Raw genomic sequence first — 72,089 nt, forward strand, 5'->3', positions numbered from 1 at the left:
TCCCCGGTGACCGCGGGTAACAACACGCACAATTAGGGCTTCCTGCTCCGCCCGCAGCACTTACTAACTCTCTTCCAAACGCTTTATGTGCTCGCTGGTAGTGAGAATGCGCGCTTATTTCCTTTCAGGATGCATTGTTCTAACACTTTTAGCAAGGCAATTTAGCACTCTACGTTGCTCTTGAATTTGATTTTTGAGTTGCCCCAAAGAGGAGTAAATTGCGGTATTTGCGGCATCCATAGCCATACGTGCCTTTGATTTGAATTTGATGAAGTGAAGACACTTATCGAGCCTCCATTTATAAAGTGGTAGAGTAATATCGCCATGCAGTACGAATTGCATGGCTGGCACAATCTGAGTACTATAACCACGCAGCCTGTATGAACAAACAAACTTTGCAGAACCGTTTCACCTAATCGATCGTGGTGAAGTTAGCAATGGATTCGGCGGATCATCCACGTAGGATTTTGGAAGGACATTTACGAGAGTGAGGTGGAGAAAGACGGGAGTGGATTTTTTTGCTCTAACTGGCTGTGAGCAGCATGGGAATTGCGTTTCCGAGCAGAGGGCAGAAAGGAATTTGGTATTGCAGGATTGATGACCAGGAAAGGGTTGATAATGTGTTGGTTTGTTTTAGCAGGTATATTGGTATGAATGAACATATTATAGATATAGAATGTAGAAGAATCTCGCTATGCGTCACGAATTAGATGGCAGGCACAATTCTTACTAGTTCTCCACACTACTTTTCTGCAGTTGAAGACTATCATGCCTTTTTAATGAAAAACTGGCTGGCTCTGGCTACCTTGCGGAGCAAACAAAATCTCCCCAAATCACACTGCTTATATGAACAAACAAACTTTACACAACTAGCTTACGTAGAAAAGATTCCATGCCAATAGACTCATGACATCCATGTACAAATGAGCCACGTTAAGAAAGCCCAAGCTTATACGCATTGGCCCACTGGGTGTCCCAAGAGGGCCCAAATGAAAGACCCAAGCTTACATGAACCATCAAAGAAAGTCTTACAAATGAATACTTGGGCCTGTCAAGCTTGTTTTCATCGATGGAAGCCCGCAGAAAGGCCAAAGCACAACAAGAGAGCCTACCCATCATCAAAGAAAGAAAAAGCCCAAGTCCATGCAAGAAGGCCTGTTGGATCTATCCAAATTAAAAACCCATAAACTACTATCCTACATGAAAGGATTTGAGTCCATCCAAATAACCCAGAAAATGACAGCCATCAAAAGGCCTAAGCCCATGTAGGCCCGTCCAATGATGTTCAACAACGGTCTAAACCCGAGTAGCTGTGGCCCATGCCCACGGATCCGCAACCAGTCAATGATGCTATCCTGTCCTTACCTTCCAACCAACCCCTTCGATTCCGAACTAATCGACCTTAATGTAGCTTATAAGTTATAGGACGGGATATAACTGAAGCGAGCGAGTCATGGGCTTTGTTTTGCGGGTCGAGTACCCATTTTGAAGTGTTCTGTGGGTGGGTTAAGAAAATATTCATTCCATTTAAATAGCTTTTTTGAGAGTCTTGTCTAATAGGCAATTCCTGGGAACGAGATGGGGGGCTAGTCTTGCACTTTCTGATGACATCTTAGGCAAAGGCCAAAGGCAAACCTAATTAATATGAAAGCTTTCAAAAGACTTCTTTCTTACCTAGTGCTAGTGGTGAAGGAGTCTCAATCTTTAAAACTTGTGTGAACCCTTCTTTTTTTGATGCGAAAGTGTGAGCGGGTTTTGGAATTTATTCTTATGCAATTGCAATCGATTGATTCTATTAGATCCATTCGAAGCTTTTGGAGTGCCTGGTCCAATGACACATACCCCAACGGGAGACACAGCAGGTATTTATTGCACACAAGCGTATCAATACACATGAGATTAATATGACTTACCTTTCATTAACGTGGGGGTGAGCCCAAGGGAGTTGTAGCAACGAAGTGTGGTTTCTAAATGAAAAAATCGTCTACTGGAGAAGAAGCGAATGGGTCGTAGAAGCCCTTGAGTGGGAAATGCCGACTTTTTGGTAATAGTGTGCTGGATGGGGATCAGTGAGAGTGAGGCAGAGCCGTTACGAGCTAGTGCCTGACCACTCTATATCCCTTACTCACAGCTAGTGAACGAACAAGCACTCTGTTGATTGCACTGGCTTTCACTTTCCTTTCAAATAATCTATTTCTTATTCAGATGATTTTAAAACGAATGAGTGACTTTCTCTAACTTACAAGGAAGGGTCCAGCCACAGGCACAAAGAGAGGTTTTAGCTCAGCATAAGCGAAAGTTTAGTCCGTACCCATTCCTTTAAAAAATATTAACTTTTTCGATATTTGGTTATTGTATTGACAGTCCTCCGACTGAGCCTTCGTAGTTCCACCCGCTTGGCCCTATTCATATAAATCATCTTGCTTATCTTTATAGGAGAGGCACGAATATGCCGAGGAATATAATGACCATCCAAACCTTGATGATGATGGCGCTCTTTCTCTTCCACTTGGAAGGCAAAAAGCCCATTCCTGTGATCGCTAAACTTCCTTTTGGCGAGCACACAAGCTCTTTAGTCAAGACGGATTAAGAAAGAAATGCAAGAACCCGCTCTTCCCAGAAGGAGAAGCACTTATACGCCATTGTCTCATCGAACCAGATATAACATTGAGAATCTCTGGCGAACGCTCGACAACAACCCACGCCAGCACTAGTCAACCAGATGCAATGCAAGAAGGAATCCAGGTGGGATATGCATATAAACAGTTTCATTAAGATCACCATGTAAAAAAGTGTTGTTGACATCGAGTTTATGTAAAGGCCAACCTTTGATGGTTGCAAGAGCAAGAAACACTCGAACAGTTACCAAGTTAGCCAATAGTGCAAAAGTCTCCTTGTAATCGGGACCCCCTTTTGGTTATATCCGTTTGTAACTAACCGAGCTTTATAACGCTCAATTGTGCCATCAGCATGTTTTTTTTCTTTTTTTTTGTTCACCCAATTTTGCAACCAATGGATCTTTTTACCTGTAGAAGAGAGGTGAGTGTCCATGTGTTCTTTGTGAAGAGCCCTAATTTCGACTTGCGTGGCATCTCTCCATTTTTGGTATCCTGTACTGTGATTTAGGTTTTCTTGCAGCAGAAATAGAGGCTATAAAAGCTTTATGAGCAAGAGAATCACGATGGTAAGAAAGAGCTGCTTAGTACAACACCAGTTAGGGTTGAATAAAGCGACACAGCTCATGGATCTTGGTCACAACGACTACCAACACCTCTCTACACCAGAGCTTACCAATTCTAATTCTGTTAGCATAACATTAGGGATGGCAGTGAATAGAATGAGCTCCGCTTGGGAAACCTTATTTATGAGATTTGTAAAGCAGCTCTTTCTTACCATCGTGATTCTCTTGCTCATAAAGCTTTTATAGCCTCTATTTTTTTTTGTTCACCCAATTTTGCAACCAATGGATCTTTTTACCTGTAGAAGAGAGGTGAGTGTCCATGTGTTCTTTGTGAAGAGCCCTAATTTCGACTTGCGTGGCATCTCTCCATTTTTGGTATCCTGTACTGTGATTTAGGTTTTCTTGCAGCAGAAATAGAGGCTATAAAAGCTTTATGAGCAAGAGAATCACGATGGTAAGAAAGAGCTGCTTTACAAATCTCATAAATAAGGTTTCCCAAGCGGAGCTCATTCTATTCACTACCATCCCTAATGTTATGCTAACAGAATTAGAATTGGTAACCTCTGGTGTAGAGAGGTGTTGGTAGTCGTTGTGACCAAGATCCATGAGCTGTGTCGCTTTATTCAACCCTAACTGGTGTTGTACTATAGCTATAGAGTTGGTTAGCCGCAAGACCTTGAGCTTGGAATATGACTTTGCTCACCCAACTGTGGGAATTGCATAATCAAATAGTTGACTCCCCTGGGGGGTACGCCTCAAGGCAATAAGAAAAAACAGCCTGTGTGCTGGCAATGTTGATTGTTCACCTGCTTCGAAAAGAGCAGTAACTTCGCGGTGGCAAAACAACTTTAACCCCGTTCTCTGGCTTCTTCCTCCGCCTTGATTAGACTATCGTGACGTTTCGAACAGCTTAAGACCACTTATTAGAAATGGAAGGGCTTTTCAAGCGCCTAAAGTGAAAGTTCATTCAAGTCAACTCCCCACCGGCAGCTATCACTGTTATGACCAAGATCCCCTCCTTCCTTTTTCAAAGAGTCGTGAGCGAAAGGTGCCCTTAACGGAACGAGTATGGGCAACGGTGCGAAAGAGCTAGGCGCCAGTTAGGGGTGTCCAAAGATTTTGAGCACCAAGAATGTTTAGAGAGATCCTTATCGTACCATCTTCTTTGAATGGACCAAGAGCTGTCATTTTCTTCCATTCCCTCTCATTTTTCAAGTTGTTGTGAGCGAGTTTCGAGCGCTCTCCTTCCGCTATTGTTGAGGAATGAATCTCAAATCTTTTCTTCCTCGCGGACTTCTCCCTTTGCGTCGTTGGCCCTTCTCTGAGGCACCCATCTGCCATCTTCAAATCCATCTCTTTTCAAATCTCCTATTTCAGAATAGCATATATAAGAAGGAAATCCTATTCCGCTCGAAAGAGCCAGTTTCCCATTAGAAATCCTGACCAGTTAGAAGCTAGAACAGCGTGCAGGTTCATCACTATTCCATCTGTTGAAATCCCATCTGTAGAAGTGGTTTCATCGCATAAGCACTTCTCTATTTGACTCGTTCGCACCTAACTTACCGGCATAGAGGAAGGGAACAGTTCACACAGTCACTACAGAAAGAAAAGCTTAACCCATCTTTTCTCTTATTTCGCGTAAAAGATCAAGCTATTCATTCCAGATCCAAGGCCTATGAGAACCCGAAATCAAACATGGATGGAATGACTGTGGTGACAAGGGGACAAACCACAGGAAAGACAGATTATGGGGATTCACCCTTACCCTTATCTGATGAAAGAATCGGTTTTCCTCTATTGCAACCTGTTCATTAAATCGATCTCTAGCTTCCGCTTCAACATGTGAGAGGGTGCTTACCCGTTCCTCATACACTTCATAACAGCTTTCTGATTTCTTGAAGAAAAGTCTACAGATATACATCGGAAGCTCTAAATAGGGAAGCATTTGTGTTGAAATTGGAGCAACAAATCCGGGATATTGGGATGCTCTGCTACCTTCACTTATAGTCCGTACACAAAAACTATAGGCCCCTCCCTAGGTTTCAATGTCATAGGTCAATTCCATCTTCTCAGCAAGGCTATCGCCTCTTATTCCTTGTCTTACGCGATAGCGGTGTCTTCAGCATGTTGGTCTTCTGTTGCTGCCGCGAGAACAACACATATCGGGGATGTCGTTGGTGCCATTGTTAGTCTGAGTTTTCTAGGCTGGGGATTGAGTTTTTTTCTTCTTTTCAAAAAGAATTGGTTAGCTCATTGAGACTCTGGATCGATGCGTAATGGACAGTAGCCCTTTACGCAGAGTGGTTAGAGCCTCTGAACAGTCTGAGAACCCTAAGGCAGGGGTCGTCCTTCTAACCAACCCCGTACCGTTATTCCGTCGAGCCGAGGATGGCGATGCTGTTATAAATAAAAACTATGCATGGGTTTAGCCGCGCCCAACTAAGCTTTCAGAAGTCAGGATCTGATGTGCGAAATGGAATATAGCTATTTCTCTCCTAAACTAGGGGTAACACAGGTGGAGTTTATGGAGACTCCTATGTTCTTGACCTTCCTTAGCTTATCCGCCCCCCAAGAAAGTCAATCCATAGATGAAGTATGGCCCCCTTCTCTCTAAAAGCCAAAGGCTAACTAGGTGAATGTTTGCGTATAATAAGATGGAAGATGTAAGTCAACCTTTCGCGAACCAGTAATTCGTCCTCCATGGCTATTCCAATGTCTTCCCTCCTGCCCATTCTACTCCACCAATCCGCCTTTTTCCTATTGGTAGGGAGTCCCTCAATTGGCTGGGTTCCTTTAGCTCTGCTTCCCTCACGGATATCAAAAGGATGAAAACTCTGACACAGCCTATGAAAAAAAAGATTTTGATTCTATGGCGTAAATCCAGCTCTTTTCACCCCGATTCCGGATTGAATTCACCTCTGGCACAGAAGAAGGACCGCTTGACCACTCTTTCGTCATTTCATCTGCTTTGCGTGCTATAGGTTTGAAACTCTTGAACATGGCTCAGAAGTCAGGCTAGGTAGGATAGGGCTTCGCTCAAGAGACCCCATTGCACACTTTCTAATTATTATTTTTAGTTAGTTTTTTCTCTCTTTTGTTTACTATGTAATTTCATCTCTCTTTTTTTTTTTTTTTTTAAAGTAATTTATTGGTTGACATAGTTATTGTTAAATTGATCTCTCTCACAAATTTGGCATTGCTTTAACTTTAAGAGAATTTTTTTTTTTTTATTTTGGCACAATTTTATTATTATTATTAAATTTTGTCCCTTTCTAAAATATATAATTATTGCAAAATATTTTTCTTCCTTTTTTTGCACTACAAACCTCAATTTTTATTTTATTAGGTAAAAAAATTTAAAATTAAAACCATTTTTGCACCAGTTGAAAAATTGATAATATATATATATATATATATATATATATATATATATATATTATTAATGATACTAGCAGAGTAATACTAAGTTGTATCTGACTTTATGAAACAAGATAAAATTTGTAACAGAGACCAGAAAATTAATATAAAATTGTTACAAGAACAATTTTTTTATTTTTTGGAATTCAAGACTTAAAAATATTTGACAATTTATTTCTGAAAATATTTGGGTAATTGGGTTGGGTGTGAGTTTGGCTCAGCTCACACCCAACCCATTTATAACCCACCATAAATTATTGGTTTTTTTTTTTTTTTCTTTTTTTTTTTTTTTGCGCATGGCTTGGCCTGTTTTCAACTCAATAAGTTGATCTTTATAAATTATTGAATTCAATGAAATTTTATAATATTTAATATTAGGGAATTAGTATATGTTTAGTGTAAAGGTAATATAGTAAAATTAGTAATAGAAGTGTTTTAAGCAATATTATTATCAAACAAATTTAAAAGTGATTCAAGTATAAAAAAATGTTTTATACAATGTATCATCAAACGCTTAACAACACTTTTATAACACCTCTAAATAAAAAAGCGCTTTTAACATTCTAACAACAATCTGAAACTAGCTCACGTAACTTGAAAGTTCTTTTTCCGCCTCTGTGATTTAGGGTTTGTTAGGTTAGCATGAAGTAGATAGAAAGGAAAAGAAAAGGAAAACATTTAACTTTTTTAGGAGTTTGGTTAGCGTGAAAGAGAAAATTTTTAGGAAATTAATTTTCTTACAATTGCTTAATTTTCCTCAAAAATTTTCTGACATAAAACACACGGAAATTTTACTTTCCCGTGAAAGTGGTGCCTAAGTTTCATTCTTTTGTAAATTGTTTATAAAATCATGTAAATACTAATTTAATTGTATATAGTTTTATATCAAAATTAAAATTTTTTTATTTTTTTTTATTTTTTTCCTTCCACAATTAATAATGATTGAGAATGATATATATATATATATATATGAGTATTTAGTAACAAAGTATTAAGTAAAAAACTAGGTTAATGTTTTTACATATGCAAGAGTATTAAGTAAAAAACTAGGTTAATGTTTTTACATATGCAAGTTTTTTTATTATAATTTAATTCATATATACATATATATATATTTATACATAGACTTCTCAGGACTTTAGGACTCAATTATTGAAATGTACCAAACTTATTTAATTTTAACTCTATATTAGATATACCAAATTAATTTAGTTTTAACTCTACGTATATTGTATTATATTTCTATTAGACTAAAGTTTTTTTTTGTTTTTGTTTTTCTATGACTAAAAATATATATATATTAACTTCAACCTTTTACCCTCAAGAATTTTCAGATCAAAAATTTTTATTAATTAAACTTGTACCTATAATCACACATATCTAATTATTAAACATGAAGACAAATACTATAATGTCCATTAATTTATCTTTGAACTTAAAATTTTAATTTTGTTCATAATTCTGGAGATATGATAGTATCTCAAAAAGTACAAAGTAATCTTATAATTAAAAGTGTAGTTTTGGGAATTACAATCACTTTTGTTTCACTTTCATTCTTTCTAAACTTACAAAATAATATTTTCTCACAATTTTGTTAAAATTTTTTCTTACTAACCAAATACATAATATTTTCCTTTCATTTACTTTTACTTTTCAAAAAAAATTTCTATCTAACCAAATGGACCTTTATAAAAGTACTTTTGCACGTCATGCTATTATTACCATTTTTTTTTTTCCGTATATGTTTATCTATCATATGATAAATTATTCAACAAAAAAAAATGATAAATTAATTTTTAATTTGGAATTTCTGAGATATGATGTAAGATGGTTCAGTCCTCAATTGTACATAATTTTCTATTTTTATATGATCTCATATTATTTAAAACTTTTGAGTACTTAAAGTACATTTCAATGCTATTTTTTTTATGATAAAAAAAAAAATTCCGAGAGCCTTCATTAAATTTTTTTTGGAAGTTAAACTTGAATAATATATATATATATATATATATATATATATATATATATATAACCAATTATAATGTATATTATATACATTCTCCAGCACATTTATATGTAGATATATTTATGTTTTATGTTGGAACTGAATCGGAAAATAAAAAAGAGTCAGATGGTAATTGTATATAGAATTTGTAATTATTATGTAAATAGGTCTTTCTTGTCTTTTATATTTAGGGTTGATGAAATAATGAGGAGCATGTACACGTGTATATATATATACACAAAAGTATTTCTCAGTTTCATTCTTGTCTATTTGTGCACAGCATTACTCCTCACACCAAAAACTGTCGATATAGAATTTGTAATTATTATGTAAATAGGTCAGATGGTATTTCTCACATTTCATTCTTGTCTATTAAATTTTAGATCACATTTCTCTCCCTCTCCCCCCAAAACTCTTTGTTTTCTTTCAATTAATTGTCTTTCATCCAAACTGAATTTTAATATCTGATAAATTTAATTTCCCTTTTCGTGACCTTTAAGCCACTTTCGCCGCCCTTGTTGATAGATTCACTATCTTTACCTCAATCGGCTGTTTTTAGGGCTTGCCGAGGCCTATTCAGTGAAAGAGACCAAGTTTACCCACTTTCCTTTCCTTTTTCTCTCAAACTTTCCTAGCTGCAAATCTATTTCTCTAAACCCTTTTTTGTTCCAAAGTTTTTTAGAACTTAAATGCGAAATACCACCAACAAATAATAATAATAATAATAATTAAACGCCAGCACACCATTACTCTCCCGGTTAACGACCTAAGTCGAATGTTGATAACTGAACAATGGGACCGTAGAAAAAAGATCATTAACAACAAAATAAATTCCTGATTTAAAATTATATACTGTTTGAAAACTATTGTCAAAAAATACAAACCGAATGACAACCTAAGCTTTGCCATAATTTTTCGAATATGTCACATTTTAATTCAAAAATCATATAATTTTCAATACAGTCAAATAATTGAAGATGTAAATGTAGTTCCCCAACGTCCAAATGCACCATAAAGGTTATCACTGGATAGCGAGAGGAACATTTTTTATAGCTTCACTTAAAATCTTGACATACAATGAAAAATATTGTAAGCCAAATGTAAAATATAATTTAGTACAGCGAAGCTGTTGATCAAAATTCATAAGAATATTATACAATTAATGATTAGAAATAAAAAATAAATAAAAAAAAAAATTTACACTCGTAAGAGGGAGTACCATAAAAAAGAAAACTCAGTCCCTTAGATGTTCATAAAGAATTGCGATCATGTTCGCACATCATTACAGGTCTGTATTGGCTCATCACTGTTTTCCAACACTCCCAAATAAATAAATAAATAAAAGCATATATAGATGCATGTACAAATATAAATATATATGTTTGTGTATAAATAGAGAAATATAGTTGCCCAAGTGTTTTCCAAACACAAAAAGAGGGTGTGATGGAGAGTTATAAAAATGCGCAACACAATCGCTTTTGCTTCAAGGGAACGAGTCGATCAGGAACCAAACCATAACAATAAAATAAATACACAGATCAATTAAGTTGTTTGTTGGATCTAAAATTTGAAATATACACACACACACACACACATATATATAAATTTACATTTAACCAGAAAACTACAAAGAACTGCGAGATCTGTAAAAGAGAAACTCAAAAGGATAGGTTGAAATACAAACCAATCTAATTCTAATCTGCCAGAAGCAATTAAAGAAAGGAATGCCTCAACGAAGCCCTAACCCTAACACTAATTCCAAAGACGAACGGGATAGAAAAGAAGAGATGAACGATGTGCGACTGAAGCTTGCATTATAAAGAGGAGACCAGCTGTATCGGAAGGTCTGGATGTGGCTTTTAAAAATGAACGGCTGAGATTGAATAATGGTCCACCGGTTTTCGGTCAACTGGGCTAAGCCCACTTGGATTTAGGGTTTCAGGTTGAGGATTCGGGCATCAAAAGGGATATCTATATGACGTCCCATACAACACATCATGTTGGGGTTCAGATCTTAGACTGGGCCGACGTTGGGGGATGTGGGCTTTTTCTGAAGGCCCATTTATTGTATATATTGGGTTTCGTGAGAATGTTGCTTATATTGATCCATTTTTGGAAGTTGCATACAACTGGGAAGCCCATCCTCAATTTCAGATACAAGTAAAATCTGATACATGGATGGTGCCAACCGGTGAATGTGTCCGATGTTGAATTATTGTATGTTCGAGATACCGTACTTTTGAGATTTTCAGTCATTGGATGTGGTGGCGGGACTCACCTAACGGATGATCCAATTACTGAAAGGCTCCGGGGGTATGTTACCCTCGGGATGGTGTAAACTTTCTCCTTTAAAAAGTCCGACACTACCATTGTTGACTAAAAAAATAAAATATAATTTTAAGTATCCATTTGATCCAATAGCTCACCTTATAAAATTATACTCTAGTCAACTAAGATTTTTTTATTTTTTTTTCCGTAGGAAAAAAACTTACAAACTCATTTGCTAAAACTTGAACTTTCATCTATAATTTTGAGAAGTAGAAGATATATCAATAAGCTACAAGTTGTTAGCTACTTTAGTCATTGAGTTAATAGGTCATTTACTAATTACCCATACCAAGACCTGTAACTCACTAATATTTTCTCACATTTTAAAGTCCAAACTTGAAAGTTGATAATTCAAGTCCTAATAGGGTCATTTATCAATGACCATCATAATGAATACAAAATTACACCCATCGCTTGATGGATTATATATATTCCATTTTATTTATAAGAAATAAATAGCAATTACTAGGTAAATGGGAAGGGAAAAAGTAGAATAAATAGAATGTAGTGCTTTTTATTTTTTATTTTTTTGACTTGGGAATTGGAAAGGAGAGTCATTAGTTAGTGGAGTTAGGAAAGAAAGAGATTCGAACTTAAGATCATAGGGTGAAGTCACTTAAGACATGGTCTTTTACCACTTGAAGCAACACCTATTTAAAATCAAACTGAAGTTGAGGTGGGCAAAGGAAAGGACTACTGAAATTATGTTGTCAAGATAAGTAACCATACATAAATTTGTTGTTAACTTTAAAATAATTCAAGACAAACAGCCCCCCAATGGTCACATAACTAAAGGTTGTGGTATAATAAGGGTTTGTATCTGGCCAACTATTACAGGGAGGGACTTATATCCCACATTGGATTTGGAAAGTGGAATGAGTATAAATGGGTGGATATGCAGCATTACTTAATAGGTTAAGTTTTTGGTAAATGGATAATCATCGTCCACCCGTTTCAGTTGGTATTAGAGTCAGACCTAATTCTTAATCTGGTACCACGCCAAACGTTCAATCCGAAAGGCGTTCAGGTGTGCCACCGCAGGGTGGCCCGACCGCAACAAGGGCGTTACGAATTCGGGTGAAAGAGAATGTTACAAAGAAGACTTGCCCCACATCGGATGTAGATGAAAAATGAGTATAAATAAGTAGATATGAAACACTACTTAATAATTTAAGATTTTGAATAAATGGAAAACGTCCACCCCCTTCAAGATTTTACTTGAAAGAGTTGAAACCAATAATATTAAGATTTTACTTGAAAGAGTTAAAACCAATAATATTAAGAGTGACAAATAATTGTTAGCTTATCTCTTTTCAATTATTGTTCTCCACCATAATTCATCTTGCATTAACATGTCAGAGTATATTTTAAAGGCATATACCAAGATAAACAAATAATGGAAAAATGGGGGGACCATTGCACTTACCTATCAATGTGCCATTCGTCTTGGTATCTCAGTACTAATAATATGTGGTTGAATGGGTTTGGCTGTCTCCCTCTGCTTGAATAAATGGAAAACTTTGATTGGGATGGTCCTATTGATTATTTACTACACTTATTTTTGGTTTTTTTTCTTTGTTTGTTTGCTTTGTTTTATTAAACTCCATGAAATTGAAAGCAAGTTGAAAACCGGCAGTGAAAATTGGACACTTCACAATAATGAGTGTAGCAAGCCAAAGATAGTGTAGTTAGAGATTTCCTCTATCATGCTCCATGGATTACATTTTATTTATTTATTTATTTATTTATTTTTAAAATTAGGTAAATTATGCAAACCTTCCCTGTAAATTGTCAAAATAACGGGAACCTTCCTTATGTTTTCAAATTTAATACCGATTACTCATAGTGTTGTCCATTAATAAAGATAATAGAAGAACTATTATACTCATGTACTTTATATTGTTATTTAATTGAAGAAAATAAGGCCTTTTTAGACATCCTAAGGACAAAAATCACATGACAGCATTAATATGTGTGTGTGTCAATGCTAGCAGGGGAGATCAGTGATACAAAACTATTGACAAATATCAGTATGATCTATGAAAACTGAGGGGAGATCCATGACAATCGAAATAGGACCAATATCTTTTAGGATTTGTGATGCATGATAGAATTCGTAATAATTCGACAAGTTCTTTTTCGATTCAAAAAGAAGGTTTTCTTTTTTTTTTTTTTTTGGTGGCAACCACGTATTTAGAAAAACATTATCCTTAATTAGCGGGATATGTCGTTTTTGGGCGCAAAACATTTATTTTTGACTTCAAAAGCTGATTTTTCTGTCTTATTCTATTTTTTCATATTTTTAAAGAGAATTTAATCTTAATCGTATTTTTAGTATTCGTTTCCTTTTGTGCCTAGTTTTTCTTAAAACATTAGGATTTTTCTATTATAAAGTACTGCAAGAGCAGAATTAAAATCATTTAATTAATAATATTTAAATTATTTTGTAATTTTTCTTTAATTTGGTAAATTTAAAGTTGTTTATGGTTTTTTTTTTTTTTTAAAAAAAAACGTTGTCATAGCTTCCTCTTAGTCAATTTGAGTCATAATTCAGCAATAAAAACTGGAGAAAAAAAAAAAAAAAAAAAAAAAAGGTGTTTACATCAATTTTGACAAGTCAAGACTGAAAAAAAGAGAGACATTCCAAATAGTACACTGTCACACTGTTGTACACACGCAATTAATCCGTGTCATTGCACGCCAAAACTGCCCTCTGGAGCTAATTATAGGTCGGGGTCACACCTAGTCCTCCAATTAGACGCAAAGGGGGATACATCTGATTGGAGTTTCCCCACCAAAACCAAAACTAAATTATTTTTGCCACTCACAAATCTACAAGCAATGTAAGGAATGGTATCTTTTTCAATCAGCTTCTTTACAAAGTAGATTAGTTTCGTCAAATATAGCTACAATATATATATATATACTGTATCATCACATCTCCATCGCCACAGCATTTTATGCTGTCAAAATGGTATTATTATGACAATTTTTAGTTACTTTAACGTAACTGCGATGTCACATAAAGTCCACTAATCAAATCATGACAATGAGATACAAATAAGTAGCGGAGTTTTACTCCACTAACTAGGGAATTATGGACCGTTTCTTAGGGTGCCAACATTTAAAAAATAAAAAAGACAATATTGGGGCTCTATTTTTTTACCGTTATACTATACATTTAAAGAAAATGACATTTTTATTTTTAATTTTATAAATAAATAATTATTTTTTGTCAAGTACTACAATTACCCTTTCAGTTAAGAAAATATATCTTCATTCCCCTCTCCCCCGAATTAACGTTTTGGATCACTTCCAACCTCTTCTTTTATTTTTTCTTTTGGTATTGTATGTTGAGATTTTATTCCTTATACTAGAGTTGTAGGATTGAATTATTTACTCTTTGATTTTAGGCTAATTAGTAGGTAATTAATTATTTATTTTAGTTAGGTTCTATTCTATAAATTGGATGTAACACCATAAGATATAGAATATAATTTCAATGCTTATATTTTTCTCTGAATTGAAACATGGTATTAGAGTCATAGGTTTCGACACGTACCTTTAAATTGTTTTTCAACCATATTTTGAAATTCATTAAACCATACATTAGTTTTATTTTTTATTTAACCATACCACTCCACCATCATCACCTGGTCATAGACCCACGCCATCATCATCAGTCAGATTCCCATTTTTTGGACCAATCAAACTAAGAGGTTCACCATCAAGCATTAAACGACCTGCCCATGCAATGGTACCGGATGCAGTAGCATAAAGGAGTCCCCATCGCGAGCCGTCGTTTTTTTTTTTTACCATTGCACTGTCCACCGGCCGTTCATCAATCGGCTGTGTCCCGGTCGAATCCATCGTCGCTGGTGTTTATTTATTTTTTTTCCTCAGATCAGACAAGTTTTACCTTTTAATTCATCCTCATACAAATTTGTTTCTACTGCCAATGAGACTTCGACCCCATTTCTTGAAGGAAAGATCTTTGACATTCACTGATAATCTGCATTTAGATTCTGTTTTAGTTGTACCATCTTTAAATTATAATCTTTTGTCAGTTTCCAAATAATCACAGTTTTATCTTGTGTTGTCATTTTTTGGCTTGATTTTTGTGTGTTTAAGGATATCTAAACAAAGCGGACGATTGGTTGTGGTATTAGGCGAGGGAAACTGTATTACTTGAACTTGATGTCCAAAAGTTCCTACAAGTTACGACAAGCATTGATAGTGGATGGTTCTGAGGGGGAGAAAAAGAAATCTGAAATCTGGCTGTGGCATCGACATTTGGGGCATGCTTCTTTTGGTTATCTGAAAAAATTATTTCCTAATTTGTTTGCACAATTTGATGTTTCTAGTTTCCGCTGTGATGTTTGTGAACTAGCAAAGAGCCACCGTGTTCCGTATCCATTATGTTTGCATAAAAGTCCACTTCCTTTTATGATTATACATTCTGATGTTTGGAGTCCGTCCAAAGTCACTACTTTAGGTGGATCCCGTTGGTTTATTACTTTTATCGATGACTATACCAAGATGACCTGGTTATTCTTGATGAAATTCAAAGGTGAAGTGAAATTATTGTTTTAGAAGTTTCATAAAATGGTTAAAACTCAATACAATGCACATGTTCAGGTTCTCCGTAGTGACAATGGTGGAGAATATCAGAATTTTGACCTTCAGCAGTATTTGGAAGCACATGGCACTATTCATCAAACCACTTGTTCCAATACACCCCAGCAGAACGGGGTTGCAGAGCTAAAAAATTGACACTTGTTGGAGGTTGTTTGTGCTTCATTGATCGAAGCGCATATGTTATTATTGTATTGGGAAGAAGCACTTACTTTTGCAGCATATCTAATCAACCAAGTACCTGTTAATAAAGGAAGATACTAAAGACTTGTAGGAAGATTGATGTACTTAGCACACACAAGACCGGATTTGACTTATGCATTGAGCATTGTTAGCCAATTTATGCATGATCCTGGAGAGCAACATATGAATGCAGTTATGCAAATTTTGAGGTATTTGAAATCTACTCCTGGAAAAGGAATTTTGTTCACTAAAAATGCTGGTTATCAACATATAGATGCATCTACGGATGCTGACTGGGCTGGAGCTATAGATGATAGACGATCTACTTTTGGTTACTTTACTTTTGTAGGAGGTAATCTTGTTACATGGAGAAGAAAGAAACAAAATGTTGTTGCTCGCTCGAGTGCAGAAGCTGAATTCAGAGGTATGACTCTTGCACTTTGTGAAACATTGTGGTTAAGACTTCTTTTGCGGGATTTGAGTTATCTACCTAGGCAACTTATTCGACTATATTGTGACAATAAAGCAGCATGTGATATTGCCCATAATCTAGTTCAACATGATCGTACGAAGCATGTCAAAATAAACAGATTCTTCATTAAGGAGAAGTTGGATGGAAAAATTGTGGAGTTGCCTAAGATTCGATTTGAGAATCAACTAGCCGACGTTCTCACCACAACAGTCTCAAATCAAGTGTTTTCAAAAATTTTAGACAAGTTGGGCATGTGTGACATTTATGCACCAACTTGAGAGGGGGAGTGTTGAGATTTTATCTCTTATAGTACAGCTGTAGGATTGAATTATTTACTCTCTGATTTTGGACTAATTGGTAGGTGATTAGTTACCTATTTTAGTTAGGTCCTATTTTATAAATTGGATGTAACACCATCAGTGAAAATACAAAATATAATTTCAATGCTTATATTTTTCTCTGAATTGAAACATTGTAAGCTTTTAGTTTAATTTGAATTTTGTTTTTCCTTCATGTGATTTTTAAGAATTAATTTGGAATGTGTTTAAATCTTGAAGTTTTTCTCATTTATGAGAAAAGACTTAACTATTTTGACTATAAAATTTCAAAAACATATAAATTGTGGAAAAACCAAAAACGAAAAAGAAGAAGAAGAAGAAGAGGAGGGAGATGGTATTATATAGAAAATCCATGTTCTTGAAATTTTACTGTCAAGAATACATATATAGAAAAAGAAAAAAATAAATCATTCACTGTAATAAAATTCTTTAAAAAAAATATTATATAAAAATAATAATTTAAAAAATAGAGTGTGAATATTATCTCTTTAAAAAAACAAAAACAAAAATTTATACGTGCTTCCTATTTCAATGTTTGCTAAATACGGAGTACATGTTGACATTCAGTTTTCACATCTAACTTTGTGTTGACATTCATTTTCCCGGTGCCCTTTCCTCAGAGAGAGAGAGAGAGAGAGAGAGAGAGAGTTATGTGAAATATTATTTTATTTAATGGGTAACTTGTGAAATTTTATATAAGTAACTGAAAACATATCAATAATGGAATTCAACATCAATGAACAAATGTGGTCACAATGATGGTGTTTGGATACAGTACATGATGTGTCAACATGTGGTTGCCATGTTGTATTGTCTTGGATGCTTGGACTCTTTTTATACCTCCCATACCATTTCTATACCATTATTGCCGGAATGAAAAAGATAAGGATAGAGAGATATTTGGAAGAAGATGGACACGTAGACGATTCTGAAAAGTGATAACAAAAAATGATGTGTATTTAATATGCATGGGTCCATGTACAGAAAAGTTGTCCTTTTGTACCCAATCCTCCGCGTACGCCCTGCTTGCTTGCTTGGGTACGATGACTGAGCTGTCATGTTTAGCTCATGCAGCAAGTGAGATAAATTATTATATGGTATCGAAATTATTTATTTGGGGTCATTTATTATTGGGCACATCAGACAATAAGTGTGTTGAAAATGTGTAAAAAAGAAAAAATTGAACTTTTTTACTTTGACGGACAATGCAGAACACGTGTCAGTTTATGATCCATGCACAAATCAGTGGTATATTATGTGTTTGAACTCCAATAATGGTGGGAGCGTATGGCGAGCTTGCGTGTTATGTACGTTGAATGTGTGGTCTGTCACCTTATGCATTTGAAGGAATTGATTGAGAGAAAAGAATGGAAAAGATTGTAAGGAAAAAGAAAAGAAAAAACAAGCCTAAAAGGTTTGGACTCATTACAAGGTATTATTACTTTGATGATCAAGCATTTAGTAGATCTGACACCACTGTGGAGTGATGAAGCCACTCTCCGTTCTCTCATTGGGCTTTTGAATTTTTGAGGCCGTGTCAGATTTTTTTTTTTAATTTGGACGTATACTAATAAGATGATAAGTCCGGCTCACTCAGTATCCGCTAATATCATGCATAAAAAAAAATTTAAATTATTTTAAATAGCAAGTTATTTAGTTTTATTTGTCTAGCGACATGAATAAAAATCTTTTGAATACGGGAAAAAAAAAAAAAAACCCATAAAAAAATTCGTAAAAGAATGATTTTCCTATTATAATATGCTGTACTTATACGATAAATTTTATTAATACAAAGTCCAGCTGGTAAAACAAATAATGGAATATGATATATCGTATCATTTCAAAGGTATAAAGGTCAAACCAACGGCAGTACAGAGGCAAAAAATCAAACTAGAAAAGACATACAAATTATGAAACAAATGAATAAAATGAAGAACATGCTCCAAATCTGTGTATAAATAATGAAGCAAAGTAATAAAATGAAGAACATGCTTAGACTCGACAATTGGTTACCTAATCTAATATAATGTATATTCAATGTAGGGGAATAATTTTTATTTATGATATGTTCGATTATATAAAATTAATGTTTTGAAATTGAAATTGGAGACATAAATTTTATTCTTAATTTAATTTTTTTTTAAATTTTAATTTAACTAAACATAGTATAACTAAGATTGAATTTGTTAATTAACCTAACTTTCTCACTTTCATTGATACATTGTTATTTTATTTATGTAAACAAGGACAATTTCAACATGTCAATTAAATTTTTTTTTTTTTTCCCCTTTTCTGGCAAATAATTTCTCACCATATTTGATAGTTTACCCAGCTCTGGTTTTTTTAAATAATGATCCACTTCAATCTTGTCCCGTTCCGTTGTGGTCCCAATAAACACTATCATGTTATGTTTAATGATATGATAAGTTTATTTTATACTAGTAATCAAGCTCAAACGAATGAATGGGTTGCCAACAAACACGCTTCGATAATAAAATTAAATTTGACCTTAAAAAGATGCTCTTGTTATCATTAATCACATTAGCAAGTGTTTATTTAATGATAAGAAAAGTTTATCATGATAAGGAACGCTGCCACATGAAACACGATCCATATAATTATAATCAAACACCAACCATAGGTTTTTTATCCACCTTGCTAAGACACACCACGTTTGAGAAGATCAATGCAAATTTGTGAAACAATACCAAAATTAATTCTCATATTCAAATTATTTCAGAATTTTACTCATTTTTAATTTCTGTCTGTCTAATATATATATATATATATATATATATATATATATATATATATATATATATTACATTATTTCGGATTATTTCGGATTTTACATTGGCAGAATTCAATCTCACGCACTGGACTAATATTAATTTTTACACTGCTAATTATATATACATATATATATATATATATATATAAGAATAAAGAAGAATGTAACCTTATCTTCTCAAATGTGAGGGAAAATAAAAATAATAATAATAATAATAATATTTCTATACTGTCACAGCACTTCTACAACTGAAAAATCATTTTCTATTTGGGAAATCTTCAGGAGACTTGCTAGTGACGCATCTATATACACACAAATATATATACCAGCCAGCCAAAAAAGACAAATGCAGCCTTTTTAAAAATTTAATTTTTTAATTTCCATCAGTGTATGAAAATCGATTGGCTGTTATTTAGTACGAAAACAACCAAGAGCAAATTAAAGAAAATTAAAATGAAGATATAGTTTTTTTTTATTTTTAAATTGTATATATAGTTGTCTCAATCCAAAATCTACGTACTTTTTTGAAATTTGAATGCAAGTCTTCCTATAACTAATATTGTAGTGTTACAATATTACTATATTAGTAACAGCTCCAGCCTTCAAAAGTTGTTTTGGGTTGGCAAAAGCAACTTCATCACGGTGCGCTGTAATTGGTTTACATTTTTGTGCCATTTTCCTCCTGCAATTTTGATCTTATCTTCTTATCCACCCACACCACGTGCCAGTCCTGCATATATATATATATATATATATATATATCTCTTTCATTTTTCGCTATATTAAATTTTTTTTTTTCCAATTGAGAGACTCCAGTCATCAGTCTTCTCTTACATGATTGAAGAGGTATTAATCAAGCTTTTATTTTTTTTCACTTCATGCTGTATATATATATATTTTCATATAACAGTAAATTTAATAAATGAGCTAATATCTAATCTAAGCCTTAATCTTAATATATATATATATATATATATATAAAGGGCAAGTGCAGAAAACATCCTTAAAATATATTTCACGTAGCACTATTAATCTTTTACCCATATTTAAAAAAAATGTGCAAAAAATACCTCTAATTTTTTCACATTGTGCAAAAATACCCTCAATCAGAAATCTGAAATAAATTAGTGTTATAATACTCGTTTTGCCCTTTTACTCTTTCGAAAATGTCCAAAAGATTATATATACTACTAATCTCATAGTATAGCGATGTTTTGTGCAAATTACCTTATTTTTTTTTTTTTAGACTTTTTTCTCTCTATATATATATATCTCTAAACCTCTTTTTTTTTTTTTTAAACTTTGAGAATTTATATATCAAGAATTTGAATTTTTAGAAATTTCATTTTACTATTTTCTATTAAATTTTTTTCTTTATTTATTTTTTTCGTACCAACATTGTTAAACCATAAAAAAGAAAAAAATCCCAATATTAGTTTGAAATTGTTTTCGGAGCTTGGGGTATATTTATTTTCTTTAGTTTGCACTTTTTTTCATTTTTTATTTTCTATTTTTATCTTTACTTTTCTTTTATAATTTTATTTTTATTTTATTTTTCTATTTTTATATTTACTTGTCTATTAACGACGTCCTCCTCCAATAGTGTCATTTTCGATCATTTTACAAAATTATTTATTTTTATATTTTTTATAAAATGGTTCAGTATGGGTAATTTAATCAACTTAGGATTTAAATTTGTCAAAGGGACCTATTTGCACTAAATTGAAACTTTAGGGGTATTTTTTGCACGTGAGGGGTGTTATCCAATGGTATCATTTTCGGTCATTTTACAAAATTATATATTTTATATAATGGTTCAATAAGGGTAATTTAGTCAACTTAGAATTTAAATTTGTTAAAGGGATCTATTTGCATAAAATTGAAACTTTAGGAGTATTTTTTGCACGTAAGAGGTGTGATATGCACTGTAAATAACATACATTAGGGGTGTTTTATGCACTTGACTCTATATATAATGGTATTATAGAGGATTTATAGTATTTTTTATTTTATTTTAAAAAAAAGTACTCTTTTTATGTTTCTTTAGGGCCTGTTTGGTTAGTTAGAAATTGATAATGGAAAGTAAAAGAAAGGAAAGTGAAGTGAAAAAAAAAAAAAATTAGTTTTCTATTATGCATTTGGTTAGCAAGAATTTTTTTGAAGAAACTTATGAGAAAATGTTGTTTAATTAGTTGATAGCAAGAGAATGAAAGGAAAATGATTTTATATGTCAAAATTACCCTTGGGTTAGTTTGGTTAGCGTGAATTAGCGAGAAAGGAAAAGAAACAGAAAATTTCTAAGATTTTTAGCTGTTTGGTTAGCGTGAAAATGAAAGTTTTTAGGAAAGTAATATTCCCGCAACTGATTGATTTTCTTCAAAATGTTTCCTCTATAAAACACGCGAAAATTTTAGTTTCACGTGAAAGTTATATCATTATATATTAATTTCCTCTTATATCTCTGTGTAAAATGTTTTTTTTTGTTTCTTCGTACTCATAAAATGAGAGTTTTCTTACACAAATTAATATTCCTAAATTGATTACAACTCTTTTACTCTTGAAATTAAAATTCTTCGCTACACCTACAAAACAAAGTAAACTAAAATGAAAACTTTCAAAAAAAAAAAAAAAACCTATATAAAGAGACACATACATATCTAGACATATATATTTATTTATAAATCCAATTATATATATTATTTTATCACTATTATTATTATTATTATTAAATTCATAAGGGTAATTTAATTGTATATATTATTTTACTAATATTATTATATTTAATTGTATATATTATTATTATTTTACTATTAAATTCATAAGGGTAATTTTGACATCTAAAATTATTTTCCTTTCATTCTCTTGCTATGCAAACTAATTAAACAACATTTTCTCACAAGTTTCTTCAAAAAAATTCCTGCTAACCAAATGCATAATAGAAAATGAATTTACCCTTATGAATTTAATAATAATAATAATAATAGTGATAAAGTAATATATATAATTGGATTTATAAATAAATATATATGTCTAGATATGTATGTGTCTCTTTATATAGTTTTTTTTTTTTTTTGGAACTTTTCATTTTATATTAGGACTCTGCTATTAGATTAGTTTACTTTGTTTTGTAGGTGTAGCGAAGAATTTTAATTTCAAGAGTAAAAGAGTTGTAATCAATTTAAGAGTATTAATTTGTATAAGAAAACTCTCCTTTTGCGAGTATGAAGAGACAACAAGAAACATTTTACACAAGATTATAAGAGGAAATGAATATATAATGATATAACTTTCACGAGAAACTAAAATTTTCGCGTTTTTTTATAGAGAAACAATTTTGAGGAAAATCAAGCAGTTGCGAGAATATTATTTTTCTGAAAACTTTTCTTTTCATGCTTATCAAACGGCTAAAAATTTTAAAAATTTTCTGTTTCTTTTTCTTTCTCACTAATTTACGCTAACCAAACTAACCCTCAGAAAAAAGGAAAAATAATACTAACAAGACAAATTTTTTAAAAAATAAGATAATGTGAAGAAAAATGAAAAAGTAGTTGAAGCAGAAGTGTTTAGTTGAATTTTACGAGTCAACATCCAAAATTCCATAATGTATCTAGATGGAACCTTAAATAATAGTAGACCTCATCTGTATTGAACTAACTTAACAAATGGTTTCCATTTCATCATCTGAAATCACCAATTATCAATCAAAGTGTCACTTCTGCACTTCCATACTTGTGTCATATCATTTTTACTTCTTTTAATGTATAAATAAAATAAATAAAGTTATATAAATAATCTACAAAGTATTTATTACTAATAATTACTACTCTTGAAATTCAACTTTTTTACATTTACATTTACTAATTTAATATCCAACATAATTAACTATCACACAACTCAATAACCATAGTCAAAGTTGTCTTTTTCAAATAACCAATGCTGAGTCAGCATATAAACTCTGAATGGATAATAACAAGGAAAAACAACGGATGGATAAACCCGAGACTGCCAAGGTTGGACTTTGAATGGACAGTTTACCGGAAAAAAAAAAACCGACACTGCTTTGGTGAAATCAAACCAAGAATGGCATGATATCATGGTATCACGTGTCGATAATACAGGGTGTGGGTTCAGAGTTACCGGGAAATAATAATTAACCGGTCACCGGTAAATGATGCGATGATAGGTCGGCGCTTGATTTGTCAGTTAGTACTCCTAGACCACTATAAATACGTGGCGACTAGAGGGGGAGTCCAATACCCCCTACCAACTAGCTACGTGTTGTTCTCACCGATAATACTGCCACTCTTCTCTCTCTCTCTTCTCTCTCTCTCCTACATTATAGTAGTAGTTCTTCTTTTCCCCCATTTTTTTTCTTTACCTCTTTATCATTCAATCAAAAAATTGAACAACCATGTGTGGAATACTAGCAGTTCTCGGTTGCTCTGATGATTCTCAGGCCAAGAGGGTTCGAGTTCTCGAGCTCTCTCGCAGGCAATTTCTCTTTTCCTTCCATTTCTTTTTCCCTTTTCCTTTCACATATTTTCTGTACCATCATTTACATTTTTGTTACGTTTGGAAACAAGGACACAAAGTCATGAACGTTGAAATTTTTTTAAAAATAGTTTATATTTAAATAAATATCTCTAGTTGTAATTCCAAAGCATAGATTCAGTGTTCTCAAATATAACATTTGTTTCTTTTCACTCACTCTATTTTTTTACTTATTTTTCACGTATATGTAAGTGAGTAGTACGTGTTTTTAGTTGAGTAGAATCCATTTGTATTTTTCAAGGGTTTACTGATTTTTACTATCCTGTATTGAATTTTGTTCTGATTAATCCTGAGTTTTTCAAGAGAAGTGAGAATGATTATATCAATATATTCATCTAATATTACTAATCATTGAGTTTGGAAGGGGGACCTAATTTGATTTAGGCACTGGAGAAACTGTCGTGTTACAAAAAAGGACAATAAATGGACCTTTTTTTCCAAGCAAGGTAGTATCGGTGTGTTGTGGGACCTTAATCTTGTACCTGCCAATAATAGGGAATGTAATAAATGTGGCAACCATTCTTTAAAATCATTTGTTGTGATCAAAATTATTAACATATTGGATTTCTATAGTTCTTCTGTTCATAAATTTTATTTAAAATTGTTGGATTCAGAGCTCAAGTAATTGAAAGCACTCTTGTGTTTGTTAAAAATATCGTAGACGGAAAGTTTTGTTTGATATGCGTGGTACCTGCAATTGAATTGTCATTGTGATATGATATGTATGTATCTATCAGATTGAAGCATCGTGGTCCCGACTGGAGCGGTTTGTACCAGCATGGTGACTGTTTTTTGGCTCATCAACGGCTAGCAATCATCGATCCTGCTTCCGGTGATCAACCTCTTTATAATGAAGCCAAGACCATCGCTGTCACGGTAGGTCAAGCGTCAGTTTGTTCCATTTTCTTTTCGTTTGTTTTGGATGGACTAAATTTGGGGAAATTTTGATTTGATGGTGAATATCATGTGTTGAGATCAGGTAAATGGAGAAATATACAATCACGAGGAACTGCGGAAGCGATTGTCTAACCACAAGTTTCACACTGGAAGTGATTGTGATGTTATTGCCCATCTGGTAAGAGTTAGCATATTACTGATACTGCTGTGAAGTTGTAACAGCTTATAGAAATTAATAAAATTGTACAATTCAAGAACTTTAAGAATAAAATGAACACTTTATTAACAATTAATTGGACTAAACTTTGCCTTTATTCACTTTTCATTAATCAGTATGAAGAATATGGAGAGAATTTTGTGGACATGTTGGATGGGATGTTTTCTTTTGTGTTATATGACACCCGCGACAATAGCTTCATTGTTGCTCGTGATGCCATTGGGATCACTTCCCTCTATATTGGTTGGGGACTCGATGGTAATGTTTCTTTAGATCATGTTATGAGTTGAATTTGTTAATTTTATTTATTTATTATTATTTAGGACTTAAATTGAAACTGGTTTATACTTGTCCTGTTTATCTTTAGGGTCGGTTTGGATTTCTTCGGAACTGAAAGGTTTGAATGACGACTGTGAACACTTTGAGAGTTTTCCTCCCGGTCACTTGTACTCGAGCAAACAGGGAGGCTTTCGCCAATGGTACAACCCTCCTTGGTTCTCTGAGGCTATTCCGTCAACACCATATGATCCACTTGTTCTAAGGCGTGCTTTTGAAAATGTTAGATTCATGAACTTTTTATGATTATTTATAAAAATTATGAGTCATTTTAATCACAAAACCACCTTACAGTAAAGGGTTTTGTAATTATAGCTTACGTGTTTGTTGCAAATTTGCAATACATATAGGCTGTGACTAAAAGACTAATGACTGATGTACCATTCGGAGTCCTGCTATCCGGAGGCCTAGATTCATCGTTGGTTGCCTCTATCACCGCCCGCCACTTGGCTGGCACAAAGGCTGCCAAGCAATGGGGAACACAACTCCATTCCTTCTGTGTTGGCCTAGAGGTGAGTCCTGTAATTTTCACGAGAATAACTTATTACGGTATGGCTTCGAAGAAGCTAGCTTAGTTGTTATACAATCTGTTTTTGTTGAGCAGGGTTCACCGGATCTGAAGGCTGCAAAAGAAGTTGCTGATTATTTGGGGACTGTTCACCATGAATTTCATTTTACTGTCCAGGTATTTGTCTTATTGATACAAAATAACCTTCCAAATTTCATAATTTAGGCTCTTTCTTTCTAATTAACCGTCTCTGGCATGTGACAGGATGGCATTGATGCCATTGAAGATGTTATTTACCATATTGAAACATACGATGTCACAACAATTAGAGCAAGCACCCCTATGTTCCTTATGTCCCGTAAGATTAAGTCACTAGGAGTAAAGATGGTCATTTCTGGTGAAGGCTCTGATGAGATTTTTGGTGGGTACTTGTACTTCCACAAGGCACCTAACAAGGAAGAGTTCCACCGCGAGACATGTCACAAGGTAATACATCTTGATTTTATGTCCCGGTGTTGGAAGCGGTGGCAAAAACAGCAAGTTGTTCTGAAATGTATTCCTGCTTCATTTGCAGATAAAGGCCCTGCATAAATATGATTGCTTGAGGGCTAACAAATCCACATCTGCTTGGGGGTTGGAGGCTCGTGTCCCCTTCTTGGATAAGGAATTCATTAATGTTGCTATGAGCATTGACCCTGAATGGAAGATGGTAAGGAATCAAGAATTGGTTAGCAATTATTCAATTACAATTGTTTGTTTATGTTGCAGTACTCAAAATTTCTAAAATTATGGTATTGGCTTCAGATTAAGCGAGACCAAGGCCGTATTGAAAAGTGGGTTCTGAGGAAGGCATTCGATGATGAAGAGCAGCCTTATCTGCCGAAGGTTTGGAATGTTAATCTGTCAACTATTCATCACCTATTTGTTCACATCGACTACTTAAAACTAACTGTCCTGTTTGATGCACTGCAGCATATTCTCTATAGGCAGAAAGAGCAATTCAGTGATGGTGTTGGCTACAGTTGGATTGATGGCCTAAAAGCCCATGCTGCACAACATGTACATATCTAACATTGTCTTCTTTTTGGCCTCCCCAATTTGATACAGTAATTGCTTATTGTTGATCCCTTTTATTTTCGTAGAGAACTGATACGATTCGAATGACTTATTATTAATGCTCAACTTTCATTTCCAGGTGACGGATAAAATGATGCTTCATGCTGCACATATCTTTCCTCATAACACCCCGACCTCAAAGGAAGCTTACTACTATAGAATGATCTTCGAGAGGTTCTTCCCTCAGGTGATCCAATCGAATAAATCATAAACCAGTACACGGGTGTAGTAGCATCTTTAATTATATATGCAATGGAGAACTAACTCGATTCCCTTTTTATGTAAATGGTTCTCCAGAACCCGGCCAGGTTGACTGTCCCAGGAGGAGCAAGTATAGCATGCAGCACTGCCAAAGCTATTGAGTGGGATGCTTCCTGGTCAAATAACCTTGATCCTTCCGGTAGGGCTGCATTGGGAGTGCATCTCTCAGCATATGAGAATCAGCCGCCCTCTGTCGCGAACGGGAATTTGGAAACAAAAGTTGTTGACAACGTTCCTCGGATGGTGGAAATGCGTGCTCCGGGACTTGCAATTGTTAGCTAACGGCCATTGTGCAACGCAGTTTTATGTGTGAGTTCAAGGGCAGAACTTACAGCATATACAGAAAATTTAAATGCCCTAAGCGAATTAGGTGATATGTAGATGTGAAAAAATGTTTGTTGTATTTGTTTAAAACCCTTGATCCGTATGAATTAGTGGTTCGGATGCAAGGTCATGAAGTGTGCTATCGATTGTATGCTGCAATTCTCCTTTAAAATGAAGGCTTTGAACTATTACGTTCTCTACACTACTATGTTCATGGTAGCTTTTTATTGGATGGACTTGTATCAAGTTATTACAAGTAGATTGTCAGTAATGTTTTTAGTTGGAACAAAAGTCCAGTTACAATTCTAGAATGATGGGTTGTCCAACCAGCCCGGAATGTTAAAATCAGGCCTTCCTAAATATTGTTGGGCCTTTGTTGACCCAGGCTCTGCGAGCCCAAAGGTGACCGATAGTCTGAAATTAACCTGGATTCAGTAAAACTTTACTGTGGGCCTTGTTAAAATCAGGCCCTCCTCAATATTGTTGGGCCTTTGTTGACCAAGGCTCTGTGAGCCCAAAGGTGACCGACAGTCTGAAATTAACCTGGAATCAATAAAAACTTTACTGTGGGCCTTGTTAAAATCAGGTCCTCCTCAATATTGTTGGGCCTTTGTTGACCAAGGCTCTGTGAGGCCGAAGGTGACCGACAGTCTATTAACCTGGATTCAGTAAAACTTCACTGTGGGCTTTGCCCTGTCATGACCCATGAGTCACTTTCACCCATTTTTGAGCCCAATCCTAGAGGATCGGACCAGCTCACCAGGCTAACTAACTAACTAACTAGAAAATTAGAAATGTAGTAACCAACGGTTTTTTTTTTGTTTTTTTCTGCGGGTAAATCATACATTCGAATTATGTTTATTTACTATTAAGAAAAAAAAGGAAAAAATTTATATGCAATTTGCTTGGCTTTACTATCTGTTCTGGAGTTGATATGCAACTCAATTGCAAGCACATGTAAACGTGGGATTAATAATTCAATCTATAATTGAAAGTGTGAGGCCTCACTTGTGACACTTTTCATAAGCTCTCCTTTAAATTAATATATTTTGGACAAAAAGAAAAATATATATACATAAATTAATATCATCAAATGCACATTGCAATATTAAAGTGATCTCACTATAAAAAATAAAAAATTAGTTCAAAAAATCATAAAATAAAATTAAACAATACAATCAAAGTTAATAGTGTATTTTGTTCAAAAGAAAGGGTATATAAAAACTTTGACTGATTTGTCTAATGTATTGCAAATGAAATTTAGTACGCAATTTTAACTATATAATTTTCGTACAATACTCTTTCAAAAGATTAGATTCGCGTCTTAATATTTGTATATGATAATGACAAAAAGACACATAAAACTTATAAAAAATGTCACAAGATCTTGTGATAACATTACTCTTTTTATTTATTCTCCTTTGAAAAGTGAAAATTTTCTTCTTTTTTGTTAGATTCAGTGCATTCAAAGAAATGATGAACAAAAATGTATGTTATGTTTTGTGGACCCCAACATGTTTGATATCTTTAGTTCACCTGCATCCATTTTAAACATGCCCTCTATTCAAATGTTGGTTTTTGCTTTATTGTCAATTTGTCTGATGTATCAAATTTATTTTTTATCAGGAATAAGAAAAGAGAAAGCAAATTGGGAGTGTTTTAGGTAACGGAAGAGCTAAGTAACTTAAAACCCAAAAATAGAAAAAAGAAAAATAAAAGCAAATTAAGACTTTAGCCAAAGGGTGTTTATAAACTTGACAAGAAAATATTACTTATTTCTCATCACAAACAATACACATCCCAAATTGCACTAATATACAATATATATGGAGAGATCTAAAGGTGCAATTTTCACCCTCTCCTTCCTCCTATGATGTTGGTACCAATTAATAACCACTATAGAATTATAAAATGGTAACTAGAAATTAAAAACACAGTTAACACACTAAAAATGAAGCTTTGTTAATTAGAAGAACAAAGCAGTATACAAGAGCTGGTTCCAAGTATCAGGCAAGCCAGGAAGGCACCAATGGCTACAATCAGCAGAATGGTCAGGATTAGCTCTCTGTTCCGGGCTCAGGTCACCGCTGTAGATGGACGGATGTGCATCTTTTCTCATCGCCGACAACATTGTTATGTCCAGCAGATAGGCCGGGTTGTCCATGTCCCTTAGCACGCCCTCAACCACCTTCATCTGGTCCGGGTATGCCCCCGGGTAGTTTATGCCGCTCATCGGTGCTGTCTCTCCATAGCAGCTTTTAGCTGTTGTTATGGTCCCGGAACTCCAATCCGTTGGGCTGCAATGTCATTCAGTCACACATGATTGATTAATTTCCATTTTCAGTACTTGCTGCAGGACTAAAGTGAGGTAAAACCGTAAAAGCAATGATCTTTTAGTTCCTTGTGCCGAGCCCGTGCAAGGCGCCCTCACAGATCAAATAAAACTCCGACTATATTTTAGGACGTGACCGTGAAGTAATTATGAAACTTGATACTTATCATAATCAAAAAATTTTCTAACTAGGTCAATCTTTTAAGATTTGCAATAACTATGCTGCATAATGCACAACATCCCCATCGCAAGAGGGGATCTTGATTTGTTGTGAATAGTGTGTGTCGGTGTGTGTGAATGGTTGTCATGAACAAGTTGATGAGTGAACTTTATGATTTTGTTTGGTGGCACTTAAGAACAAACATAAGTGTGCTTTGTTGTCACCGACGAAACCGGTGTTGCGAAAATGACCGAAACACCATCATCTCGTGTACCCACACGGACCGCCCTACCCCTTTGTACCTACTTTAATAAACATAAGAATTGAAAATGACAAATAATCACATAAACAACACACCGTTGACTCATTGCTTCATCATCCCTTCGTTTTGTTACCGTGACTAATGTTTTGAACAGTCACCACCACTTTACATATAAGATTTCTAATAGTGCTTCTTTTTTTCTTTTTTCTTTTTTTTTTTTTTTTTTTCCTTAGAATTTTAAGCAACTGATATTATAAATAAAATAATTGCAAAAGGAAAGAAAGCCATCAGCCAAACATGACAAGAAGCCCAAACCCAAGGATAAACCCAGCCCAAGACTACAAATTAACGGCTACAAGACCGCTAATAGAGGTTATCTAACCACCAATTCTGGTAAACAATCCAATTTGGAAATTTCTAATAGTGTTACTTACACCTAAGACTTGCAACAATCATTTTTTAAAGATTTTTTATAGGTGCACTATCAAACACTTGGACAAGTGTATATGTACTACGGATATGAACAAAATAACAAGATTAGGGTCTCTTTGGCTAATACTTTTATTTCGGGTTTTTTACTTTTCCAAGTATATTGTAAGTTTGCAACGAAACAAAAGCAAGAAATATGTGCCGTAATATTTTGCTGTGCTTTTGAATAATACTGAAGTGCTTCCAAAATTAAAATCAAAATCGGAAGTATCAAAATAATCCTTTTGTTTGCTTCCGCACTGTAGCAAAACACAGTTCATAAATTTTTTTTTTTTTTTTTTTTCTAAACTAACATTTTTAACTAATCATTCAAAATTTCAAACTTGCAACACTTTTTGCTAAACATGCTTTTATGTTTTTGCTTCTAAAAATTTTGTGACAAATCTACCTTACCAAACAAGCTTCTAAATAATGTTGAACACATTCTAAAAGTAAAAACATTATTTCTGTTTCGGATCAAAGTAAAATCATAAAACAACTGTGGTTATCAACGGGCCCTAAAAGTGTACTAAAATTTTAATATTTTATTTTATGATCGGCAAACCACTTCCATGACAAATCAGTAGTTTTGTAATTATATATATATATTTTAGAAGAATTAGATTTATTGCAATTTAAAATATAATATGATTCAATTAAAAAAAAGAATATATATATTTTTTAAGATATCAAATATCTAACTCATGTTCAAATTAATGATCCGAGTCAATTTTTTTAACAAAATATTACTTTATCGTATCTGGATGAAATTTATGGCAAACTCAGATTTCCATGACACTGTAGAATGTGGACCTACCTGAGGTACTGAACTAACCTAACCTCCTCTTAATAATAATGCACATTTTGGAAAGAAAAAAATTGTGGGTACTTTGAAAAGGGTTCAATAGTTCAACGATTTGGGCCCCATCATAGTCCAAGTTGCACACCCGGATCGGTGAATACAGCTTTTATGGGACACAGAATCATTCTTTTCGGTTTTCATCACCACATAAACTAAAGCAATTGCACTTAAAGGCGAGAGAGCTGGCACCCAATAAAACTATAATTACATTTTTGTATATATGTGTGCATACATAATATATATATATATATAGAGAGAGAGAGAGACACACACACACACACATACTTGTAGTGCGTTGGTGAGATGGACTGGAAGAGCAGTTTGGTTCGAGTTCTGTCAACGTTTTTGTCAACCCATTTAGCCCAAGTTCTGAGCCCTCTGTCAAGAGCGTCCAAACGATTCATGTCTTGATACAGTGACCCTCCATATTCAATATAGTCCCACCTGCACGTGATTATCACCCCTCAATATTTTAATGACAAACTTTACCCCCCAATAATTCTGCAGACATTATTCAAAATACTAGTAACTCAGAAGAGAAAGGTTAAACTGGTAAATTAAAAACTAACCCTTGGAGAGATCCTTTGTGAGTCCACCAGTGACCGGTGTTAAATAACAGCAAATCCACATTCCGCCACGCGTTCGCGTTCCCAGATATCTCATCCAATCTCAGAACTCTCTTCCCTTGCATTGAATCAATGTCCACCAAATAAGGTGCTCTGTAAAACGACACCGCCACACCGTACTCCTGCATTTCACCATAACAAAACTCAAATCTCATAAGACCCCCCCAAAAAATGCTGATCAAATTTACAACCCCCGTCTGATCAAAACCAATCACACGCTCACCAAGTACTTGAAGGTCGAGAGAGGATCTCCCCTGATCATCTGCGTCGCCGTTCGTGACACCCCAGCTGAAATCATACAAATCAACGACTCCCATTGGTTCCTCCCCAGCGAATCACCCACAAACATCACAGTCTTCCCTCGCATTCTCGTCAGAAAATCAAGCCCATTGAACCTATTTACCACCAAAATTGTTAAGACTAGGTAAGAAATAACGTCAAATCTATAGAATTAATCTCACTGTCGGACTAAATAATTAGGTAATTGGTGGTACCTGGGGAGCTCACAATTGGCCGGTCTCCAACGATATTTGAGGTAATCGGAGTCGGGTCGACCGTACATTTGGCAGTTGAATTCGGCGTCGATGATTGGACATTCAGAGGATTGGTAGATTGGGTAAGTGTCATCACGAACCCAACTGCCCATGAACAGAGCACATGTTGTTTGATTGGCTTGGAGCATTGGTCTTCTATGGTGGGGTGTGGTATGGTGGTTCCTCAAACCAGCTAGTAAAACAGATGAAGCTGTGTGGATTTGTACCAAAAGTAGTACACATATTGTAATGCAGTACCCAAAAACATTAAAAGAAGGAAGAGCCATGACCAGATGGTTCAAGGGAGGAGAGAAGAAAAGTAGAAAAGGAAAAGGGAAGGGAAAGGAAAGAGAGAGAGAGAGAGAGAGAGAGAGAGAGGATTCGATGTTTATGTTGTGTTGTGTGTATTATAAAAGAGGGGGTTTTTTTTTGTTGTGTTGTGTTATGTGCATGTGAAGGTAGCTGAAATGGGTTCACGTGAGGGGGTTATGTGTATAGATGTGAACGGTGGGTTTGTGACTTTGTGTGGTCTGATTTCAATCATTAATCCATTTTTCTGTGACTGAAAACTGTTTTTGTCCACTCGTTTAGGGGGTCTCCAATCTACTCATTAGAGAGACTTCTTTTGGGCATTAATTTCCTCATTCAACCATTTATTAAAACACCAATGTATAAAATCACATGTTTTTCTGATAAATATGTTAATGACAAATTTAAGCCAATCCTTCCTCCTTGGATTTTATATGTCTATTAGTAAGGTGTTATAAGAATTATTTGTCACACATTGGATCTAAATGTTAAAGTAATTGAATATAAATAGATGAGTATGTAATATTATACAATAACTTAAACTTTTGAATACATGAGTAAGCCCCACCTGTTACTTCTTGAGATGTAACACAGAATTCCTTATGTAACAGGGGATCCGAATTGCTCAAGTTCATACCTTTTTTAAAAATAAAAAAAAATGCAATCAAATTTATTCTTTTTTCCCTACAATCTCAAATGGATATAGCAATTTTATTTAAGTAAATGAAAGATGTACTGTACAAAAAAGTGAATAACACTGTCAACACAAAAGAAAAAAAGAAAAAGGTAAATACATACATACAAATGGAAGCCAGTTGGGTTGGGGGCATGGGGCCATGGACAATGAGGAGCATTGCATAGGTTAATCACTTTAGATAGAGGGGGACGGGCAAAGGGAAAGGTGGGTGAGGTCAGCCCTTATTCCCCACTTGGTGGTATGGGCCCTATTTGGTGTTGGGGTTGGGGTTGGGGTTGGGGTTGGGAAGGCGCCTCCAAATTTGATTCTCTATCTATCAATTCCTTTTTATTGTTTTCAATATAACAAAAATGGGACAAAAGAATACTTGCTATAGGAACAAAAGCCAAGCATCACACCCTTCCTATAAAATAAAAATTAAAAAAGTAGGCGATTTCTGAAAGCAAATGTTCTTTGCTTTCCTTCACCTACATTCATGGCACATCATTCTCTTCTAATTCCAAAAAATAACTTCATCTCCCTCCAATTTGGACATGTACGAGTTTCATCAAATACGACTTTTCACATAATTCTAAATGGATGAAGTGTAGAAAATACCTTAATATATATTTTGCAAAATATTTTCACCCATATTTAAAAACATTTATTAAAAATACTTGTATTTTTTTGAAATTGTGCAAAAACACCCCTCAATCAGAAATCAAACATAAAGTAATGTTGTAAACCCTGTTTTTCCTTTTTACGCTTATGAAAATGGCCATGGTAGTGTATATACTAATAATCTCACAATATAGGGACGTTATTTGCATATTAATTATATTTAATTCACTTTTCAGGATTTTCTCTCACTTTTTTTTTTTAAAAAAAATTCTCTCTCTATATTTATGCTAAAAAATTTGTCACAATTATCAGATTAATGTACAGTATATCATATGAAATGGAAATTTCAAATTCCTTTTATAATTATAAAAAAGAAAAAATTTATTCCCAATTAAATTTTAATATAATTATCAGTTTTCATTAATTTTATAATTAAAAAATTAAATTAAAGATACTTATTCATTATATATAAACAATATAGATTTAATTTTTTTTAACTTTAGAATTTGCAATTAATTTTCACAAATATATATATATATATATATACAGGAACTTTCACACACACACACACACACATACAGGAACTTTAAATTTTCACAAATACACACACACACGCGCGCGCTTTTTTTTTTTCTCTCCAATTTAGATCATCATTAACAAGAACTTTAAACAGAAAGCATATATTGCTTGATCCCATCATGAAAATAATAAAAGGTCTCCAAATTTAGATTTTTTAGAACTCAATACTAGTAAGGACGAGAGAGATTGAATAAAGGTACTATGGTAAATTTACTATTAAAGGTAATATTATTAACTATGGTTAAGTCTAATAAAGAAATGAAGTGTAATTGATTATTTGACTTTTGGCGGTCTATTTAAAAGTGAGTTGTTTTGAATTGCATGAGAGACTTCCGGTGTGTATATATATATATATATATAATTTTTTACATAACTGGGTATTCAAACTTTATTAGGGAAAAAAACATAAAAATAAATGGGTATTCATCACCTATCGTCATCATATTACTCAAATCGCAATAAAATTACGTTCTCAATTAAATCTAACCGTTAAGATCAAAAAATTCAAAACAAGAATAGTTTATAAAGTGCAAAAAACATCCCCATAATATATTTACGGTGCGTATCACACTTCTCATATATTAAATGACCATTATCGTCATTTCATAAAATGATGCATTTTTATATAATATGTAAAATGTGTATATAATGGCAATTTAGTCCAACTATAACTTAAATGTGCCACATTAAAAATTCATGAGTGTTTTCTGCACGTGAAGGTGTGATACGCACTGCAAGTATACGGATGTTTTATGCACTTAATCCAATTTTAAATGTATATCTATGAAATTGAGTATGAAAATCTTTACTCACTTTAAATTGAGTGTCCATTTCCCTCCTCTCTCTCTTTTTTCTAAAATTAAAAATTCTATATTTTACATATATATATATATATATATATTTGCTGCTGTATTTTACATATTCATTCAATGAAGTCTCTCTCAAAAACTATATATTCATATATCGTCTATTATCTGCAATGATTTAAGATGTGTACAATTTTAGTTCTTTATTTCTATTCCACTTGAGTCTATGTCAATTATGTCATGCAAGTGCTCAAATAATAAATTCAACACTTAAATCAAATATATTTTCCAATATTTTTAAAGATCATTATCATACCATCCTCAATGTCAATCTCATCATCACTCATTATTGTTTGAATCAGCGCTAGCATTATATACATATCATAGAAAAAAAAAGAAAAAACATCCACATTAATGTCACATCACTTATTACTGTTTGAGTCAACGCTGGCATTAACAAATCATGCTAATTATTCAATGCTGCAACCAAATCGAAAGGTTTCTCAAGAAAACAACAAAAAGAAATCAACAAGTGAAAAATCAATGATTAATGAAATACTTACCAAAGTTTGTCTTGACTTTAATTATGAAGTTGCACCGGGTAAATTTGTATGTTAACTTCGACTAGTTTACTTTTATGCTATGTTCTTTTAATAGTTTTGGGGTCATGAAATTAATTTTTTTAAAAAAATTTAGACAGCTCATATTATTAGGAAAGAAGTTGTTGAGACTTACATGTGTAAATCTCTATTAACTGTGCAGATGTATTTTGTTAAACGAGTTATGACAAATTGTATTAGGCACAATCCCTCCGAAAATGAGGAGAGTTTGCACAAGTATATGACGGTGAGGCCAACAAAGACGCTAAGCCCATAAGTCATGATAAATGGTTTCAAAACTTGCACAAGTCTATTGGGTAACAAGACGGTATGATTTTGAAAGAAGAAAAAATGTTGAAAACCGGCAAACCTACACAAGTCCGTGACAGTAAGGTTTTAGCGAAAATACCAAATCTCAAAAATAAATTATTTTGAAGAAAATTGCAAACACTAAGAAGAGAGAATGTAAGGTGAATTTGTCTCCAATAATAATTGAAATTGCTTGTGCAGTGAATGATAGAGCTCACATACCATATAGTAATCGCAAATGACAAATAATATATTGAAAATTGAAGTGAATATAGTATTATATTTCCACAAGGAGCGTACACATTATATAGCAGGACACCGGGGTCCTTATTTAACAATGCATTATGGTTTATGGAGGTTTTGCGTGTACCGTCTGCGTGGACTTCTGTCGGTGCTCATCCCAGTTCTCCAGACAACAAAGATTCAAACTTGGAGGCTTGTCGTGGACTAAAACATTCACTGTTTACCTCCACTTTAAATTTCAATGAATTCATTCAAAAAAAAATTTATTTTTTATTTTTATTTTCACAAATTAAGGGAGCGAACTCAAATACGAATGCATTACCAAATTATAATTATTATTATAATTTTTCCTCTCTTTCGGACATTTGCTTGAGTGCCATTCAACTATTCAACCTTCATTTTTGGCAATTTTTTCCTCCTTAAAATTTCTTTATACTTGTATGTGCTAGGGTGAGAGCCGTATATATATATGTATATAATTATTGTACTAGTCGATCTTTAAAAAAATGCGACTTAATTGAGTAATGTTAGACATCGCCACCTTGTCGGATGTGTTACATAGTGACAAGTCTCTTGACCCTCCACGAGGCACTAGTTTTGAACTTTACCTGTTTTAGTTTACATTCATACAAAGTAAATGAAGCCATCATAACATAAGAAGTGTCGATATTTATTAAAGAATTTTTCCAAACTATTTTTAGTCCACATGTATAGGGAGGGGTACCATGTGGGGACTTGCCTAATGTTGACACTCAGGGACTTGCCTAATGTTCACACACACACACACACTTAAGGGAGCATTGAAGTAGCTTCTTCATTTTTGTAGAATTATTCCAACTACCGAGATGGCCAGGGCACAATGCTTGCCCTCCTACCCACCTCCAAGGGCGGATTTAGGAATTGTCATTGGGTGGACTAAAATAAAACATAAATTTAATAATACAATTTCTTAAGCAATTTTATTTTTATTTTATTTATTATTATTATTTTTTTTTTTTTTAACCTAGTCTAGATAAATATTTAAATTTAAAGATTATAAAATATCTATCTAAGTTGTGCTCGACGAATCTGTAAAGACTCGAATTTGTCGATATTAGATTTCAAGTCAATTTTTCAAACAAGGTCCCATACGATTTGCAATCAGCAAGAAATCCATCTTCCATCCTACTATGTTTTAACACGTTTGATATTTGGTTTTTTGATTTTAAAGATTGAATTATTGCAATTTTTGTTTGTGGTTTTATTTTATAAATCAATTTGAAATTCTAACACTTACCCATCTATATTTGTTTTATAGTAACCTCTAATTTGTTAATTCTTGGATTTAAATATTTTCTTTTATACTAATACTCCTTGTCTACTTAGAGATCAAAATCATCAAATTTTCCTTGTTTATAATGCCATAGATTTTTTTTGTTTGTTTGTTTGTTGAATACTTTCTAGATAAGCAGAGGAAGCTCTGTTTATTTTTCATGATAATTTGAAAGTATTGAAATTATGAATTTATTATATATATATAATTTCAGAGCGGCCTCTAGAACAATTTTATCTCAAATTATGTTTTATTTCATATCTTAATACTCATTATTAATAAGGCTTGTTTGACTTGGGCCTTTATTTTAATATGTGGCTTAGCTGGCTTGGGCTTATTTGGATAGACTAATATTAATAATAAAAAAGAAAAGAAAAAAAATTGGGCTGAACTAAAAATACCCATAGTAATTAATTTTTTTTTTGGGGTGGGTTGGAGCCCAGCCCACCCCTACGCTGGATCCGCCATTGAGAGGCCACCTCAAAAACACTCACCAACACTCGTTGTTGTGAATTATTATGATATATCTGTGTGCGCGCGCGCATAGAGAGAAGAGAGAGAGAGAGCAGTTTCTGTGTACTCCAATTGAATTCTTATGTAAATAAATGATATGAGCAGTTTCTGTGTACTTCAATATTTTGTGTGATTGAAAAAGAAAAGAAGGAATGGGCTGTCATAACGATGGGAATATATATTAATATATATATATATATATATGTAGAAGTGCAGGTAAAAGATACAGTGGTGCATGGTTGCACTCAGTGGACCAGAAACAGCTGATGTTGATAGGAAAGTCTTGTTTGGTCAGAGGCAGTCTTTATATGATGACGTCATTTCTCTTTAGCTCTCAAAATCTCTATCCCATTAAATTAAGGATGTGGAGCCCTCACCAGCTCGCCTATCTATTTATTGGTTATTTAAAAACATATTTGAGACACTCAATTTATTACTGTAGTGTGTGTGTGTATATATATATATATATATATATTTTAGTATACAGGAGTATAATAAATTCAAGAAGTGACATCTTTCTATTTTTTTAAAGAATTTTTTTGGTATACAGGAGTATAATAAATTCAAGAAGTGACATCTTTCTGTTCTTTTAAAGAAATTTTTTTGTTTGTCTCTTTTTTTTTTTAAATCTTTTTTTTTTAACTACACTTTAGTTCCAACCTACTTTTTGGTTGGGATTAATGTTACGATGCCTTCAATTATTCTTAAATAACATACATTTAATTATTTTTTTTCTTTTTTTAAAAAAATTTTTAAAAAAGTTTGCACTATTTAGTCAATATAAGCTACTTGCATGGATAATACTGACTCATTTCTCACTACTGTTGGTAACTACATAAATTTCCTGATTAAGATAACTATTAGCCAGTGCTAGCTATACTTGATTGTCAAAAAACATTTAGAACATTCAGATAAATGAAAACTTAAAAAACAATAGAATGTCACATGAAGACCTTCCAAAATACTCCAATAAAAAGATCATCAAAACAGTGTAAAGTAATCTAATCCACTCACGGGGTGTGTGTGTATATATTATATGCACGTACATTGTGTTCCCCTGAGTTGGAGAAGCTTGTCCGAGGCTCACTAGGCAAACCGAAGTTTGTTACATTAGATTTATATGGTTGACCCAAAATGTGGAAAATAATTTTCCAGCTTTGCAGACAAGCAAAAACAGAGCACGACGGACCTAATGCAACAGATATAGAGCACTGAATCAACATGGCACAGTTTCTCTCAATGTTGCTTTTACTTTATTATTTCAAAAGCCACACAATACATGAATACAGATGTGTGAATTTCACATCAAAGTTCAAAAGCCAATTAGCTTCTCGTCTGATAAGTAAAACTATAAATTAATTGTGTCTAAGATCCAACGATGAAACTAGGATAACCCCAAAGTAAATATTCATCGCTGCCCAGATGGATAACAAATTCAACCAACAATTTGACAATAAGCAGGTAAAATTAGCAATCAGAAGATTCAATACAGCACTCTTGTACATAAAACTCTATTTTCTCAACACAATGGCTCATCCCTGGTAGAGAAAACTTTGAAACTTTATTTATCCACCATCGGAGGGGGAGAAAAAAAAAAAAAAAAAACAATCAAGAAGCTGAAAGGCATAGCATGGAGATCGATAAATCTCATTTAGAAAAAACTGCTTTTATGTGCACAAAAGAAAATCCAAAAGGAGCTTTATGTGTATCTGCAACTACCCGAATATACAAAAGATAAATAGAGACTCAAAATCCTGCAGCCCCCCTCCTCCTATACGCTTTACAAAGGAGGAATCTGCACTTTATCAAGCAAAATTTGAGCTCCCATGTCCAAAAAACAACTAACTCAACAGATACTCAGAGCTCACAAACACAATTGGCTATTCTCATCTCACCATCCAATTAATCACATTTTTACATGGTCATTAGTGGAATTAGTAATGTGGGAAAGGGTCATCTCTAGCAGGCTGAGAGCCTTCTCCTGCGCTTGTAACACATTAAATGGCCTTTTCCAATGTTGACGCTTTCCTTGTGAACGGCATGTTCAACAGAGCATTCTAAACTGATTTCACTTTGGCAAGGTACGGACTCGAGAGAAGTCGATTGACTCACCTGTGGATTTGGAAACAAACAGACGATTTACTAAAAGACACAAGACTAAATGAAAATAATATAATTAATGTAAAAATGGTGCGGGAGACGTGCAAATACCAGAACCACCATAGGAGCAGCGCCAACATTACTGCCATTGCCTCCAGCAATACTGCCCAAAGTCACAATGGTAAATTAAGTTAATCAGCATTTTCAGCAAAATATTATAATTTATTTATTACCTTTTTTTTTTTTTTTTTTTTGCATTTATAAAATATTGTATTTGAAAAAGGAAATACAGTTTTTCTTTGCAATGGGGGTTAGAAGCTCAAATTAGATAGGTGGGCCATATAACACCACCTACTTACCATATAACCCGACCTACTTTCTTCAATTGTCTTTCAAGGTTAATATATAAAATTAGCAGCCCCCAAGCCGACCCTGACCCCAAAAAATAATATAAAACCAACAATTTGAAGACAGTTTGTAATTAACTATATAACAAATACAGATATTTCTTTCCAACTATCTCAGAAATCCAACATTTACAAAAGGAGGTACATTGTCTGTTCATGCATTCTATTACAGGTGGATTCCTTCCAGCACCTTCTCAACTAACTAAGAACATACACAGTTTTACTTCTTAATACCTAAAACTGCATGAAATAGAAAGAATCACCAACTTCAATTGAGGAACTGAATTCTAGCACTGGATTTATTAACGAACTACATTATTCCATATCCCAATATTAAATTTTTTTTTTTTTTTAAAAAAGAAAAAGAAAAAAGAAAAAAAAGCATAACCTTTTCAACCAGCCTTTAACTCAATTACAATATGAAAATAATGCTTTAATTGAGTTCTAGGCAGGTTGACTGGTTTAAAGTCTTCACCTAGGCCTTAGTATGGTTAGCATAAAAAATGTCTCATAAGTACAAAAAGCATATATGATAATACAAGTTTCCTACATAATTATAAATAAGACTAATATATCATGCTTATCTTGTTACATGATTTACTTCAAAACAATTGGCTGCGCATATTGCATACACTATTACGTAAAAATGTCTTCTTATACTATAGTTGAAATTTAAAAAAAAAAAGAATTTTATGAAATATGAATCTCTAGCCATTGCACTAATGTCCTTGATTAGGGTATTCGATCATTTGACACTTTACCTATACCAGAACACATAACTAGTCCATGTAACCTGCATACCTTCAGTTTACAAGATTGACACACTATGGCTGATGATAGAATTGTTAATTAGATGGTTTTCACACTTAAATTTTTTTTTTTATTTTTTTCTGTCTCTCAAACTTCAAACAACACCAATTAGTTCAAATTTTACAAATTCATCACTTAAAATTCAGCTCTAAAACTTTCGAACTTAATTTTCAATTTTTGTCAAGCAACACCTAAGTATATAAATCATTCATTATTTGTTAGATAATAATGGTTTTATAATTTTTTTCAAAAAATTAGCAACAATGACTGGTGTCAATATAAAAGTATGCATGCCTACATAAGCAAAGTCTCTTCTAATTTTTATATTCTCCAAGTAATTTATAGCATGTAAAATAGAATAAAATAATTGATTCTTAAACCATGGAACTTGAAAATGTGGTGCTGGTGAAAGTTTCTTAATATTTTTTTATATATATTAAAGGATATTTTGGTGAATCACTTTTACAAACTCGCAATCGTAAACACATTCCAATAAAAAAAAAAAAATTATAAGTTACTGCATCCATAGGGTGCGTAATCCATTTTTTTTTAACACAATTGCACAACCACACATGTGCACAAATTGTTGCTAGATGGATTTAGCATTTAATAATATTTAAGAGATCGGAAATAAGGTTCTTCTCCAAGTCCTGTGAAGTAGAGGTTTGTGCTAATATAATTCACAGGCAACATCTCCTGAGTCTTTTTTGGGCAATAGAAATATTATTGAATAAATTTCCTTGTACCCTTTAACTTGTCATGCTTCTCTACAATAATTTAATAACTACATCCAACTGACTATGTCACATCGTCTGAGGTATCATGACATTTAAGTGAACCAATAACTGCTAATCCCAAAATGGAAACTTTATTCTTTCTTTCTAACCTGAGTCAAATCAAGTACTATGTGCTTGAGTGTCACTCTCTGGGTGAGTGTTTTTTATTATATTTACAAATTCCATGTTTAAGCCCATATATATTCTTTATTGTTATAACAAAATTGAGGAAACAAGAGGAGAGACATACTCAGCCAGTCCTTGGTCCACAATTCCATTCTCCGCAACTTGATCTGCTTGAAATACTTCAGAAACAGCACTATTCCCATCCAAATCAATATTATAACTTCCATTGATACCATCACAAAGTTTTTGCTGGGTTCCTGCATAAAGAAATATAAGAGTATAAAAGAAAGTTTGTAAAATGGTTACAGCCTTTCTACAATTTGAATGGAAGAGACATGAAACATACCTCTTCGCGCACTTAGTTTTGTGTAACGGGGCTTAATTATGAGTTTCTGACACATGACGGTACCCTGGAAATCGAGGAAAGTATAATCCAGAAAGTTAAATCTCTCAGATTCTATCATTCTTGAAAAACCAAATGAAGTAGTCCAAGTGTGTAGCAGACTAGGAACAGCGGGCAAAACTAGCCTTTCCACTCCTAATTCCCTGAGCTTCTGAAAAACAAAAGTGGAAAACAATAGTGAGTAATGGACAAGGTACATGTTATATTTGTAAGTTGTGTCTGTACAACAAATTCATGGAATTCCACCATCCTTATTTGATTTAACCCCTTGTGTCTTGTTTATAACTTTCCCTTATTCTCTGCCTTGTTAGATTAGGGTATTGGTCCATTGATAAACAAATTATAGAGAAATCATTAACTTTTCAATCTATCATAGAATGACTAATCTCTCCACTTAAATTTTACTTCATAAAGCTTAGTACTGCAACAAATGCAGAGCTTAAGAAGCAGGCATCCAAAATTACACAATGTCTCGTGCGGGGCTAAATTATAGAGGATATCTAATCTATTAATTCAGAGCTTAATAGTTTTATACTAAAGGTTCCTATCTGATGTACTGGTGATGTGAATCCTCCAGTTTATAACATTTCCAAGAATATTACTAATACTACTTCAGTTGCCAGAATAGGACTATGACAGTTAATATAATGAAATTCCGTTACGTATGGAAACCACATCAACTAGATTGGAGATCTTATATCTTGGGATTTCATAACATCCAGAAAATAACATAAATTTAAAAAAAAATAAAAAATTAAAATGATAAGAATAATCATGAAAGGACTTCTATATCATAAAATTCCTCTACCACAGAACATTAGGAAATATATAACTTGATAAGAAATAAGCTTACAAACTAGTCACTCCAAGGAAAAGTATGACTACAAGAATTCATCATTACAAAAACAGATTAGCAAGTCAAGTGATTAAAATATAGAAATTACAGGCAATAGCCCAGGGAAAAAAAAAAAATTCCCACCCAACTTCAGAAAACCAAAATTTCAAAAAGGTGAAAGGGCTTCTTCTACCATCATAAGTATCAAAAGTTCTACATCCTTTTGGACAGTTTACTGCTCTGATAGGTAACATAATGTGATTAGATTAATCACATTTTTTATATGGGGGGCTAAATCTCAAGGTCAGTCTGCATCATTTCAAAATTGGAATGCTGCTACTCAAATCAATTCAGATTTTAGTAACAATAAATATCAAGGACTCATTTAGAAAAGAAAAATAATAATATCAATGACTCCCTCCCCTGACCCAAGTCCACATATGCACAAACACATATAGAAGGTTACCCTTTCAAGCTCATTCATCAAGATTCGGCACATTCCACGTCGGCGATATTGAAACCGCGTACCAACAAGCGGTACTTCTGCCACCTTTCCTCCATAAATCCTGAAGAAGAAGAAGAAGAAGAAGAAGAAGAGCTTTTCAGATTACCATAAAATCTAAAAAAGACAAGGCAGTTCATCATGGATCTGTAATTGTATAGTACCGTACAGTAGCCACCGTAATCAATTCATCATTTCTCTCCAAAATGACTGTATAAAACCCTCGGAAGTTCAAACGATTTAGTTCTGACCTGCAAAATTCCCATTTATTACCATCAGGTTTGGAGCAATAAGATGTATGCCTTCTGAGTAATAAATAAAAATATCATCAAAGGACATGGACAAACACACCAACTTCAACTAGGAAAAAAAGAAGAAAAAAAAACACACACACACACACACACACACCAACTTTATATAACAACAGCAGTGTAAGGAAAAACATCACAGGTTTAAAATGAGATGGACTCAAGTAAAAGTAGTGATCTAACCTCCAGCTAACAGCAAACACCCATGAGATGCCAATTGAGCGAAAAATTTCACCAAATATATCTTTTTATCAAGACCAATATAATACATGCAAGTTTTCTAGTCATTCAGAAAATTAAATTTCTCTTGGTAATAAGGGAAATCATTATGACTTGAAAAGATGTAGTTCAATAAAAATAACATTACCAAGAACCTACGGTCATAATAGGCCACACACATCATAAGAACATTGCATATCTGGGAACCTTGTACATGTAGATGATATTGTTGAAGGTAATCTGGTATCTTAGAGAAGGGGCTTAAGTGGGAAGTTAAATTGCTAGGAACGGGTAGAAGAAAAAAGTCATGGAGAAATTTATGGGTCATGAGTGACATCAGATTAATAGTCAAAATTAGAAGAGAATACCAACGACGTAGTGACACATATTTTTTTAATGAAAAAGACTTTAATAGAAGACAGGAAGGAAACATAAGAAAGAGGAAAGGCTTTGATATTTTTAAATGAAAAAGACTTCTAATAGAAGACGGAGGAAACATAAGAAAGAGAAAAGGCTTACTCAAGGATATACTGACAGAGAAATACAAGGAAAGTAACATGCAATAAAAGAAAATTATAGACACTATAGAGCAACCATCACTTGTTAAAATCAGTTGTCTTGTAGACAACTTATCTCTACTAATGAGCAAACAACATACGTTTTGTTCTACTTTTTTCAATTAATAAAAAGGAAAAATAAAGAAGAAAAATTCTGAGTACAGCTAAGAATAAACATGCAGTAAGCAATCAACTCCTGTTAGTAACATCAATGCAGTCAAATACCACTCAAAAAAGATATATCAGAACAGAAAGAATATCTATGGAACCACAACCACAAATAACTTGAACACAAGATATAGGTGGAATATCAATAGCACAGGTATGAAACGGAAATCAGAAAATATAGAATAACTTTCTAGTTCAACAGTCGAACAAAATATATGTGTGTGTGTGTGTGAGGTTAAGTTGTTAAAAGATGTCTTTAATATATTCATCGAGTAATAATATAAACAATGTCATGTTCCCTACACACACACACACAAATACACACAGACATAAAACGCAAAAAAAAAAAAAAATTATTGAAGAGAACTGAATTTGGAAATTAGATTATCTCACCATCTACTGAAGACGATATCTTCAACGAGATCTCTCCTCGTGTGAGATTCCTTAATGGGCTTAAAAACCTCATGCATCACACAAAGAGCAACATTGAGCTTGCTGTAAGTCTCTGTCAAGGCCTCATTGTCAGAGGCATCATGATCACTGTCACATTTCGTGTATTTCAAAAGAGTCCAAGTTAAATCATCTTCACCCACTGGAACTGGTTTTCCCAAAAGCTTGCAGAGGCCCAAAAATATCTGCAGAATGACACGAGAGCTTCAAAACATACATATAGTGTCATGTTCAAGAGGTTATATCAATAAAATAATAATCCACCAATCACAATATACTAATGTTTCTCATGCATTTACAAATTTATATATTACAAACAATCACAATCAAGTAAGCACATTTCCACATATGCTTTCTAAACTTGAGTTTTATTACAATGTAATTCATTAAAGACTCAAAATGTCGATGAACCATCAGATAATAGCACATGTACTCCATCACAACCGTCATTTTATGATCTTAACCTTTTAAATCTCACAGACCAAATGGAGAACTTTGTTTCCTATGCGTCTAACATAATATTAAAATTAAAATCACATAATAAATGGCATATAAAATTGAAAACATGCAATTGCAATGGGCTGAAAGCTTTCAATAGCCTTGAAATAAATAAATAATAATATTTGCACCTTTAGAAACACTAAACATTTACTTTTCCAATGAGAGATGCTACAAAGAGGCTATGCTGGATCATTGTAATATAAGGATTGACACCTTCTACAAAAAAGTTATACTAACAGAGTTTCTTTGCAAAGTCTTGACATCTTTATAAGTTGAGTTTTTGAAGACTTATGGTGGCTACAGACTGAAAGATTACTTGAATGCTTATTTCCCAGTTGCAACTGAACTCTCCTCAAAGAGGTCAAAACCCCATTACTAACATTTCATCCTTTGCTTCTTTCATTTAAATATCCGACCTAAACCTAAGGTAGTTCCACAAAACTAGAGTAGTGAAATTCAAAGATAATGTACAAAAGCCAGAGTCGTTAGTGAAAGAGCAACCATCAGCTCGACTTCAAAATTCAAACCCCTTTATCTGAAAAAAAACCAAACCACAATATCTCTCTCTCTCTCTCTCCCTCTATATATATATATATATATATATATATATATGCATATGTTCATGGTAAGTTTGGTAACAAATATTATAAACTAGATTAGTTTCTACTCTTCTTCCTTTACATAAATAGCTGGAGACTGCAAACTGAGACTGGCTACACATTTTTGTAGGAAACCGGGGAAAAAATAGAGAGAGACATGACAGAACAGAAAATGAAAGAAAAAGCTTAGAATTATCTCTCTTTTTTTCCCTAAATGAAGACAAAAAATTATAGAAAAATAATATTGGTACAAAAAAAAGAAAAGAAAGTGAGAGCAGACCCTCACAACAACAAGCATAGCCCTACAGAATAGGGATAAAATAAACGAAAGGCTAAACCCTTGTTGCACTAAGATACATAAAACAAACTCCTATAAGATGACATCTTGGAGGCATACCCCCAAGACATCCAAGACTTCCCAAACAATAAATTTAGCAAGCATACATGGTTCTCTACAAGTGGAACCATGAATTCTACCATTTCTCTCAATCCAAAAGCTTAGCATTATCAATTTTAGCAAAATTATCGTCCATATTGATCAAATCAACTATAGCTGAAGCAAATGTAGAAAAGGTTATTCACATGGTTCTAATTTTTTAATTGCATGAAGATAAAGAAAGTGGTTCTTCTGAAAAAGACATATGTCAGTCAATGTGAAATACTTTTTTAGAGTATTAAACCAGACTTCTATCTAGAAAAGGAGAGGTTTGAAATACCTGTTCACATTTTCTATTGCAAAACCAATTTCCTTTAGAATATCTCTCCAGCTTTATGAGACCTCTTTTTCTTAAGCATCCAACATGATCTGCATCAAATTGATTAATTAATCAGAAATGTATTCAATATGGGTGAAGTTGCACAGGTGTAGATTATATTTTACACATTTTTGCGTGATATAACACATGTACAGGAAGTATATAGTTAACGCACACTGATGCTCGCACTGAGCACAAATGAGAACACTATTATCCAGAAACTGTTCAGTGTCTCTGTTGAATCTGCTTTGGCCACAAATTCCACAACAGCATGATGGGCAGAACCAGTCGCCATCTGGTACATCCTAAATAAACAACAAAATATAGTCCAACATCAAAACTCAAAATAATAATTCATATTTATTCTTTGAAAAGAAAAGAAAAAACCAATTCAACACAAGAATCAAAGCCTCTAACCTTCAAACCAAGGCAATATGCATGGAATGATGATGGACATTGATCACATAAAATTAGTTCACCCCCATCGTGACAAACAGAACATATGTAGTCATTTGTGCTCTGATGCCGCTTACCCTTTTTCACATTAGGTTCTATCACAAAGCTTTTTTTACAATTTTCACGTTTCAATTGCATCTGACATTCTAACAAAGACCTTCCATCCTCTAAAAAAATATTGGCAGATGGTTGGTGATTAGTGCTACCAGCATGAGCTTCAAATTTCTTAAGAGAGAAAACTTTTTGGCAACAATTGCACTTGATCCCATGACGAGTTATTCGCCCTTCTGCCATTGGAGAATGATCATTTCTGCTATGGTAATGTACTTTTGCCCTAGGCAACACCACATTGTTATCTATTAACCAAGACAATACAGTTCGAGGGTTGTCGGAAGAAACCACCGGCTGCCGGGCTCTTTTTCTAGATCGCAGCACACGAATTGGACGATCAACATTACCGTCATCTCTTAATTTGATCAAAAACTTAGATTTCTTTCCTTTCTTCGGCTTTGGAGAGCCAACATTTTGATCGATCATTTCAAGCAAGTTAGATGGAAAATGCAGGTTGCCATTCTCTCTATTTTTTCGAAGTTTTCTAAGTCCTCGGGCTTTTAATTTACTAAGTTTCCTTGAAAATGATATCCCAGAAGAATCCCTTGACCACTTTTCAGACGACACATTCAGTGGTACCAAATCTCCACGAAACTCAATATCAATTAATGCAGAAGATTCACCAGCTAACTGGGCCTCAGTTTCCTCATTGGCATTTGTATTTTGCCTTGGTCTACAGGTAGAAGCACCAAAATCTGAGAAACCTCTTTCATCTATACAGGCTTTGCAGGCCGTTAGAAGAGAATAGTAAATCCTCCCACTTGGTGATTTGTACCGCAATTCCATTTTGGTTCTCTTCCTAACGTACCAGACGGACCACCCATCAGATGCAAGGTGCTTCTTTGCATAGAATTGCAACTCGTTACGTGCACCTTTCCGCAGTCTGTGGTGATGATTCTTATCCTTGAATGCAAGTGAACAATAATAGTCCATTACTGCTTGAGGGCAAGAATCAGATTCAATAATAGGTACATCGGAAGTAGAATGCACAATAGATTCTCCCTTCAACAACAGCTGTTCGGCAAGCATAGATGAGGAAGGACAATTGGGTGCAGCAAAAGAAATTCCCTTGTCATCGTGAGAATTTAGAGAGACAACCTCCAATGAAGATTCTCTCAACTCCTGGCACAGCTTGCGAAGTGAATAGTAACATTTCCCATCAGGTGAGGTGTAACGTAGTCTCTGTATTCCTTTCTCTCTCCTAAACTTAATTTTCCAGCCCAGATATGCAAGATGTTTCCTAACTCTTTGTATTAAAGCAGTTGAAGGCCTTGTATTAGAATTAGATAAAAGATTGTATTCAGCAACTGTATCTGGGCAATATTCAGTTCCAGCAACCAAGTCATCTCCTGCAGGTAGCCACATATAACAGCTTTTTCGCGTAGGAGATGTGAGCATCCTTTTGGGTGTTTTAGAACTGGTACTAGAGAATCCCTCACTGTTGGTATTGGAGCTGATCCCCGAATATTCATCTGGATTGAAAGATAAAAGAGAAAAACCCGGAGGGGGTGAACATAACGTTTCTTCAAGGCAGGGCATTTTTGAGTTCATCAAGGGACTCACATCCAGACTACAATCCTCAATAATTGATGCCAAACCATTCCAATCAATGTCACCTTCAACAGGTGGAACGTTTGCATTATGTAGATCACTAGGCTGCATTTTGGTCACTGAGCCATCATTTTCAATTGGTACAACAGCAAGAGAGTTACCCAAATCTGCTTGAGGATTCGGTATAACATCACAAGCAGGTTCAGATAATTCCAATGCCTGCTGGGATTCCTCTACCAGGTCTTCTGAAGAGTCCAATTTAAGTAAAAATTGGTGAGTTAGATTTAAATTATCAATAATAACTTGAGTCACCAAATCTTTCCAGATATTTCTCGCGAAAGAAGTCCATTCCTTAAGCTTAATAAAACCTTTATTTCCCCGCATATCATACCAAATTTGCCTTGCAGAAACTTGAAGGGGCCACTCTTTTTGGATATCTTCAAGCACCTCAAGTAATAACCAATTCCCACGAGGCTTCCAATCTCCAGTATACTCATCCCAATCCTGAGTAATCCGTAACATCTCAATTTTAAACGTCATTGCATCACCAATATCTGGAAAGAAAATCTGCCGGTTCTCACAACCATCTTCGTGGTCTAAAATCACACCTTCCCACCAAGCCTCCTCGTAATACACATCAACACACTTTCCATAATGAAGACACCATTTCTCAAAACGAAGCGGAGGTGGCAATGGCCTTATCAAGGCACGATGGTTAGAGGATGTCCTGTTGGCAGGGACTACCCCATCAACTATAGAAGGAACTGTTTCAATGAGATTTTCTGAACCATCATTGCATAAAATATGGTCGTATTGGATTTGAAGTGCCTGACCTTGGCAGGCAATCACAGTTGCAGAGTGCCAAGACCCCTGAAACCCCTCTTCAACACTCCTTACCTGCACAAATTTCACACGTTATATGGGAAAATCCTTAAAACACAAACAAGCATTACCTGAACTCTATATATCATAAAAAAGAAAACATTAATCAAACCCACAACCTGATTGGCTAAAACCCAAAATCTTATAAAAAAAAATAAAGCATTAATCAAACCCATAACCTTACATACACAGTAAAATCTATATATACCCAAAGTAAATAAAAATCAAACCCATAACTCTATGTGCATGTACACTACTACTATTAAAGAAAAAAGAAAGATTTATTAAAACCCAAAAATTACTAAATCTATATAATCCCATATTAATCACTGCATACACAACTATGAATAAACCAAAAATAGACTTTAGAAAATGATAAAAACAGAGACTGTACAAGGCCACAATGTAAGTAAAATCAAAGAAAAAACAATCTTGGAAACTTCACAATCTATTGATAGGCAAGAAAAGAAAGGCAATAAAGACTGAAATTATTGTAAATAAACAAATAAAGGGAAACAAAATTAAACGAAACTCAATAGGCACAAACTCCGAAATTACAACCAAAAAACGCAACCCAATGAAATCAAAAACAAAGAGGGCTCTATTTTCATTCCGGGACGTGAAATAACGATTTTCTTCAATATTTTAACACGAAAAAAAAGAAGGAAAAACTTAAATAAGGCGACATTACTTCAACTTTTTGATCTCGCTTTGGGTGATCATCCACTATTCTGCGTTTTCTTTTCTTTTTTGAAGAAGTCGAGTTGTCAATCTCGGCCGCCATTGGAGGGTTTTGAGTTTTGTGAAAGTATGGGTAAACGGATTGGGGAGCAAGTAACAGAGTCGGGTTTAACAACAAAAGGTCTCTTCCTTTGTCATCTGTTGTTTTTGGTAAGTCTTTCTCACTCATCGCTCTTTCTCTCTCTATATATACACACATATGGGGGTTTAAGAAATTAATAAAATATAACCTTCCAGCCCAAGTAGCGTGGGACCGATACTTGGGGCCGTAGGGGACGAATTCAAAATTAAAATTTATTTTTTTAGATATACATTTTTTATGGTTATATGGAAGGATAGTGATAATATATTGTCCTTTAATATAATAAATTTCGTACTTTTTATATTAAAAAAAGTTTCATCTTCTAATTTATGTAAATTTAGTACTAGAGATTATAAATTAATTAAAGTTTTTAACTCTCTTACTTAATAAATATATAAATTATGAATTTATTATTGAAAAAAGTGTAGAAAATAGACTTAGATTATTTGCATCCAGATCTAGAGATGCCTCAATCAACCATAAAAGGTAATAAACAAAAAGAATGACTAAAATTAACATGGAACAAAGTTATTAAAAATAGTTAAAAATACTGTAATAGATACAATGACATGTAATTATGTAATAGAAAGAAGGATTGAAATATATATATATATATATATATATATATATATATATATATATATATTTATGTTGGCAATCCCATTCATATATTATTAACGCAATGATGCTGATAATGTACTAATAATTATTAGTCGAGTTTATGTTAGTGTTATTATGTTATTACGTTAGTGTCCAAGGCTACTTAGATTATAGGTTATGATACTCATGGATGCATAAAGGATCGGTAGAGTAAGAGAATCAATGGGAACCGGATTGAACAGGTGTTTTGGTTCCGATTTCAAAATTTTGTAACAGTCAATTTTCAATTAAATTTTAGTTCCAGGCTCTAGAACCGAAACCGAACTACTAATTGTATATATTATTTTTTAATTATATAATTACTAATATATATACTTTTGACTGTAAATTTTTCAAAATACATTGATATATGTTGAGTAATCCTATTAAAAGAATATTCATGTAAAATCTCTCCATCCAAATTGTAATATAGACAGACATAAATATATATATATAAATGCATGTTCTCTCATGTATGCTTTTAGGGATGGTAATAGGGCAGGGCGGGGATCTCATTTCCCATCTCCATTCCCGGTCAAAATTTTTACTCCCATCCTTGCCCCCATACCCGTTTAATTTTCAACCCCATCCCCCCTCCCCGTCCCGCCCCGCCCCGCCCCGCCACATTAGCCCCCGTCCCCGTCCTGCTCCGCATAACATTTTTTAAGTTCCAATTCAACTTCAACAAAATCAACACATCCATAATATTTTTCAACCTAATAATTTAATAAAATTTCAGCATAATTATAACAATTTAAAACATGATCAGATGTTTGATGCACAGCGACTAAGTTTTTTTCTCTATGCTGTTTTTTCTCTCTATGATCTAGGGTTTCACTTTCAGAAGTAAAAATATTATATATATAGTTATGTAATTTAATAATATTTTATAACATGTAATAGCAATTTTGTAAAAATGCATTATAAAAGGGGCAGGCGGGGTTACCCTCTCCCGCCCCCACCCCATTCCCCGCCGGGGTTTCAAATACAATCTCCATCTCCTCCCCATTTACATGAATGGGTCCCCAAACCCGCCATAAACAGGGCGGGGTGGGGCGGGGACCCGCCAGGTATGAGGATTTGCCATCCCTATATGCTCTGCGGAATGGATGTGAAATTTTGTATTAAAAATAACCTAGATGGGTGAAAAGGTTTTCCTTGCTCATTTTTTCTTATTTTTTTATTTTAATTTTATCGAAATAAAACTAAAAGCAAATCCACAAAACAAATATAAAATGCAAATAAAGTAAATAAAGTTTGAGAGATGACACCGAATTTTTTTGTGTGGAAACCTTAGTTGGAAAAAATCCGACGAAACAAATACAATAAAGCTCACATTCACTTCGATCTATCAAGAATTAGTAGTTGTTGAACATCCCAAGTTTACTCTCGCGAGTCCCCATCTCGCGGGTCCCCATTTGATTGCTGTAAACTCCAGACTTACTCTTCAATTCTTGTAGAAGGGTTGCTGGTAGATCATGAACACTACACAAATACTCTGACCTCTTCGTAGTTCAATTGATTCCTCATTTTCTTCAAATTCTGAATTTGTTGAAGACAAATAGAAACCCTATTTTTCTGAACGGAATTGACTAATTTTTCAATATGCTTGAACTCCGATCAGACTGAGAACATCAACTTGAAACATTATCGTGCGTGCTCTTAAAGACAAAATCAGATTTAATTTTTTGAATAAAAATATCTCTAAATTATGTGAAATTTTTATCTGAAAAGCTATAAAAATTTAGGAATAAAAAGATATTATATAGATGTTAGGAAGACCTAAAAATACTTGGAAACCAAGTAAAATTCGTGCAAAGACATCTCCCAAAAACTGATAAAAAAGGAAATCAAGTTGGACTAGAATTACAAATCTAGATTGGTTTCAGAACAATGCAACGGTTTCGTTGCAGTGAGCAAATAATCCGTCAATCCGGTACGAACCAATCCGATCCGTGTGTTTCGGTTCGGTTTTCAGATATCATGGTTCGGTGATAATTTAGAAAAATAGCAATCCGCTATTGGCGGTTCAATTAACGGATTGGGCTCTGGAAAAACCGATTCGATCCGTTAACCGAACCGATTAGGTTTCCTCAGTTATATATTAATATATTATATACATAACTATATATATATTTACTGTATTTCTATTTTTTTAATTCATTACTTAAAACTTTAAGTTAACCTAGGTCACCAAAGTGTCATTACAAGTTTTTAATTACTAAAATGAGATTTTAATGGCAATAAAGTGTAATCATATGAGGCTGTTTGAAAATCCCAATCTGTGTAAACCGAACCGATCCGATCCGTTCTTTCACGGATCGGTTTGGTTCGGATTGAAGGTCCCTACAGATCAGTTCGGTTTCAAATTTCACCAATCTGTAGGGACCGGATTGGATTGAACTTTATCCAAAACCAAACCAATCTGATATGTGATTAGCCCTATTCTGTTAGCCACAACCGTTTTTGCAAGACCAGTGTAAAATTCAACAACTTAGGAGACAACTAATGCAACTGGTTGAACCGTCCGGTTTCGTAGTGGCAATGAGTTACCTTTTCAAAACTGGTTCCGCTATGCTAGCGAGATTTTATTCAGAAACATTGTTTGGAAAACAATGGACGCAACTAGTTGCGTGAAGTGCGACCGGTTCTGGTGTGGCATCAAAACTCACCAATGGTAAAAATAACGTGTCCCCACCAATATTCTTTTTTTATGTTCCCAACTGAATCAAAATTGAACGCTATATTGACTATCGCTGTTGTTCCACTTCCTACATCAAAATTCACAAAATGAAACAAAAATTACAACTCATTCAGACATATTTTGACACCAAAACATGCCAATTCGACAATTAATATCTCACATCATGCTCTATATTTATATTAGTAACTGTTAGGAATGGTTCCAGTTTGTTCAAGAACCGTACCAAACCAGTGTGCACCCCTAGTAACACTGATAACTCTTTATATTAGTCATTAATCTTGACACCTTTCCAGCCGTTAATCTAAGATCCTCACATTTATATCCTGAAATCAATAATTGGTAACACAGTACATGTTTGGGAGTTGTTCTTCACACGCGGATGTTAATTTTATTCGGGACACTTTTCCCCGTGATACTTTACATTGCAATTTTATCACATTTTTTTAAAAATTCTATCATTTTAAAAGGTTAAATTTTACCAATTTAAACTCACTAATAAATGCTGTAAAATTTACTATTTAAAGTTATAAAATTTTAAAATAAGATTCTGTTTGTTTGAATGTAAAATATATATTTTTTATTTTTTGATATTTGATTATTATATTTGTTATTAAAACTTAACAAAAATAATTTTTTATTAATTTTTGATAAATTATTTTAACGTCCCGTCTGATTGACTTAACTTTTACCTCAATCCAGATCTTTATCAAATATCAAAAAAGTAAAAATAATAAATATATATTATCTAAAAATAAAAATATCTTACGTGAAAACAAACAAAACCCAAATGTTATGAAGTTGGATAATGAAACAATACAGAACAAAATATATATCCGAGAGAGGATTTTGATTATTAATCAGATAAAGATCCCTTAAGATCCCTTGTGAGTCTTGTGACGCATGTGTGTTTTGAACTTTGAATCATATAAGTAAGCTTACAATTTTACTTTTAACTTTTTAAATATAAAATTATAAAGTTTTTAAATATAAAATTATAAAGTCAAAGAAATAAAAGTTAATTTAACTAAGAAAAGTAATAAAAGAAAGCATGTTTAAATTTTTTTTTTTGGTTAATTTAATAAAAATACTTTTGGAAACTTTGTTTACTAAAATGTAAACATTAAAAAATAAACTAAACAAAAAAGCATTATACACAAAAGTTATTACAAATCTGTGAAAAATGACAATTAATTTCATCAATATGTTAACATGATTATTTATTGAGCAGTGTTACACATTTTTTAATCTAACGTGGGATAACTAAAAAAAATATGAATTTTTTTTTTTAGTTTAATGCATATTACACTTTATTATTTTATACATTTGTATTTCCTACTTTAATAAACTAAACAAATTGAAGGAAAAGGTAGAAACGAAAAATCACACTGATTTTTTTTTTTTATATATTTATAATTTGCTTTTCTTTACTAATATTTTTCATTCTCTTCTTCACTTTCTCAACTTCTATATATATATATATATTAGGTATCTCTTTAAAATTTAACCGAAAATATTGAATTAAAATATAATTATAAAAAGCTTCAAGTAAATTATGTAAATTAATGTTTTTATTTACTAGAAAGAGATCACTCATTCATAATAAAAAATTATAGTTTATAATTTTAATTATTTAAAAATTTAATTAATAGAATATATCTACCAAGAAAATATTAGTAAAGAAAAGCAAGAAAATATTAGTAAAGAAAATTATTGAATTATTTAGGGTATAGAATTATAGAATTATTTAAGGTTTAGATTCTATAATGATAAATTTTACTATTTTTTTTCTCTTTCCTATATGAAAAAAAAAAAAATACTTTTAAAATACACGAAGGAATAAGCTAAACTACATAATTCGATATAAAATCACAAATCTAAATTAGTAGAGTATAGCATTTTCCTTATTTAAAAGTTCACCAAGTGGTCAACGCTTAACAAAATAATTACAAGCTTGTATGACTTTTAGCAAGCATCAAACAATGCTGGATTAAACAAGAGAATTAAAAATATATATATAATTAATAAATAAAAAAAATCAAATTTTGAATTTCTTAGTGTATATAATATATATTGAACTTCTTGGGGCCATAAAATTTTATATATTATTTTCATTTGGTAACAAACACACATTCACTTTACAAATTTATTTTGTTCGACTCAAACTTCATTATTCACAAATTTATTTTGTTCGACTCAAACTTCATTATTCACATTGCGAATACCTACTTTCCACTTTACGAATAACCACTTTATTTTGTTAGAGACTCGAACATCACCCTTCACTTTAAAAAATACATAAAATACAATTATGCCACAAAATCCTTTTATCATAGAATCATAATGGATAACATAGATCTCACTCATTGTAAGAAACATAACCATGTGTGTGCAAACACAGACTTGACAGACATGCCTATAACCCTCTAATGTGTGTATATATTATATCTCCGACCTACGAAAACCTGAAAGTGTTTTGAGAGTCTGATTTGAATGTGTGTGTGTGTGTGTTTTTTTTTTTTTGGTCAAAATTGAATGCGAGTATTCAGAGAGTCCGAATTATCATTGCCGGGAGTTAAAAATATATGGTAGTAGCTTTCGGATCAACACAACTAATTTACCAAATAAAGTACAATATTAACAAAAGTTATATAACAAAAGTCTGCCTTTTCTTTCGGATTTAAAAAAAAAAAAAAAAACAAGAGGGCCGAACCCAATAGAAGTGAACAGGCCTAAGTGAGTTTGAACCTGTCGAGCCCAACCTTAAACCCGACAGTCCTCAAGTCTTGTTGGGTTTGTGCTCGAAAATCAGCATTTGTAAATGGCTTGTACTTTGAGCTTCGAATCACAAAGTCCTCCGCAGGGAACACGAAGTAGCCTATTGATATTCTGGCCTCATGCTTGTTCACCTTCACCCTATGCTTCACACTCTTGTACTTATCATCACTCATTGCCTAATTCATTCATTAACAAAATCAAAACAACAAAAATAACTGCATATAATCTCGGACGTCAAGAAATTATATGATCTCAGTAATCACAAAATATGATGCAATTTACCTTTCAAATTAGTCTATGAGACCCACTACTACAAGTCCTGCAATGGTGGATCCCACAGGCCCTAGGACGGCAAGGAATGTCCCATAAAAAAATTCCATATTAGCTTAGTTTTTGGAGATGTTTAACAATAAGTATACATTTCTATATATTTATATATATATATATGTATGTATGTGTGTGTATACAGATGAGGATGATACGAAAATACAGACCTGCATTATATCTCCAAGATTGATGACTAGGGTGTTGGGAATGGGCTGTACATCGATCCACTTATCGTCCTTGAGAAATTGAAGTCCTCCTACTTTGTCTTGGTTTAATATGGAAATCACTGAGCTGTCAGTGTGGGTGTCCATGCCCCATGCTCGGTTAGGCTCAGGGCAACATGGATACCGGTAGACTCGTGCCAGTCCGGTGGCCGGTGAGAGATAAGACCCCGATTGTTTCAGACACATGTTGAGGTTCTCTGCCATGGCTTCAAATATTCTTGTAGCTACTCTGGATTGGTGCCTTCCATATTCTTCCAACAGAAGCCTAATAAATAATTAATCAAATATAAAAATTAATTGCTTTAGTTAATTCACTAAATGGTGTCATTTTATGAGAGAGACATTAAAAATATATAACTCGACATGGTATCTACAAACAAATCTAACATGTTATTTTATTTGCAAGAAAAACAGATGAAAAAAAACAAAAAAACTAATCAACATGCTGTCAAATGCAATTATATGTTTGTGGACCTCACATGTGGAACTCCTATGCTTGCCTTCTTGTGATGATTGTTTAACAAAATGACATCATATTTATTGTTGCAAAATGACATTTGTCTTTTGAACCCTTTTGTATCGCAGATTCATATCATATGTAGAGGCCCCATTATATCAATTCACAAGTCTTGATTGGCAGAAGAGGCAAACTCATGTGAAATCATATGAAAGCTCCGACAAAAAGAGACATGAAATGGCGGCATTTCAGGATCAAACTAATATATATATATATATTATCCTCAGGTGCTTGGATGAATTGGTGAGGCGAGGGCTTTAGCTATCCATGGCTAGAGTTCGAGCCTTTTCACCTCTTTTATTACTCCCAACTTATCTAGTTGTTTATAATATGAGACTAACTTCGGTATTTAGGGTCTTACCTGCTAATTACAAGTTAAAAGAGTAGATAATTGCGAGAATCTTCACGTGATAAAAAAAAATAAAAACTAATATATATATATATACACACAATTATTGCTAACGCTGAAAATGAGGTACAAAGTCAAATATGTCCTCATATAATCATTTTCAGCACAATTTTGTCAGGGGTGCCTTCCTTTCTATATATATAATATAATATAAGAAATTTGGACGGCGAATAACCAATAAAACAAAATATTTAAAATGTGACAAGTCGTGAGTTGAACCTATAATATAAGTATAGTGGTGAAATGAATATTTAGTAGAATCGGAATTCTGTATGGTATAATGCATCGGACCGTCCACAAACATTACACCGAATCCCTTTTCTATCAAGTCGTATTAAAAGGGGCATGCACACAGAGAGAAAAAGGCATACCCGAAAGAATCGAGCAGTGGATCGTCATATTGAAGATGTGACAGTTCACGGAGAAGAACATTGAAGCCTTCCATCCAGTTGACATGTTGGGGCTGTGGACCTTTCTGTAGGGCAACCCCGCCAGATGGGGTAAGGGCAGGGGTACCCCAAAAGTAGGCTATGGGATTGGTGAAGAGGGCCTGTTTGGACTCAAAGGAAAGAAAAAAGAGCTTCTTGGCATGGTCATGAAGTTGGTTCAATAGGGTGACTGGAATTCCATGGTTGACCAAACGAAACACCCCCCAATCTTTACAGGCCTCACTCAGCCTGTCATGGTCTATGCACTCAAGGTCGATTACAGGTAGGTCTAGGGTTTGTTTGGTGGGTTTTTCCAAGTCAAAAAAGCCCTCCTCCAGTGAGGCAATCGGTGGGCGAAAAAATGGTGGGTAGGATTCGAAATTGGATTCCGACATATTTTCCATTCATAAGCACAATGATGATGAGTGGTTGGTTATAACTATATATAGCTATATTTAATCGTTTTTTATTAATGTATTATAAATTATATTAAAAGGTGTGCTCATGGGGTTTTCTTAGTTAATTGCATGTGGACCACCATGTCTATATGGTGACACGTTGACACGGACATATGGTCCCGTCCACCTGTCGTTCTCTAGCATCGTCTCTTCCTTCGTGAGCACGTGGGTCTCTCTCTCTCTGTACAAATCCCAATCGCCCTTTGAGAACATAAACTTTGTTACTATTAGGCACCTTTCCATTGAGAATATAACCGTAGCCTCTTTCCAAGGGAGGAACCGGATCTTTACTGTACAAGGAGGAGGTGTCGAATATTTTACATGCATTCTAATTACGTGGAGCCTTCAAGTCCCTTGATAATTTTTAGACCTTTTTAAAGGATAAGGGCCAGCAAGAATGGTTTATTTTATGACCTAATGTGGAGTGGAATGGTTTTATGAGCTAATGGTCCGTGCTTTTGGTACGAAGGATGGAATAGAATGAAATGGTAATCCATTTTATTCGGTCATTTGTTTTGGGTAAAAAAATCAAAATGAAAATAATTGATAAATAATAAAATTTCATTTGGCATCTCAATTTATAGTTAGGGCTGTAACTTGGGTTGGCCCAACCCAGCCCAGTCCCAATCCAACCTCAATTCGAAGTGGGTTGGGTTGGGCCAACCCGAATTATATTCATCATGGGTTATGATCATAACCCGAACCGAATATTTTCGGACGTGTTGGGTCAGGTTGCCGGGTTGAGGTTTTTTTTTTTTAAAAAAAATTTATATATATATATAATATATTATTATATATATATATATTATATATTTGATTATATTATTATAAATAAAAATATATATATTTTTAGGGCAAATCATTTCAGCCCCCCTATCGCCTCCAGCTCCATTCTCTCTCTCTCTCTCTCTCTCCAACTGCAAGTTACAAAATCTACAAGAATCAGAAGTTCAAAACCCACATATTACAATTTTATCTATCTGTGTGCTAGAATCAAAAGTTCAAAACCCATATCGGCATATCATTTCAGATTATTCAAAAAATCAAAACATCGGCATATCATTTCAGATTGTTCAAAAAATCAAAACCCAGATCTTTCAATTTCCATCGCCCGCTATCCAGTTTGTTCAAGCTTCGCCAGATTGGTTCAAGCTTCGCCATATCATTTCAGATTTGTTCAAAAAATCAAAACCCAGATTGTTCAAGCTTCGCCCATGGACAGCGGCAGAGAGAGAAAGATAAAGAAAAAGAAGACAGGGAAAGAGAAAGAGAAAGAGAAAGAAAAAGAAGACAGAGAATGAGAAAGAAGAAAGAGGAGAAAGAAAGGAGAGAAAAAAAAAAAAAAAAAGCCCCCTTCTCAACTCTCAAGCTTCGCCCATGGACGGCGGCGGATAGAGAAAGAGAGAGGAGAGAGAAAGGATGAAAAAAAAAAAAAAATGGGTTTTGGGTTGGGTTCGGGTTGAGCCCAGCCCAACCCGATTTTGTCTGGGTTTTGGCAAAACCCAACCTGAATATGAACCTGACTTGTGAATATAAGCCCCCATTTCAAAAATTCTGGGTTGGGCTTGGGTTGGGCTTGATTAACCCGCTCAAGTTGTAGCCCTATTTATAGTATGTTCATTCTATTCTCAAGTAAAATTAAATAATAATAATAATTAAATCTCATTTCAAAAACGGTCTCATGTTCTAACCGCCACCGGTTTTGTCCTCTTCCACCACCAACAATGCCTTTGCCATTTCTTTAAAATTAGAAAAGAATGTTATCTCATTAGGTTAATTTATTTGTCACTGGGGTAATTGTTGGGAAACGTGCAAGTTTTAAAAACTTTTCGAGGGATTTTGATTCATAGATCTTGATTCATCACATAGAGACAAGTTTTATGCAAAAATATTAATATGATGTATCATTCAATTAATGGATTGAATACTTACATCAAAGGTCTGAGTAAACCTTTAAAACTTTCCTCTAAAGTGAATGTTCTCACTTATTGTAGATCCCTTAGTAAGATGCCTTCTCCTTGAATCTCCATCTTCTTGGTAATTATTTTGCCTTTAGGAATCACTCATAAGCCTCCATGAATTACCTTGGAAAACTAGGCTTGTGGGAGCCTCCATTAGATGAGACCATAAACCCTAATTTTCTAGAGAGAGAAAATAAATTCCTTTTTCCTTCTCATTAAAAATCACACCCTAAAATATACATAGACCATGTATATTTATAGACAACATAAAAATAAAGAAAAGGAAACAACAAATCCTTCTCCATCTCTAATTCATATGTCTCAAATCTAATATGATTCCAATATCAAGTTGGGCTATGAGTGAGAATCCATTGGGCCTATTATTTTATTGGCTGCAATGAATTAATAATTGGCCCGGTCCATGGACCCAATTCAATTAATTCATAAATTAATTTCTACTCCACTAAAAGAAATTAATTGAACTCCAATTAAATAATAAATAACCTCTAAGTCAATATTGCACTTTGACCCCTCTATGCATAATTAGTTATCGGATAAATAAAGCCATTAATCCGACTACTTAATTAATATATCTATTTTGGTACCTCTGATTATTTCTGGCTCGATCACAATAAAACATTTATTTGACAAAAATAATAATTTAAATAAATAAATATATAATAAATCATTTTGTCTAAAAACACACGAAGGCCTTCGAATTTACTTTGTGATCAACCATAATCAATACAAAATAAATACAAGTAGCAATGATGCAAATATTGAAAATATAACCCTCTAACTATTAATTACATAATTACCCAAAGTGTCGGTCTAAGGATCCCGAAGAATCCGCCGAACAAATCAAAGTAATTATTAATTAATAAAAGAGTCTATACTTTTCTCATACTTAAGAGTCAAATGCCATGACGGTGATAGGGAGTAATTGCATACGACGGCTCTCGCAATATATCTCAACCTAACGCGGATTCAGTTCAAGTCTTAATTAATTATGAGTCCATCCATACCGACTATGAACAATTTATAATTACTATTTATATATCATGCATTGATTGCCATCACATACATATATATAAATATTTCTTGTAATTACATGGACACTATCAATTTCATAGTGAATCGAAACATAATACATTGAATTCACCAATTATATAAATCATAAATATTTCAGATATGTCAGGAACATATGTCACTATAATCCAGATAGGAATTTGCTATGCCAGGGCATATAAATCCCAACAGTAATAACAACCGGTGAAGGTATAATAATAATCAAACCTCATTCCAAAAACACCTCATGTACCTTTTAACCATCAGTGTCAACGCCACCAGTTTTGTCCTCTTTACCAACAATGCCTTTGCCATTTCATTAAAATTAGGGAAGAACGCTATCTCATTCGGTTAATTTATTTGTCACCGAGGTAATAACGACAGCTGAAGTTGGTAAGTGTTACAAGAGATTATTTGTCTCACATCAGATTCGGATGAAAAAGTGATTAGGTATAAATAAGTGGGTATGTCGTATTACCCAACAATTTAAATTTTTTGATAAATGGATAAGCGTTTATCCGTTACAGTTGGTATCAGAACCAAACTTTGATCCGATGCCATGCCAAGTGTCCAGACCAAAAAACGTTGGGGTGAACCATCCTAGATAGGCAGAGTGGTTCGACCCCAACGAGGGTGTTGCGAGTTAGGGTGGGGGAGAATGTTGAAAGGGGCCATTTGTCCTACATCGAATCCAGATGGAAAATTGAATGGGTATAAATGGGTGGGTATGCAGTACAACCTAACAATTTGAGTTTTGAAGTAAATGGGCAAGCGTCCACCCGGTACATTAAGTCACTTGGTTCTCTAGAGTGCAGATAATTCCTTGGAGCCTTGGAGGAGGGTGTGCGATTATCAACTAAGAAGGAAAAAAAAATTAAAAAAAAAAATATTGTAGAAGCCAAGAGCCTTGGCCGGGAAATTTTGGAAAATTCAATTTTAAATTCATTCCATTCTAGATTTTAAATTTGTCTACTAACCACTAGAGAATAGTGACGATAATTTCATTCTTAATTATTTTATTCTTATTTACATTTTATTCCATTCTATTCCATTCTTAGGTAGCAAACAGCCTAGCCCACTAAAAAAAACATTGAGGCCTTCATGTCTGCTTGAGATGAGAACCATGTTTGGGTCTCATTTAAGACCATCAATGCCTGATGCTTTCGATTTTATGAGTCGGCTAGCTCTTGGACTAGAATAGTAGTACCCTAACACATTTTGTTTTCATATCACTCATATGGGTTGTAATATTTACCCAACAATATATGACACTAGGGCCGACATGATATTATTGGACGCCTAAGACAACAAGAAGCCACCAGCACCACAACTTTCATTACCACTTTTGTTACCATTTTTATTATTTTATTTTAAGTAAGTTCACATTTACCACTACACCAGTATAGTTCCTTGGACTTCAAAGAGTACTTAGGAATGGCAATTTCCCTATCTCTGCTGACCCCGTCCCGCCCTACCCCGTTTATAACGAAGATGGGGATCCTTTCAGTTAAATGGGAATGAGAATGGGAATGGAGATGGGGATGGGGATGGGGATGGGGACAAATTATGAATCCCCGCCGGAGCCGAGGCCGAGGGCAGAAATGGGGTAAACCCGTCCCGCTCTGCCCCGATTTAAGTGTAAAGTTACTAATATGTCCTTACATATAATAATTTGTTACTAAATTAGATTTATTATATATATGAAAATAAGAAAAAAAATGTGTTTTTTATTAATAAAAAAAATTATGAGGCTGAGGGCGGGAGCAGGGGCGGGTATGGGAATTCTGGCAAAATTTTAAACGGGAATGGGGATTGGGCTGGGGAATGAAAAATGTATCGGGGATGGGGATGGGAATGGAATCCTCGACCCACCCCGCCCCGTTGCCATCCTAAGAGTACTTCACACTTCAATTACTGTACGCATCATGTTGCAAACTCATCGTATACCCTCACATTACCTACACTCACATATTTCCATCACTCCCTTCGCATATTTGCACAGGTTGACACATAACGCCCTTACTCTTGTCTAACCAAACACCACTTAAACTAAAAAATCATAATTATAAACACTAATGCACAACAGTTACAAAGATCAATTTTTTGAATTATGTCTGCAAACAAAGTTAAATTCGATAATTTATGTTTTTGAAATCAAATAAGTTAAAAAGATTCATAACTGTAGATATTAACTAAGAAAACAATTAGATAAATAGAAAAAATGTCAGAGATGGGTGGAAAAGATCAATTTTTTTTTTTTTATATATATAATTTTTTTTATAAAATATGTAGTTCAATATATTATTACAAAATTTCTATTTAAAATGATCCACATATAATTGAAAAGAGTATACATTAAATAAAAAAAATCTTATAATGACACTCACATTACAAAATAAAAGTCACTTAGGGCATTACCCCAAAAAAAAAAATTACTTGGAAAAAAGAAAAAAAAGAAAGAAGAAGAGGGTTAAGAATTAGTGCACTATTTTAGAAATTTTTAGAAGAAGAGATCGAACAAATTATATTTGAAAAATATGCAATTTCTAATTATCCTATTACCAAGCATTTTTATTATATAACACATGCAATAGTGTTGTATCAAAGACAAAATTCATGTAATAACAACATTTTATCCAAAACAACATTCCTGATGTAACGGTGTTTTGTTTCATTGTGACACAATATAACACGAGTGCAAAGAAATCCTGTAATTTAGGAATTGGACTCTGAAAAATATGATCAGTGTAACAGTGTTTTGTTTTATTGTGTGCGGGATATAAGAGCAAAGAATTCTTGTAATTTAGAAATTGAAGTCTCAGACATGTAATGTAGAATGATATAACAAGAGCAAAGAATTCCTATAACTTGGAAATTGGCTCCGAGACACGTAATATCAATAATAATAATATATATATTTTTGCCTAAAGCAAAAAATATATATATTATTTTTGCCTCAATTTGAGAGACCTAAGCGATGGTGTAAAAATATATATATATATATATATTATTTGCCTAAATTTGAGGCGGTGGGCGATCACACGGGTTACCTAGGCCAGGGCCGGCCTTGCCTATTAAGAAAGGATGGGTTGTTCTCAGTACATAAAATGTAAACCCACCGACCGACTCAATTCTAAAACGTGTGTAATTGGTCCTTATCGAAACTGCAATTGGGCTTGAGCTCAAGTAACCAATAGGCCTAATATAATTTGAGAATTTTATGTATATATATATATATATAAAAGTGATATTTTGGTTTGGACATTAATTCTCACTCAACTGTGTGCTGTTGCTCTCGAAACTACATATGTATCTGATCATGTATGTATTACCATTATGTATACACGGAATCCCTAATTTAAATTGAAATGTACAATGATCGGTAGATAATATTTTTCCTTTAAAAAAATTAAAACCAAAAAAAAAATATGTCTCTTTCTTCTTGAGCATTTTTTAAAATATCTTCTAAAGAATGTCTCATTCACTCTTTCTTATTTTCCTTTCATCTAATTTGTTTCTTTTCTACCTAGCAAAACATAAATAACAACAACACATAATTTATTGTGTTTGTTAAGAGAAAAGAAAAGAGAATTTTAAATTATTTTTACTATTATATCTAATAATATTTATAATATAAAAATTTATAAAGAATAGTATTATAATTTAAAACTTTTACTAATTTAAAATAATATTTAATTTAAAATATTTATAATGCTCCAATTGTTTTGATTTTAGTCACCACGTACTCCTTCCTATCTCTACCTTAAATAAAAATTTCTTAGTAATTCCACCTCAACTAAATATGTCTCCTCCTTGAAATAAACAATATGATGAAATTTAAAAACACTCTTTAACACCTTTAATATGTAAAGTTATTCTAAACAGCAAATATTGAAAAAAAAAAAAAAAAAAACGAAAGAAAAAAGAAAGAAAAGTCAGCAAATAGATTCCTATTTTAATTAGGATCCTAATCCTTTTCCAATTCTAATTCCAAATCCCAAAAATAATTGGTTCCAAAGGTGGATTGAGTTGCCGGCCCTGCAAGTAACTTCTTGCCGATAAAGGCTTCCTTAGATGTCTTTCGCGGCTTCAACTTTTTATAGGGTCGACACAATTTAGGGCATTCAAGAAGCTAGAACATAAACCTTGTTTGCAGGTTAGTCTCTATACTTGGTGCTATTTTCTTTGATATTATTCGCTTCTGTAATTTATCTAGGGTTTATGTTTAAGGTGTTCCTTTTATTTTATTTTTTTTTGTTTTACGGTAAGCTAAAATTATTAGATGCAGTAAACGAATGAATCTTTTGGAATTATGTAAATAGAAATAGCAGCAGAAGAGGAACTTTGGCAATCTAGGGTTTCGATTTGTGTAGAGAAAATTTCTATTGATGGGTGGAACATTCAATTTGAGGCAAAATTAAGTGTTGTTATAGAGTGCTATATAGGGATTTACGATATTTGCTTTCTTTTATTTATTTATGTATTTTAATTTGGATTATTTTGTATTTACATGATTTGAAAGAAGATTTCTCTTGAATTTCATAGGTATAAATGTGGCTTGGATTTATCCATTCGTGAGGCAACTTCTAAGTCTTTGGTTTTGTCGAGAAAGATAGTTTTCTTCATAAGAACCTAGACTTATTCATATATATATATATATATATATATATATATATATATATATATATATTGTTATGCAGATATTCTTTGAACCATTCAAATTGATCCCCTTTCGTTTTGCATTATACATGATGAAAGCATTCTGATTCCATTCTTACCCGATTGATTTTTTTTTTTTTTTAACAGTATTCCATACTGGGAATACACTAAAATCTAGATGTGATCCTATATCTGAACAAGATATAGATTATAGATGTGTTCTTGAAATACCATGATTTTGGCCTAGATTGTTATACCTAACATTTAGTAGTATGTCCACTGATGATCAAACTATATATGACATGAAAAAGAACAATAAAATAAGTCAAATCGCCCTCATTGAGTTTGAGCATTGAGCTTATTTCTCTCTAGCTCATCCAATAGCCTATTCAAGCCAAACTTGAACCCAAAGCCTTTTTTTGCAAGTTGAGAGAGCACACATGAAACTTGATTGATCAGCCACTCCTTTGAGTAAAGCTCAATAATTGGTATTTGGAAGTTTAGCAATTTTGATGGCATAAGAATATGGACACTTCTAAGAAGAAGTTGCATCCTTATGGACAAGTGTATTGATATTTCATGGACCTCCTAGATACATCTCCAATGCATCTTGGACATGTCTATAATTTAAAAATTCAGTTCTTCATTTTGGACATATGCTAACATGTGACCAATAATAAAATGAGGGTTTTCAAGATGGAATAAAAAGTATAATTTTAAGAAAATCAAATTAATTGGTTATGTAAAATTTTAATAAAGTTCCGTCACATTTAAATGGTAAAGCTATCTCCCCACCTTTGAGGGGAGGATTAGTGTATCCCCATTTATTAAGAGACTTAAATACCCTTAATCACAACAAAGAAGCATTTCGGGGTGGCTACTGAAGTCATTTTACATTCTAAAAATCACCCAATTTCATTCAATGTCTTTGCCTTCCCTTCTCCAGACCTTCATGTGCATGTGTAAACATGTTTCGTTCATTCGTTCTTCCATTTCGATATCTTCTGCCATTGGAGCAGCAGAACGCTTTTGCAGCCCCCCCTTGTTGCTGCAATATTCGTTTGTCCTTCAACATATCTTTCACCATCCTAGTTTGAGCAACACTCCAATCTAAAACAAGAACATACCTTCCTAAACTTGGGATTTAGGAATTTCCTCTAGAATGAATAAGTTTCCAAAGGAATACAAACTGAAATATTTTTCTCAACTTTATATACATGTCAGATTTTACTTCCATGTCTGCAAATATCGAGCTCTATTTTATTTGCATTTGTTCTAAGTTTATATAAACCTTATTTGACCTGGTTATAGGAACGAAAATTTGAAATTCAATTCAGTTTGAAAACTGTGTCAAAATTGCAATATTTATATGGCTAAAGTTGAATGTGTATTTCTATTCTTCCAATGCATTTATTATTTTATTTGGATAAAAGAGAATTTAAATTGATTGATCTATCACAATGGTCATGAGCCTAAGCTTGAGTTAGACAAGATTTATGTTCCCAAAGTGGCAGTGGCAAAGCTTGGAATAACTTCTCTGTTTAGAGACCCTTTGAAATTTTTACTGAACTTCTATGTAACAATTATTTTGCCCAGAATTGAACCTGTTCTTGGGGGGAAGCAGTGGAAATGGTGATGATTTTAGTGTAAATTATGTTATCAGATGAGCGTTGTAGTCCTGAGCAGTTGCTGGTACTGAATGCTTTTCTGATTCAACACATGATATATCTGTTACGCTTTAAAATACTTGATTTTTATCTATTATAATTATGTTTGTACTTGATTCTTCTTATTTGATGGCCCACTTCTGATTTGAAATTTGCTATATTAGTTGGATTGGTAATTCTATTGCTGATTAAATGTTGGTAGTGAGGAACTGAAAATGGATTGCAACTGAATGCAGGTTGCTGTAAGATTTGGGATCTAGGAGCTTGTTGCTGAAAGCATGGCTAAACATCACCCTGATTTGATTATGTGCCGGAAGCAGCCAGGAATCGCCATTGGAAGACTATGTGAGAGATGTGATGGAAAGTGCGTCTTCTGTGACTCCTTGGTCCGTCCTTGCACGCTTGTGCGAGTTTGCGATGAATGTAACTACGGATCCTTCCAAGGTCGTTGCGTTGTCTGTGGAGGAGTGGGAATTTCTGATGCCCACTACTGCAAAGAGTGCTCCCAACAGGAGAAAGATAGGGACGGGTGTCCAAAAATTGTCAATTTGGGGAGTGCCAAAACAGATCTGTTCTATGAACGCAAAAAATATGGTTTTAAGAAGCGGTGATGGTTATTGGGTAATTTAACTTTCTTATACGTGGAACAACATTTCATCGGGTTGCAATATTATGGCATTTTAAGGGTTTTGTTGCTTCTCGATAAAATGAAAAAGATATTTTGTTTCCTGAAAATGAATAGAGGAAGTAGACGTGATAGACTAGTTCCCATCTAAATGGTAACGTCGTGGATTTAGACAGTATTAACCATCTGTGTGGTTATCTAATCCTGCTGCTTATTGCAAGTAATTCTTGCCTGATATATGTATAGATTATGCTTGGTGGTAAATTCTGTTGGCTTGAGTGTAGCACGGGAGACTCATTGTTATTCTTGTTTTCTAGTGTGCAACCAGTCATATTTGTGTATTGACTTTTTGCTAGAAGTGGATTTAGAAGTAAGATTATTTTATTAATCTAGAGATTGACAACTTATTGCGTCTCTCATCGAATCATTAGGTTTTTATTTGCGGTTGTAATTCCATATTAATAGGGTTGGCATATATCATTATCATTTTATTGTTCTTATTTCTATAATTATCATTTGTTTGGCATCATTTTTCTGTAGTATTGTCACTGATATGCTTTGACAGGATGCTAAATGGCAACAACTTTGAGGACTTGTAATGTTGAAACTGCTTTTTGTACTAGTAGTCGTACTTGTCGAGAGACTAATAAATAGAGCCGTCAAGTCATCTCATGGCAAACCAATGGATAAGTCCTCTCTTTCTCTCATATGGTGCCAAGCACCCAATTTCTTTCATGGTGCCCAACCACCCAAATGGCTGTGTGTGTGTGTTATAGTGGCTGCACCATTGTAGTGCCACAGAGATTCTGTTGCCTTGTTAGTGGAGATTGGAGGAAAAGATTTTTATGCAGATATCTCTAACTCTTTTTTGTTTTTTTTTTTTTTTGGAAAGAAACCTGAGATATCATTGAGCTACAAAGCCTCATTTGATACATACATCTCTGATATTGATACAGTAAGGAATCGTCATACATCATAAATATTGGTGTTTGACCTATACGAGACAAGAAGTGGCACCATTACATGGGTGCCAAAGCAGACATTGCACTCATATGTTTTCGGGTGAAGGATACGTGCACTCACTGTTCCACCCATGTGTGCATGTCCATGCCAATTTTATCATTTTGTTTCACTGATATATTATATATATAGTTGAAAGTCACTATCAACATGGATTCGACTGTGGGTGATTTTTAAATTTTGAAATAAAATGGTGTGATGATCGAACTTTATAATTGATGCACTTGAGAAGATAAGCGGTGATGGGAGACAAAAAGAAATGAAAAGAAAGAAGGTTGACTTCTAATAGATTATGATATTAGAATCTGAAAGGAGAAGAAAGAAGATTGACTTTTAATTAAAATTGATCCTTAGAATATGAAGATAAACGTGTAAATTTATAGTAATGTAATATTAAGAATATTGTATAACATCATGTAATGGAAGGACGAGAAAATTCGAACTTAAACTCGGTCAACTTCAAATATTTGAATTTACGATTTCATTGGACCACCTCTTA

General features: G+C 33.6%; 5 protein-coding genes and 2 non-coding genes across 9 annotated transcripts; 2 read left to right on the forward strand and 5 right to left on the reverse strand.

The window, feature by feature from the left end:
* Positions 1 to 9,584: 9,584 nt before the first annotated feature.
* On the reverse strand, positions 9,585 to 9,733 carry LOC132272298 (small nucleolar RNA snoR136). The gene has a single exon (XR_009470037.1). It is a non-coding gene; the product is annotated as a small nucleolar RNA snoR136 (small nucleolar RNA).
* A 98-nt stretch (positions 9,734 to 9,831) lies between these two features.
* On the reverse strand, positions 9,832 to 9,917 carry LOC132272002 (small nucleolar RNA SNORD25). The gene has a single exon (XR_009469950.1). It is a non-coding gene; the product is annotated as a small nucleolar RNA SNORD25 (small nucleolar RNA).
* Positions 9,918 to 23,592: 13,675 nt separating this feature from the next.
* Positions 23,593 to 27,760, forward strand: LOC132269319 (asparagine synthetase [glutamine-hydrolyzing] 1). Its single transcript, XM_059770470.1, has 13 exons — positions 23,593 to 23,841; positions 24,639 to 24,777; positions 24,881 to 24,976; positions 25,132 to 25,273; positions 25,383 to 25,573; positions 25,702 to 25,863; positions 25,956 to 26,036; positions 26,124 to 26,345; positions 26,434 to 26,568; positions 26,664 to 26,744; positions 26,832 to 26,918; positions 27,055 to 27,162; positions 27,273 to 27,760. The coding sequence occupies exons 1-13, from the start codon at positions 23,762 to 23,764 to the stop codon at positions 27,516 to 27,518; spliced, it is 1,770 nt and encodes a 589-aa protein (XP_059626453.1). The 5' UTR covers positions 23,593 to 23,761; the 3' UTR covers positions 27,519 to 27,760.
* Positions 27,761 to 29,305: 1,545 nt separating this feature from the next.
* LOC132269320 (protein PMR5) lies at positions 29,306 to 33,248 on the reverse strand. The gene is made up of 5 exons (XM_059770471.1): positions 32,765 to 33,248; positions 32,494 to 32,665; positions 32,214 to 32,392; positions 31,930 to 32,088; positions 29,306 to 29,857 (listed from the first exon to the last, which is right to left on the reverse strand). Exons 1-5 carry the CDS (start codon positions 33,088 to 33,090, stop codon positions 29,527 to 29,529), a joined length of 1,167 nt encoding a protein of 388 aa, XP_059626454.1. The 5' UTR covers positions 33,091 to 33,248; the 3' UTR covers positions 29,306 to 29,526.
* Positions 33,249 to 40,151: 6,903 nt separating this feature from the next.
* Positions 40,152 to 51,319, reverse strand: LOC132269703 (uncharacterized; the record flags this gene model as incomplete). The annotated part of the gene is made up of 10 exons (XM_059770960.1): positions 40,152 to 40,882; positions 40,982 to 41,033; positions 43,114 to 43,246; positions 43,336 to 43,543; positions 44,694 to 44,793; positions 44,894 to 44,980; positions 46,375 to 46,616; positions 48,248 to 48,336; positions 48,462 to 48,591; positions 48,704 to 51,319. Coding segments are annotated over 10 exons (3,810 nt in total), but the record flags the coding sequence as incomplete, so codon positions are not given.
* Positions 51,320 to 58,038: 6,719 nt separating this feature from the next.
* On the reverse strand, positions 58,039 to 60,568 carry LOC132269321 (gibberellin 2-beta-dioxygenase 6-like). Of its 2 annotated transcripts, XM_059770473.1 has the most exons (4): positions 60,076 to 60,568; positions 58,722 to 59,043; positions 58,510 to 58,570; positions 58,265 to 58,403 (listed from the first exon to the last, which is right to left on the reverse strand). In XM_059770473.1, exons 1-3 carry the CDS (start codon positions 60,534 to 60,536, stop codon positions 58,538 to 58,540), a joined length of 816 nt encoding a protein of 271 aa, XP_059626456.1. In that variant the 5' UTR covers positions 60,537 to 60,568; the 3' UTR covers positions 58,265 to 58,403; positions 58,510 to 58,537. The 2 variants fall into 2 exon arrangements, with proteins under 2 accessions (XP_059626455.1, XP_059626456.1); XM_059770472.1 differs by lacking the exon at positions 58,510 to 58,570 and having other exon boundaries at positions 58,039 to 58,403; positions 60,076 to 60,563.
* Positions 60,569 to 67,439: 6,871 nt separating this feature from the next.
* On the forward strand, positions 67,440 to 70,975 carry LOC132269323 (PHD finger-like domain-containing protein 5A). Of its 2 annotated transcripts, XM_059770475.1 has the most exons (3): positions 67,440 to 67,775; positions 69,875 to 69,970; positions 70,182 to 70,975. In XM_059770475.1, the coding sequence occupies exon 3, from the start codon at positions 70,224 to 70,226 to the stop codon at positions 70,554 to 70,556; it is 333 nt and encodes a 110-aa protein (XP_059626458.1). In that variant the 5' UTR covers positions 67,440 to 67,775; positions 69,875 to 69,970; positions 70,182 to 70,223; the 3' UTR covers positions 70,557 to 70,975. The 2 variants fall into 2 exon arrangements, with proteins under 2 accessions (XP_059626458.1, XP_059626457.1); XM_059770474.1 differs by lacking the exon at positions 69,875 to 69,970 and having other exon boundaries at positions 67,453 to 67,775.
* The last annotated feature ends 1,114 nt before the right edge of the window (positions 70,976 to 72,089 follow it).

This window comes from Cornus florida, unplaced genomic scaffold, assembly GCF_030987335.1.
Source record: "Cornus florida cultivar Cherokee Brave unplaced genomic scaffold, ASM3098733v1 CherokeeBrave_3.0.0_Hap2_Chr08, whole genome shotgun sequence".
In the NCBI taxonomy this organism is placed as follows: domain Eukaryota; kingdom Viridiplantae; phylum Streptophyta; class Magnoliopsida; order Cornales; family Cornaceae; genus Cornus; species Cornus florida.

Excerpts from the sequence above, each read along its gene's own strand:
- LOC132269319 (XM_059770470.1), top strand. The coding sequence starts at position 23,762 with ATGTGTGGAATACTAGCAGTTCTCGGTTGCTCTGATGATTCTCAGGCC. Across the intron at positions 23,842-24,638 it reads GTTCTCGAGCTCTCTCGCAG|ATTGAAGCATCGTGGTCCCG; the intron begins GCAATTTCTCTT and ends TGTATCTATCAG. Across the intron at positions 26,037-26,123 it reads AATTTCATTTTACTGTCCAG|GATGGCATTGATGCCATTGA; the intron begins GTATTTGTCTTA and ends GGCATGTGACAG.
- LOC132269320 (XM_059770471.1), bottom strand. The coding sequence starts at position 33,090 with ATGGCTCTTCCTTCTTTTAATGTTTTTGGGTACTGCATTACAATATGT. Across the intron at positions 32,666-32,764 it reads GCCAATTGTGAGCTCCCCAG|GTTCAATGGGCTTGATTTTC; the intron begins GTACCACCAATT and ends GGTGGTAAATAG. Across the intron at positions 32,089-32,213 it reads CACAAAGGATCTCTCCAAGG|GTGGGACTATATTGAATATG; the intron begins GTTAGTTTTTAA and ends AATCACGTGCAG.
- LOC132269321 (XM_059770472.1), bottom strand. The coding sequence starts at position 60,536 with ATGGAAAATATGTCGGAATCCAATTTCGAATCCTACCCACCATTTTTT. Across the intron at positions 59,044-60,075 it reads CCACTGCTCGATTCTTTCGG|GCTTCTGTTGGAAGAATATG; the intron begins GTATGCCTTTTT and ends ATTATTTATTAG. Across the intron at positions 58,404-58,721 it reads ATCTTGGAGATATAATGCAG|GCAATGAGTGATGATAAGTA; the intron begins GTCTGTATTTTC and ends TGAATGAATTAG.
- LOC132269323 (XM_059770475.1), top strand. The coding sequence starts at position 70,224 with ATGGCTAAACATCACCCTGATTTGATTATGTGCCGGAAGCAGCCAGGA.